This window comes from Mercenaria mercenaria, chromosome 2 (genome assembly GCF_021730395.1).
Source record: "Mercenaria mercenaria strain notata chromosome 2, MADL_Memer_1, whole genome shotgun sequence".
Classification (NCBI taxonomy): Eukaryota; Metazoa; Mollusca; class Bivalvia; order Venerida; family Veneridae; genus Mercenaria; species Mercenaria mercenaria.
The window spans coordinates 40641071-40713159 of NC_069362.1; the positions used below are offsets into that span (position 1 = coordinate 40641071).

General features: G+C 34.5%; 4 protein-coding genes across 4 annotated transcripts in view; 2 read left to right on the plus strand and 2 right to left on the minus strand.

Moving 5' to 3' along the window:
* LOC128554763 (uncharacterized) overlaps positions 1-8668 on the minus strand; it is a 20315-nt gene extending 11647 nt beyond the window's left edge. Inside the window, exons 1-2 of the mRNA XM_053536075.1 lie at positions 8622-8668; positions 744-1073 (exon numbers count right to left, since the gene is read on the minus strand). The gene's annotated coding sequence lies outside the window, so the exon portion shown is untranslated. The remainder of the gene's footprint in view (positions 1-743; positions 1074-8621) is intronic.
* Positions 8669-25919: 17251 nt separating this feature from the next.
* On the plus strand, positions 25920-44109 carry LOC123563778 (T-cell-specific guanine nucleotide triphosphate-binding protein 2-like). The gene is made up of 6 exons (XM_045356792.2): positions 25920-26160; positions 31810-31977; positions 33757-33801; positions 33976-34017; positions 35113-35172; positions 35630-44109. The coding sequence occupies exons 1-6, from the start codon at positions 26076-26078 to the stop codon at positions 36250-36252; spliced, it is 1023 nt and encodes a 340-aa protein (XP_045212727.2). The 5' UTR covers positions 25920-26075; the 3' UTR covers positions 36253-44109.
* On the plus strand, positions 36289-36798 carry LOC123562130 (interferon-inducible GTPase 5-like). The gene has a single exon (XM_045354780.1). It carries the CDS (start codon positions 36289-36291, stop codon positions 36796-36798), a length of 510 nt encoding a protein of 169 aa, XP_045210715.1.
* A 15882-nt stretch (positions 44110-59991) lies between the features above and the next one.
* LOC123562143 (iduronate 2-sulfatase-like) lies at positions 59992-61557 on the minus strand. The gene has a single exon (XM_045354793.2). The coding sequence runs from the start codon at positions 61555-61557 to the stop codon at positions 59992-59994; it is 1566 nt and encodes a 521-aa protein (XP_045210728.2).
* Between the last annotated feature and the right edge of the window lie 10532 nt (positions 61558-72089).

Below are 72089 nucleotides of genomic sequence, written 5' to 3' on the forward strand. Positions count from 1 at the left end.
AAGATTCTGTGCAAGTTTTTGTCAAATCAAAGCATAAATGAAACCTCTAAATGGCTAACTCTATAATCCATGATGGAATCTAGCCGCTTTTCAAAAGGAACTGAGATCTTATTGTGACTTCAGTTGTTTATAAGTATGATTAAAATCGAATGTAATTTGCCACTTCTTTTATGTTCACAAGGTAACATTAACAAAACTTTGCTCTTTTAGGGGTCAATCAGGGGCCGTAACTCCGGAACCTATAATTGGATTTGGCAGAATCATCATGGAATCCACGATCTACTGTTGGTAACTATATTTTGTGAGCTGGTATCAAATCAAATTATAAATAAAGTCTCTATATGACTGCAAAAGCCAAAATAGCAAATTTTGGCTCTTTAAGGGGCCATAACTCTGATGCCAGTACAAATTGTTTGCAAGTTTAATAAAATCGGTTGCAAAATGTGGTCTCTATCTTGTTCACAAGAAACTGTGGACGGACGACGGACGGACGACGAACGAAGGGCGATCACAAAGGCTCACCCTGTCACTACGTAACAGGTGAGCTGAAAATGGAGGGAAAATTAGTAGCCAGCCGGGTAGCTAAATTGGTATTCCGGGGCCCCAGGTTCAAGTCCCGGTCTAGTTGCTCATTTTCTCACCCTGTGACAAACGCAAAGGGGCTAGTAGAAAGTGTCACAAGAGTAAATGCTTTGGTAAACATTTAAGATATATATTAAAAATATACGATTAAGTGTAGTTACCTATGTTCCGTGGCTATACACATAACACAGTAAACCATATCGTGTGTTCTGCAATACATTTCAATGTCTCGATTCGGATGGTAATAACATTTCGTCTTAGCAACCAAAGAACCTTTTTTGGCCTCATCCCTGTCAAGAAGCTTATGTGTTCGTGTTGCCTTTTGCCGACCATGATACCTGGTGCACGTTGTACATAGGTATTCATGACATTCAGGGCAATATTTGACAGCCTCTTCTCTGGTATTGTCTTCTCCACAAGGTGTACAAGGGAACTCTACGTCCGCATCAGAGCCGTCTTTTAATGATGGTAAGTCACCTCCTTCAGCCATTCTGCAGATATCGTAAAATTATGATCATATCAACACACTAGGTAACCCGATATGTTTGGCGCAGGATGCTTTGTTCGGCGCAGGATCGATACATAGATTTGAAAAGTTTAGTAGTGTTAGTATTCTCTTTATTTCGGTCTATAAAAACAAATATCCAATAAAACCACCTTACTAGTCTTATCACGTAATAAATAAAGTTTCCAAAGCCGATTTAAAATCCTCAAAAGATGCCATTTTAAGCAAAAACAGCGAAGTTAAATGTGAAACTTTACACCAATTTCAGCAATTTTAAAGTTTATAGCCACATTTCTTTGAAAATATTGCAAAACAAAGCCAACATCTTTATGGACTGTATTCATCAACCTTTTCCCTGTTATCCTTCCAAATCACAATGTCTAAATCGGCGTTTTAGTGAAGATTTTTAAGTTTGATATACACCATATGCACGAAAAAAGGCGATGTTTGGCGCAGGATAAAAAATTTGCGGCGATGTTCGGGAGCAGGTTATTGTAAACTTCATTACAAATATCGCCAGGATCGTTTTTGACGCTGTGAAGCTAATTTTTGATATCTTATAAATTTTGCTGCATGTTTTTAACGGTTTAGTATACGATGTACATGTTTTTATTTAGAGACGCTTTCATATACATATATCATAACATATATATATATATATATATATATATATATATATATATATATATATAACAGATAGAGTGCAGTGATCAATTTTGGACATTGTCAAGTCATTGTGTCTATTGTTTTTATTCGAGTTCTTTAGGATATTTTTTATGCATGTGTCTGTACAAGAAGAGTTGTGTCAGCCAAGATCTCCGCCCTGGCCCTGACAGTTTTCTGACTTCCGATGCATGTAAAGATTTATCCGGATAATTTTTTTATTTTTTAAAGAAACGTTAGGTTTAAAAAAATACGCTAATTCAGAAACAGGTTCAGCATTTGCACATATCATTTATGGCAAGAGTCACAATGTGACTGTCTAAAAATATGGAAATAAAACTAGATTACCGTACTGGACAACTGCGTTATCAGACAAAACTATTTGATATTGTAGAGATAACCATGTCTATTTTCGTGTTATAACATTTGCAGAATCCCGAGGGACTGATTGGTATCCGAGCCCGTTTACGCTTTGCCACGGAATATATAAAAAGGTGTTATAACAGCACGTGAGCACAAGAATCTCTCCCGTTAGAACACCCCTGAAAAGTGACAATAACAGCAGTTTTATACTAGAATGTGAAACTAGTGTTACGTGCCAACCGGTTTCTGAGGACGGTAAGATTTTTTTTGGTTGGGTTTAACGTCGCGCCGACACAATTATAGGTCATATGGCGACTTTCCTGCTTTGATGGTGGAAGAAGACCAAAGGTGCCCCTCCGTGCATTATTTCATCACGAGCAGGCACCTGGGTAGAACCACCGACCTTCCGTAAGCCAGTTAGATGGCTTGGACGGTAAGATAGATGTTAATCTAAAACGATGGGATAAGTGTTGTAATATTATATATGCGCGTTCTGTGACAGTCACATTTTTACCCTCGCCATAAATGATATATGCCAATGCTGAACATTTTCCTGCATCAGCTTATATCTTTTAAAACATTACATTTCTATTCAAATATAAAAATTTATCCTGATAAATCTTTATATGCTTCGGAAGTCTGAAAACATTCAAGGCCAGGGCGGAGATATTTAAGTTTGTATAACAATAAATGGTCTTACTATATAATTGGCTGACACAATTCTTCTTGTATTGAGTTATGGACACACATATGCATGAAAAATCATATCATACAGAAATTGGGTAAAACCAATAGATAAAATTGCTTGACAGTGTCCAAATTGATCACTGCACTCTATCTACTAATTATGTATGTATGTACGATTTATGTGAACACGTCTCTAATGAAAACTAGTACATCGTATACTAAACCGTTAAATACATACAGCAAAATCTATTAGATATCAACAATTTGCTTGACAGCGTCAAAAACAGTCATTGCGATATTTGTGATGAAGTTTATAATAACCTGCTCCCGAACATCGCCGCAAAATCTTTATCCTGCGCCAAACATCGCCTTTTTTCGTGTATATGGTGTATTTCAAACTTAAAAATCTTCACTAAAACACCGATTTAGACATTATGATTTGGAAGGTTGACAGGGAAAAGGTCGAAATAATTATGTAAATTATCGCAATAATATTTACAGAACACTTGCGACTATTGAGATAATCTTTTCAGAAAACTTCGCTTCATCACAATAATTCTTTTAAATATCACGGTAGCTACCTAGCTATCTTGTGGCAGAAATATGCCACCATATGTTTGTAACGTCTTACTCCAGGTAAACTGTCTTCATTATGAATATCTATATGACGTCATAATTCACTCCGATATAGTGTATTAGTTACGACGACGGGAAATGTCTTTATTGCTGCGGCGGTCCGGGTTCGCTTCCCCACGCGATCATCTTTTTTCTTGATTTGGAATTTTTAAAATACAGTATTTTAGAAACAAAAATTCATATTCTTTCGTTCATAATATACCAAACTTCAATTTGAAAGAAAGACTATTTTTAGCCAAATCTTGAGGTCAGTGCCTTTAACAAGTACATTTGTAACAGGAGCTGTTCGTAAAAAAGCATGCCCATGATGACATCATGTCCCGTTTACAGTCCCAAGATCACTGTGACAGTGACCTTTGACCTACTGATACCTAAATCAAAAGGGGTTATTTATTGACCGAATGCAATCATTTCAGTATGTGGACTGTATGCAAAAGCATTTTATAGTTATTGAGCTGAAACCATTTTCACTTTCAAATGCTGAGTGACACTGACCTTTGACCTTCTGACTAAAAACAAAAAAATGGCAAAACAATCACTTGCCACTCATCTCTGTGGGTTTGCCATATAATCAGAGGATACTTAAAATGAAAGAAATACTAATATTCACTTCTCAGGTAATGTGCAAACATTATGAATTGTTTTTTCATCGGTTATCATGAAATAGAATCTCGTTATCATTGGGGATTATGTATAGGTTATTAGCTTTGTATCGGGAAATATGCACGAGTTCTTCAGCGGAAATATTGCGCGACTTTAGGAGCGCAATATTCTTCAGCTGAAGAACGGGTGCATATTTCCCGATGCGAAGATAATAACCTTTTAATTACATACGCATCTACAAATATTATGTAAATATCATAAATATGTTCAATAGCCTGAATAGGATCGACAATACTGAACTAAATAGAAAAATATAGTGCAACAACATACACTAAATTACGTCACGCACCCGATATGAAATTCGGGCGTCAGTGTATGGAAAAATATTGACGTTTCCGGTACCAGAGTAACTGAGCGGGGAATAGAAATGAGTATGTAATAAGTACTGTTATTCTTTTTTATTTTGAAATACGCTGAAACATGTCTGCACACTTATGCAGACACGCAAACGCAAGTATGGTATAGTATAACTTTAGGTAACGGTACTCTTTAATTACTTAAGCATGGCAAACAGATACCTTACTAATAAATGATATACAGAGGAACGAGATATTTATGCAGTGTATTTCCTAACTTAATCTAGACATTAAAGATTAAGTGAAGGAAAAAGCAAATATTTTTAAAGCTATGATTTTATCTTAAAAGGTAACCGGAACTCGTTTTTTTTTACTCTGCATCAAACCATAAAAAGATGTTACTTACGATGCTGAAAATACAATGCCGAAGTACCAGCTTAAAGTTTTGTTTGTCGTAAAAAATTGTTATTTAAAGTCTGTAAATTCCTGAAATTCTTGGCTAAAGCAAAAAACACAGTTTACCGCAAGTACGGAACTTCGCAACATGAATAAAGCGTATGCGTATGGGCTTGGGGAGGGAGTGGGAGCGAGGGGGTTGGGGGGGGGGGGAGCGATGCGGCGGAGATTTAATAATTATAATAAATATCCTTTATATACCTTCTTCGAAACAATAATATAACTTATCTAATGATATGTGATATTTTGGCGGGAAAATAGAGCGTGTGTTTCAAGTGGCGGTAAAATTCCATTTTCAATGAAAACAAACCGGTTATGTCAACCGTTCAGACTAAAATTTATAAAAGACACATCTTTATATGCAAAACGCTGTAGAAATATGGAGCTGCGAAAAGTTCGACGATAATTTTGCGTCTTCAATATACAAGATTTCCAGTTTTGTAGTGCAAGGTCACGTATGAAAAATTATAGATTATTATTTATTAATCTAATGTGAACATACTTGATTAATTGATCCCTATGAGTTTCTTTTCTATGTGAAAACGCAACATTCTATTGTTTGAATTTTCCCATGATGCTATACTGAGCTACGAGAAAGATCATTTTTCATATTTTGGAACATCACACAATCACTACTAGGTTGTTTTTTTTTTTCAAACGTGATCATGGTTTGACATCTGAGTTCGCATAATCCAGTACCCTCGCTGAATATTCTGAGAAAACTTGATAAGAAAATCCGCACTGCCACCCCTGCTATAATCCTTCGGACACAAATCGAACAAACTCGATGATCCGCAGGAAAATGTGATATGGCTACATTATTCGGTCAGTCTGGGATGAAATAGAAACGGTTGTGATAACGCTGATAAAAATTGCTCTGTTTGTTTTCCTGTATTTTAAACTTTTATTACCTGATTTTACTCCAAAACTTAACAACTACAATCTATGAATCACATGTTTAGTAAAGATATCACGGAAAAACAGTTCCTCATCCGAGAATCAAACTTGTGGCCTGTAATTTGAAGTGGTGTTCTTTACCAAGAGAGCTAACGTGGACGATCTCAACACTTCTGCAGAAATATTGATCGAAATGCAAGTAAACTTGGACATTTCACATATAAAAGTCTGCTTGTTAATTCGTAACACTATCAAAACGCATTGAAATTATTTTTCTAACGAAGAGGAAAGACTGACTTCAAAGCACTGAAGTTTGTTAGCAGTTTCCTTTGAAAGTAGTTCTTTCAAATCATCTATATTTTATAAGTAACCAAAAAAAACTGCTTCCGCATCTGACATTCTTTGTTTGTGTGTTCGGGTTTAATGTCTTTCTTAACAGTTTTTCAGCCATATGAACGACAGTGTCTACTTGTAGCAGTGAGCACAATGCCCAACTTTATAGTGCTGCCTCACTGGAATATCATGCCGTAGACACATGACATGATACCCCACCCAGTCACATTATAATGACACCGGGCTGACCAGTCCTAGTACTATCCTCTTAATGCTGAGAGCCAAGCGAGGAAGCTGCTAGTACCATTTTTTACGCTGACATTCTTCGGTGGTATTCTTTAAAAGAACTGTTGAAAATAATGTCTATAAACTGAATAAAAAACAAGTTTCTTTCTTGTTCTTAAAGGGGATTGTTTTCTTAAAGAAATCAAGCATTCTTAAATAGATATAACGAGTCTGCTAACATCTGTCCGAAAGAAATTTAATCAATTTGCTCCCTACGGGTAAATTAATTTGTTTTAAAATAACATATTGTATGGCTAAATTATGTTTCTGACAGATGCTAATATTATGTTTTACATAGTAAATTTATACTGATACTTACACAGAAATAGTTATCTGCCATATCGACTCCACAAACAGATTTTGCACGGCCATCGTACCAGCAACATCATAAATAACTTTTTATATCTAATATATTCTTATCATAATCAAAGAATGGGATTGTTTTTCTACGTTTGTCACGGTGTTTTTAAAAAAGTAATAAACGAAGTATTTAAGAACACTATCATGTTCGCCTGCATAATATAATTTTGTTAAAAGCGACCCGTTACTTCTTTTATCTATACAAAAGGTTGAATAACGTTTCACGTAACGTCAAAATGACGCATAAAATTTAATGTTCATTTTCGTTCGGATAGTCTGGTTAAATATCGGCGTATAAAAGAAACTATTTTTAATATTTCGTAATATTTTTTTTTTTAAGATTTATCATTTATAAGTATGATGCTTTTTGCTATTTTAATTTAAGGTATTTGCACGAAAGGCCATTTTTCAATATCAACCGTACCGAGCCCTTTGTTTTCCAGTAATGAAATATGGTTAACCTACATATTTCTTAAACATAGGCCTATTTTGTCATTTTTACAGCTCTACTTTCACTTTCATTTTGCAATGTGTGCAATGTCTTAAAGTGTACATGATTTGTAACATTTTCAACACTGGGAATCATCGGAATACCTGAAGAAATATGTTAGGTACACAATAAGTACAGACATAATGTCAAATTATTTTTGAAAATGAAGTTTGATATCTTCTACAATACAGAATGTGGACAAACTGAGTACCTGTGATAGAAGATAAAATTTATCATTACGAACAGAACAACCTCTCTTGAAAGAATGTTCTTCTTTTTTTTTCAGTACAGTTTGGTATACATTTTTAGAAAAGGCATATGAGGCCTATAAACATGGCCCCAAAGTTTTACCAACGGGGCGGTCTACAAACACTTTACATGAACCTTAATATGTTGATTAAAAAAGAATGCTTTCCAGTAATATTTCAAACCAAAATTAGTTATTGAAAATCTTTCGTCGTTTTTCTGGCAGCTGGGATGTTGAAATAAAAACTCGAGGGTTGTTTAGACTCTTGATTACACCCTGCGGGCGGTCCTCTGATTACCAAAAGTCAGTACATGTACTTCTTCAATAAAATAGATGTCAACTTCCTATCTGGTAGTAACATTTCCCTCACATGAACCTCCATTCGTGACTTACAACCCCTATTTTTAAATACTTCTGATTAAATAATGATTAATTAACGATCAGGCATTTTGTGGGGAAGACTTCACAGACTTTAAATTTTTACTTATGCTAGAGCTATGCAATTGTAGATATTGCTCGAACTTAGATAATTATATACTTTATGTTTTACAAGTTCCGCTAAACTAAACACCCTTACTGTCTTCAGCATGAATTTGGTTTTTTAAATTAGCATATAAAAGAGAACACCATTTTCATTTTGAAGGACTACATGGTAATACAAACTTGGGCGCCAGACGACCACCACCCCTCGCCGCCCCTGGTTACTGACAGCGTTTAAATTTAATGTCTAGGTCATAAAACATGTTTCGTCAAACATTCCAATATGGTTTAAAAATCTCTAGTCACCCATGAATATAATCTAGACTACCAATTTTTGGTCAAAATTATTACTTTTAATCGTTATTGAAATATTTTCAAATAATGTAATTATTGCCTGAAACTCAGAAAATGCCCAATTATATTGATGAAGATTAATGAGTGATTTATATTATTCTATAAATAGATCTTGATCTAATGATGTCAATTTCGATTTCAATTAAAGTAAATAAACTGGGTTAGGGGTTAGTCATCGTTTTAGGTTTGTCTGAAACAAACAAAACTATAATTCCTATATTCTCATTATTAAACTTTACCGCTTTTGTTGATATAATGCAAAGTAAATCTAATATATTTATAAACTAAAATAACAAGGTTCAAACAAAACAAAATTGAATATACCCTTTTCCGAACGTTCTTGTTCTTCGTTCTTGTTTCGGTTTTAAACGGTGTAGTGTGAAATATTCTACTTGTGTTATCCCCTGTTTAAGATATTAAAATCTATGGTGCGTAGCCTTTAAGCTGCGAGTAAATCAATTATTCTCTAATCTCAATTACCTTCAACAAGACAAAAAAGAAAACAGTAAAAGTAGGAATAAGGTACTGTATATATCATATAGGCTAAGTGTACAATTGTTCGCGAAGTAAATTCATATACCAACAATCGACAATCGGTGTAATGTTGTTCTGTGGTTCAAAGTGATCTATCTAGCATCCAAGCAGATTTGAATTGAAACGAGACTAAAAGTTACTTTAATCATGTTGTTGAGGTAAATATTTCGATTTTACGTAAAAAATGTTTAGTGTTTGAAATTATTCTTTGTTTACAAATTTAAGCTACGCCTACAGTATATGTGATTTACCGGGTTAATTACCGACTGCTGCTTGGATAGCACATCATACAGCATTTAGCTGCTTGCAGGTCACAACATGCAGAATTCCGCTGCTTGCAGAGCACATCATGTAGAAATCCGCTGCTTGCAGATCACATCCTGTAGAAATCCGCTGCTTGCAGAGTACATCATACAACATTCCGCTGCTTGCAGGTCACATCATGCAGAATTCCGCTGCTTGCAGATTACATTATGCAGCATTCTTACTGCTTGTAGAACACATCATACAACATCCCGCTGCTTGCAGGTCACATCATGCAGAATTTCGCTGCTTGCAGAACACATCATGCAGCATTCCGCTGCTTTTAGAATACATCATGCAGCATTCCGCTGCTTGCAGGGCATATCATGTAGAAATCCGCTGCTTGCAGGTCACATCATGCAGAATTCCGCTGCTTGCAGATCACATCATGCAGCATTCTGCTGCTTGTAGAACACATCATGCAGTATCCCGCTGCTTGCAGGTCACATCATGCAGAATTTCGCTGCTTGCAGAACACATCGTGCAGCATTCTGCTGCTTGCAGGTCACATCATGTAGAATTTCGCTGCTTGCAGAACACATCATGCAGCATTCCGCTGCTTGTAGAATACATCATGCAGCAGTCCGCTGCTTGCAGAGCACATCATGTAGAAATCCGCTGCTTGCAGAATACATCATGCAGCATTCCGATGCTTGTAGAACACAAATCGCAGCATTCCGCTGCTTGCATAGAGTATCGTGCAGCATTTTGCTGCTTGCGGATAACATAACGCAGCATTCCGCTGCTTCATATCACTTGCCCCGCAACGATGTTGGTTCGACCATCACTCGACGTTCAATTTTTCATGTGAGGCTTAATGAAAATCGGTGGGCTTAGCCCGGTACCGGCTCGTGATGAAATAATTTACGAAGGGCAACTTTGGGTATTTCTCCACTACCAAAGCTAGAAAGTCGCCATATGACCTTTAATTGTGTCGGTGCGACATTAAATCCAACAGAAAATGAACGTCTGCGAAAGATTCAGTTATGAGAGAATGAATTTTTGCTCCTTTCATTTCTTGAAGGGTATCTGCAATTTCGGAATTTAAATGAGACCCAAGGCAAGGTCCTTTTTACAATTACAGCCAAAGTCTGTAACTCAGTAGTTATGTTTTCAGCTTTTCTTCTTTTGAAAGTAGTTTTCTCACACCGTGACTATGGACGCTGGATTCCTCACTTGCATAAAGCTTGGTTTACAAGAGCATCAAGTTTCAGTAGTAACCGTTACATGCAAGTCGTGAATACGCATGCAAGTAATTGGCAAGACTTTGCTTCTTCTGTCATAGAAGGTGAATACTCCATTAGACGTAAAACACCCGAATCGAACAAACGTTTTCATATGTTCGGTATCGAAAAGATCAGTACGCGGTTTGGCCATCCTTCCTGTCGAATACAACAGTACTTGCGATATTATGTATAGCCTCTGCTTCAAATGCATACAAGTTATCAAACATATTGAAATTTCGCAATCATTTTTTGTTGTTTTCTAACATTTTATGAAGACGACAGACTATTTTTTTTATTTGTTGCATTTTAACACTTTTAACACTTAACTGATATATGCTTTCGGGGATACTTATTTAATAGAGGTATATTTTTTATGTCTAAATTAACAATTACATGTACCTAATAAAAATCGGTTATTTTATCAACTTTTTTTTATTTAATTCGCACGACATAGTACGTCAATTTTAAGGGAATATTATATCTCAGTCAAACGACTTCGCATTCCAAATTTATTGGTGTTTTTTTTATTATTATTTTATTCCTACGTCTAACAGCGCGAGTTTATTTTATCTCGTTCCCATTATAAGGCATCCTGGGATATCTTATTTTGTCGTTCCTACTACATAACATGCAGCTTTTTCTCGTTTTTTTTCACTATCTCATTCCCACGTTTTAGCGAATTTCGTTCCTATGATGTAGCATCCTGAGATATTACATCTAGTTCCCGTGACATGTTATCACATTCTCTAGACAACGCTTATCATGTACATTTTAGCAGGACTGTAGCGTCCGAATCAGTCACACTACATGACTATACTGAAGCATTAATAAACCTAGTAACGAATCACGCTAAAGTTTTTACAACCTTGTACTGCTTCACACATTTCTAAACACTTAAATGAGTAGGTTCCCACCTAAATTCATTTCCCCTAACCTCATGACGCATTCTCTCGGACCTCTGCGTAAGCAGTAGTCCATAAACATAGATGACTTCCAGTCCAAAAATTTGGAGTCTTTTGGATGTTCTGTGTCGTAGGAATGACATAAAAATAAATCCGGGAAGTCATATCTAAAGATCTAGGGAACTAAAAAGAATTAAATCAGAATGCTATTTTGAAGGAACGATCGATATAAACATAAAAATTCGGAGGTTTTCAGGCGTTTACGTCCACTAACACTTTTGGGATCATAATATTTATTGATACATTTTTTTTGGTACTAGTAGATATTTGATAAATGAATAGAGAGAAAACGCCTAAAACGTCTAGAATTAATGCAAACCTTTCAAAACATTCCCTTATGAAGGCTTGCTAGCTGTGACGTCATTACTGTAGTGTCTCTGTAGTGTAGGCAGTGAAATATTTCAACACCAACGGCACTTCTGTAGCAGATGGATTTTGTCAGCAGAAGTAATAGGGGAAAACATCAATGGAATTAAGTTGGTTACCTTGTTGAAATAGACAGCATCATAACCGATATCTGTCACGAGATCGCCATCACCACTAGTTGACCAATGTTGAATGCTTGCTTTAAACATCACCGTAATCATCATTGTTAATGGATTCAGTAAGGCTTCCTGAAGTACTGTATACGTTAACATCACCGAGTCTGTATGTCCACAGCTCTCCTTACAAAATGCAAGTCCAAACCGGCGCCAAGAAGGTATTTATGTACTTCTCGTTTTAAGGTATTGGACCCGTAATAGAGTATCTCCTTTTTGAAGAGTATTCAATTCCTACCATAAACCTACTCTGACTGCAATTTTCAGGGGGGCGTAGGCTCAAACCCCACTGGGACCAAACTTTTTTTTCCATGTTTTCCTTTTTTCTAGTAAGTTTTTGCTTCTTTCAAGACTAATTATGGATGAATTGTACAAAAGTGGAAAATTTTCATTTTATAAGCGATTTTATTTTTTTGCTGTTTAATGTGAATTTACCTCTGAATCAGGAGGGGTAGAGTTAGACATCTTTAAAAATACTGAGTTACATGCGGTAAAAGTTCTCTATTTTGCCTTCATTCGTTAGACTACATGTTGTGGAAGAAATGCAGGTAGGTTTTACTATTGCCCCAAGGTTATTTTTGAATGAAGTGAGCAAATTTCAAAACAGACCCACCGGATACGACCTTGATTTTTCAATGTTGGAGTTAGAATTCTGTCTCATTAAATCTGTTTACTTCAGGCACCGTAGACAAAAATAATTTATAAAGTTTTATTTTGTGTTTTATAATTGTTTAACAATAGTTTGATGTTTCTTTTATCAAAATTAATGTTGTAATGAATTCTCTGCAAGCGTTTTAGATAGTGGCAATCACATTGAATTTTGTCTCTTCTTGAGCGTGAGGAAATACCATATATTATACAATTTTTACAAAACACGGCACGGTGAAAGTTGTTTAAAATTTGCAACACAGTGTGAAACATGGTCAACTTTAAGAATATACCAAGCAAATGCCATTTTTAAAACATCACTATTAGGGGCCCAATACCTTAAACAAGGTATTCCATTTGATTTACTGTTAGAATATAACTGGTTGGCATCAATAAAATTTATCTGCACTAGCTTCATCTGAATGAACTGCCCTGAGTCCAAACTAACTGAATTTGTTCTTACGTTTTCTCTAAGTTTTGTATCATTTTACATGATACATTAATTTTAAAGAGAATTCCTATAGTTTTTTTCCTTTCATAGAATTTTTTTTAATTCACATATATGATAGGAAAACTTGTGCTGAAAACAATGAACAAATAAAAACAATAGGTCACCAGGCTTGTTTTTGTGAAAAATTGTTTTGAACACACCCACTGTTGCTGAAACTGCCAGCGATTTTTCAACATTTTCATAATTTTCTGCTTTTTTATAAATACAACCAAAATATACATCCAGGCAGCACAATACGGTTTTTTCTTTTTACAGATTTTATTATATACTTATTTGATATCATAGTCGTATTTGTAATACTCTATCCTTACAATAATGGATACAAATAAAAAAAAATATTGTTTCATATTTACTTTTGTGAACTTTTTTCAATGAAAATACCCATAGTGAAGAATATTTTTTTTAAATTTTGAAAAAACTCTTTCATAGAATTTTTTCTTTTTCTTCTTGTGTATAGATAATTGTATTGTGAGCATAAAAATGGCCAAAAATGTATGGGTCACCAGGCTAAATTTTATGTTAAGACCGCTAGAATACAACACCTGTTCGGACGGAAATGGCGCGAACCTGGCCAAATTGATTACATGTATGTCTGCTAAAAGTTAAAAAAAAGTTTTAAAAATTCCTAATTCTTTCTATAATTGAATACTAAATAATCTGAAAGGTGATATTCTCTTATCAGTACTAAATCAATTATCTTACATTATATGAACAACACTGTCTTTGTACTAAAATGCGATGTGAAAACACAACCACAAAAATAGCAAGATACCTGTCAGGCATGATACTTGTCAATACAACATAAACCAGTATCAACATTTGATTACTGATATAACTTATCAAAAATGTTATTTCATTCAAAATTCCTCATATTTAAGATTGTCTCTAACATGTTTCAACAAATGTCGACTTCAGTTCAGTTTTCCATAGAAAGTGTCGGCTGCGCAGAAAGATGCGCATAAAAAACTATAGGAATTCCCTTTAAACTCAAGTTCTTCTTACGTGTTTGCATATGTTTTATCTTCAAAGTCAGATGTCCCCTTCTTTAATTTTATGATATGCTTTATCAAGCTTGTCTTAACATCTTCCACTTTGTCTTGCATGCCGTTTCTTTGCTCTTCGAGAGAAACTATATTTTTCTGTTGCTTTACGTGCGTGCGTTCTTGTTTCCTCTAGCGCTCGGTGAATCCCAGTTTGGTTCCAACTTGTGCTCTATATGAGACCTCCGTCGAAGCGTTTATATAATAATTCAAAGCAACGTTTAACTGATTAGGAATCGAATTCCGGACTGAACAAGGCGTCTGATCATGAATATGCTTGTCCCGCTCTGTACTAGATTCGATAAGACTGGGACTTGTTTACCCATTCAGAAGTTATCTACTGACTTATGTACAAAAATTGTATTATACTTTATCACAATAAACAGAAATATGTAAGATACATTTTGGGTAAAATCTCAGCTGCAACTTCTACTTAGTTTTTGTCCTTTTTTAGGAAAATAGTGTCCTTTGTGTCAGAATATTTATACCCGAAAAATAAATTTACATTTACAAAACTTAAGTGTAGTTCTATCTATGACAATGAAATTGCTACATTCAAAGGTATTCCTACCTCTCAAGAGAGCCATGACTTGGCATTCGAGAAGAACACTTAAAACTTACGCGTTCAAATATTTCTTGTTAACAACAAAACTCTCCACACTAATGTTTAAGAAACGTTTTTCATTCTATAATTGTATTTTTCCTTTGGTGCTGCATTAGAAAATCACGATCATTTATGAGGACACACATACAGACAGGACAGAAAGACCGCATAATGACTCCTGTATAACCCCATCCTTCAAACTTCGTTTGCGGTTTATAATTATGAAGACATACTACAGGAGCAAGGGAAAACCGATATGTACTAAATTAGTCAGTTGCTAACAGACACACAGTCTTTTTTACGAAAGTCTCAAACATTTGTACAGTAATGCAAGCAAATACAGTAGTGAATTACACGTGTGTGCAAAACCTGAAGTGAGTTTCGCGTGTGTTCCGACTGTAGTGGTAGGCAAGTGTGTTTCATTTGACGTCGCTTTCCGTCGTGTGTGAAAACACAGTGGTGAATTACACGTGTGTGCAAAAACAGAAGTGAGTTTCGCGTGTGTAACGACTGTAGTGATAGGCAAGTGTGTGTCACATTTGATGTCGGTTTCCTTTGTGTGTCAGATTGATCACGTGACACTGTAGTGACTTTCAGGTGAAATTTCAAAGTTTTCAAAATTGAAAATATTATACTTTCGACCCCTACATACTTTGACATTTGACAGTGTAGCCACATGGTGCATTTATTTTTAGTCTACGACCTCTAGAAAGCGGTGTAGTCAGTTTCAGGTGGTATGCCACATGTAGTGACATTCCGTTACATACCAGTATGTGTGTGCGTGTGTGTGTGTGTGTGTGTGAAGGAGGGAGGGAGGGAGGGTTCATGCAAAATGAACGACAGAATTTCCACTAGCCATTCATGTTTAATTTGCTGATCATATTCTGTCATTCATTTTGCAAGAACTCCGAAAAAATACACTCGTTCTTTTATATTTACATTTATAATGTATATGTCTGTCCTTTATTAAAGTTTTACATAAATTGCAAATATGTTGTTGTTATAATATGCTCTATGGTCGTACTGTTCACCAAACAGAACAGTTGTGACGCAGGAACGTTCTCCTTGACTACATGGGGGCGTCGTTGCAACAGCGGCACACGTCATCACAAAGCGGCGTTATCGTAACTGTGCGAACATTAAAAGTAAGGTATTAAACAATAATCACGCAAAGCGGTTTATTTGATCGATTCGGCCAATTTGGAGCTCTAAGCACTCTTAATGGGTTCTGGTAATGACTAACCGAAAGAAAGAAGAAAATTTGGAGGGTCGGTTTCCTATAGGAAGACTTCAACGCTTTTTCCATGTATAAAGGAAAAAGTAGTCACGCATTCTGATGGCCACTTTTAAGATTCAAACAAATTTGAACGATCATAAAACATAATTACCCAAGAAAAGTGTGCGTCTCCCCGTTTTAATATTCAAGTCCTATATCGTGACATAAATGTAACAGGGTGAGAAAACTGTCCATCCAGACCGGGACTCGAACCCGGGGCCTCAGAATACCGTTCCAATGCTCTACCGACTGAGCTACCCGGCCGCCTACACAGTCACTTTCTCCCCATTTTAATATTCAAGTCCTTTACCGTGACATATTTCCCCACCACTTTTGAAATTCGTCCTCGAATTTTAGCGGGGACTTTATATATAAGCAATTACAGGCGTCGGAGACTAACCAGTTTAATGCCGTCACGGCCCCACACTGGGCACTAAATGTCACAGGGTGCAGCCAAACCGGGACTCTAACCCGGGGCCTCGAAATACCGTTTTAATATTCAAGTCCTATACCGTGACACCGTGTTTCTACAAAATCTATGCTATTCCTTTTGTGGTGGTTAAAAAAGGAATTACTGCTTTTTAGAAAACAGTTGTTACAAAAAAAGGAAATAATCAAACTTTTGTATAAATAAACAAAGGTAATAAGTGTCTTTTCAATGCATTTAATTCAATTGAATTTATTAATTTTAAAAGAAGTTAAACAATTAAATTTCTTCTTCCTTTACTTCTATAGACAAAGTCAATTTTACCAACGCCTCCTATACCTAAAACGACATCTAACGTCAAAACTTTATAACACTAGTGTAATACGAAAATCATGTAATGGCTATATTTCACTCCAGAGACGGCTTACATGTGAACTAAGCAAAATATTTGAAATAACACAAGAACAACGTTCTCTAAGTTTAGACGATATAAAACTATAACGAAACCTTTCAAATAAGAAAGCGTTTTACTCCTTCACAGAAAGTTATTAAGTAGAATGTGGGCTAAGCTAACTTAGGCTAATTTATCAATTTCACCATAAACATGTTCTTATCCAAACAGCACCGTCCAAATCAATAGATAAACCCTATTTCATGACCTGAATTACATTTATCATGATTTTTGTTTCATTTAAGGTGTTTGGATACCTCAAGTAAATTTTCAATTTTGGAACTTATACTCAACGACCAATGCTCTTAAGACAATAATATGCATATGCAAAATAATACAGAGGAAGTACAGAGTTTAGTATATTTGGAAATACATATTTTAACGCGTAAACGTATACTTAGTTAAAAAGTTATAAAGTTATAAAGATCTACGGAATTCTACAGGATTGAAAGATGATGATGTTTTTAAGCCCTCTGTAAATCTTTTTGTGACAAAAGATTTATATAATACCGTTAACGTAAGTCCGTTATATATCGATCTTTTCAGATAGTTAAGCACGACATTTATGTTGTGTTATTGGCACTGTTTAACTTTTCAGCTTGAACATTTCGGCTGTGGTGGTTCCTATACTCCCGCTTTTATAGCTTTGGGTATTGCATAATTACCCCTGGGATATGCTGGCTGCTTTTTAATTTTGCCTTTTGGAGGTTTCTGTCATATGCAGCCTCTATAACGTCAGATCTCCTTTCTAGATTCAAGAATGTTCATTTCTACCCACTATTTTCTCGTTTAGGGTAAGCCCATTGTTTCAACTGGGAACCATACGCCACTTTTCATGGAATAGCACACTACTGTATCATTGAAAGTTCCATATGCAACGTCGTATGAACGCATCAATGGATGTCTCTAAATTGCTTTGTATACTTTTAACATGTGTAAATGTTGAGTTCTGCGCTGCCCGGTGTTAGATGACGCGGACGGTAGCATGCATTTCAACTAGCGTCAATGAACAGGCGGAATTAAACAGAACCAGCAACCTTTTCATTTTTGTCGTGTTGAGCGGCCTGTGGAGTTTCCACTTTAATTTTCTATCTTAATATGATAGATCTTTTTGTTTATTTAAACGTCACACCGACACAATTATTGACCACATGGCGGCTTTCAAGCTTTGCATGGTGGAGGAAGACCACAGGTGCCCCTACGAGCCGTATGTTAGTTTTGAGCTGGTATCCGGGTAGAATTACCAACCTTCCGTAAGCCAGCTAAATGGGTTTTTTGTGTTTTCTTTTCATATGAAAGAAGTTTACATTACCAGCCAGTTTTGAACCCTCAAGTGATTTAATGTCAGCGAACTAAGGCAATCGGCCACGGAGGCTCTTTAAAATGATGTTAGTGCGTATTTTTTTATATCTCATCTTCAAACCTGATTCTTTAGAATAATTTGTATTTAATGTTCCTTTTTGAAGCATACTTAAAAACCGCAAACAGAAATTCTTTTGAAAACAGTGTATTTTTGGTCGGTTTTTAATGTTGACAAAACAATCGCCAGCAATTGCTTCGGAATTCGGTTTCAAAGTCATGCAAGTCGAGTCAAAATTCCGCGTAACCAAGCTATTTGTGTTTCTGTTTTACAGACATTGTACATACAGCACTGACATTAAGAGTTTCTCATTGTGTTCTTGCTAAATTGTGATCATTAAGGTTCTACAGTAAAGAGTTAGATTATATCTGCCTTCAGGAAATATTAATTGCATTTTAAGCGAACAATGTTTTCGCATTATTCGTCATTTTCATGTTTTTCAGGTGTCCTGTGTTTTGAATCAACACGTCATTACATGAGCAATGAACAAAACTGGTGTGTACATGAACCTTTCGCCAAATATTTTTGTCAACTCTTACTTCGACTAAATTGAGTTATATTTTCTAGTCCATTGGTATCAAATAGTCCATTAAAATCGTTTGTTTATATAACTGAGTTCTGCTTACGCCGGTGCTGGTGAGAAATATTGCACATTTTATTACCTCCCATAGATAGACTCAAACCGAACCCGCTATTATTTCGCTAGGCTGGATTCTAATTATGGGGACAAGGGACAGTAAATCTGAAAATTCCACAAATCTGCGCTGATACCTGTGCGAAAAAAAAATCATAAAAATCCAATTTTGAGAAATTCCAGGCAAGTGTTGAGCGGATGTATTGCATATACTTAGCACTTCATTATGTGATATTTTCAGCGTGTCGATTCTGTAGTTTCTATGATAAAAATGAGTAAAACTCAATTTCAGGACACTAAATTTTGAGGCAAAAATGGCCCAAAATGTACACCTTGCGCGACCTGTACCGTACTATCTGCAAATGACTGACCTAAAACACATGTATATTGTTAAAGCATGTTACCAGACAAAAATAATTACGGGAAGAAAAGTGTCTCATAGCCGTTTACTTTTTCCGCAAATTTGAGCTGAATCTGGATGGATGGATGACCGTTTCCATTTCGTCTGTCTTCCGTTACCTCAGGTAAGATTTTAGACCCGGCCGTCTACACGGAGCTAGGAAAATTGATTCAAGCACATATTTATTTTACTCAATAATTACTCGTACTTCTATAAACATCATAAATAACCAGTTGAATGTAAATGCCTGTAAAGTACATCTATCTATTTTATTTAAAAAAACGTACCCGGGCCAAATACGTAACTGGCCCCTGGCACTAAAGCTCCCAAAGAATCTTATTTATTAATTTACAATTTTATCGCTGCATCAAACTATCACAATAACAGTAAAATCTCCTCGTACTTTGATTCGGTGCTGTGTTGTTTTCTGGTCTTAAATGATCACGGAGTTTATCGAATTTGTTTGTATAATAGATTTTTGCTAAAGCCTTTACTTGTGGCCATGAAAAGTGTTGCATACTCATGAACAACAAGAAAAACATAGTCATTATATTTGAAAGATAATTAAGCCATTTACATTATTACTAATTTAAGGTAGTACGTCCGTAATGACAATCGGCATTTTCCGTTAAATTACTATTCTCCGTATGAGCGTTTGGCATTTCCGGGTGTTAAGGAAAATTAATTTTAGTTATGGCCTATGGGAGCCAAAATAGCATACGGTGAAATTGCCAATTGTGATTACGATCTGCTATATTAATTTGTATTTAGTTCTTCAAAATGTAAAACGGTTGCCGTATGTTATCATATCATGGGGAAAAGGCTTACAGGTTTAGTGTAGACTTTTTTCCAGTTACATTTTGTCTCAACAAATGCATAAGAAATGTACAGATCGTTGACATTATCATTGTAGCAGTGACTTTTATCCATAAAATAAAATCAAAGAAAACAGTCATCCTAAGAAGCGAATTGTGGTTTGATATTTTCCAGTGAGCGTGCTGAATGTGACGAGTTATCTTTGATTACCCATGTCGTAAGGATTGTAATATTTTATGTAATTAAAGATTACCGAGTCAATAATTCAACAACAAAAGGTATGACAGAATAAGAAAACGTAGGAAATGTTGCAGCGTTTAATAGAGACAGAAACAGTCCGTTGCATGACACGTTATATTGACACAATGTTTACGAAGAAGCGGTGTTTTCTCATAACATTTATTCTATAGATTTGTGACCCGCATTAGACTTTTTAAATTCTAAATTAGCAGAAATAAGATAGCATGCTATGGGAAATTACGTAAGCTTTTTGCACTTTTGCTGTGGCATGTAATTATTTCTAAGAGCACTGTTCTATATGATTTTTCTGCTTTAATTTGGTATTTTGTCGAAGACTGATCTGTATTCCTAAAACTAACCAATATGTAACCTGTGTCAACGACTTTTGTCCTTCAATATTTATTTTAGTTGCTCGTTTTGTATGACTGTACATAACTTTGATTCAATTATAGATTTAAGGCTTTAACAGAGGCATATATATGCCTATTAAGTAATAACTACTGTAAATGATTTCGACATAAAAACAAATTAATTTACGGACGTTGAGTATGAAAACAGCTGTTAGTAATGTTTAAAGAATGGCATTTGCTTGGTATATTCTTAAAGTTGACCGTGTTTTGCACTGTGTTGCAATTTTTAAACAACTTTTACCGTGCCGTTTTTTGTAAATTTTGTATAGCTCATGTTATGTCCTCAAGCTCAAGTAGAGACAAATTTCAAAGTGATGGCCACTATCCAAAACGTTCGCAGAGAATTGATTTTACCATTAATTTTGATAAAAGAAACATCAAACTATTGGTAAACAAGTATAAAACACAAAATAAAACTGTCAATATAATTTTTTTCTAGGGTGCCTTAAGTAGACGGATTTAATGAGACATAATTCTAACTCCAACATTGAAAAAATTAAGGTCGAATCCTGCGGATCTGTTTTGAATTTTGCTATCTTCATTCAAAAATAACCTTGGGGCAGAAGTAAAACCTACCTACATTTCTTCCACAATATGTAATCTAAAGAGGTAATGCACAATAGAGAACTTGTACCGCATGTAACTCAGTATTTTTAAAGATGTCTAACTCTACCCCTTCTGTTTCAGAGAAAATTCACTTTGAACAGCAAGAAATCGCTTAAAAATGATTTTTTTCCACTCTTGTACAATAAATCAATAATAAGTCTTAAAAGAAGTAAAAAGTTACTAGAAAAAATGAAAATAATGGAAAAAATTTGGTCCCAGTGGAGCTTGAACCTACGCACCCCTGAAAATTGCAGTCAAAGTAGGTTTATGGTAGGAACTGAATACTCTTCAAAAAGGAGGTACTCTATTACATGCCTAATACCTTAAAGCAGTTTACAATACGCTAGCCTTTACTATTCAAAAGTATACTAATGTGTAACTTAGTATTTTTTGTTCAGGTGCACAAACGGGTGTAGCGTGATCAGTTAAGATGTTACTCAAGGGAAGAGTCTGGGGGAGAGGAATCCCCTCCTCCGGCTGGGTCCAGGGAGCCTCCCCCGTGGAAACTTTAGAGCAAATCTAGAGAAAGCAGGGTAGCTTCTGGTGACTTTTCTTACCAAAACTAGTCTTCCTCAGTTTTGAACAAAATACTCACAAACGGCTCGGAATGTAAAGAAAGGTCTATATAGGTTGATGAACGATACAAATCGGGGTCGGTGAGAGGGGTGGGGCTGGCATTTTGGAAGGACTTGAACTAGGCTGTTTATTTATTCAGGCCGAAATTTGTTATTCACAAATTAAGCAACATGAGCTCTTTTTCCAAATTTATTTGTTGTACACAAAATTTGCATTCACTATACATTTTACTATGGAAAGACAAAAGTGTTAAACATTGCAGTAATAATATCAATGACGGCCCTTCCTGCGAGATTGCACGCGTAATCTGACGTTCTTCACCAAAAGCATGAACAAAATGGCCTCGTTCCAAACATTCTTTCAAAATTGGACGCCAAAACATTCAAAAAGAACATTTAATTATAGCTTTAACTAATTTTTCTGACGTCAAAGATCACAACTGAACAATACGACTATATAAATTAACACTGGAGTTAAAGTAACATATTTTAAATAAAAACCAGGAACTGTACTTTTATCGGAAGGCGAATTATAGTTGAACGTGGGCGGGTCTTTTTTACTGTGACTAAAAGATCGATATCTTGACATTTATTTTGATTGTCTGATACTCCTGGAAAGCAAATCAGTTATTTTTGTAGCAAGCTGTCGTAAAATTGAATGGTATTTTTGTGCGTTTATATGGGCACGAACCACACTGGAAGGCTTCTTGCCAATCAATCAAAATAATCGCTAGCGCGATTCATGAATTTGCAAGAAGTCCCAGAAAATAGCATTCACTTCTTAAAAAAAGTACACATGTGTGCATACGTGCTACAACGGAATATATGCAAATCACCTTGCAATAAATACTATAAACTGCCTAGGAACTGATTAAGACTGCTGAGGACAAACTTTGATTTATGCACAATTTCAAAACAGAAAAAATATTTCAATAGATTCTTATGTCATTCTTCAAGTACAAATATTTAATTACTAATGTCGTCTGCACATTTCCTTTATTATCGCTTCGTGAACTTGGATTTTATATTTCAGCCTAAACATCTGTCACAAGACTTTTGTCTCTGTATCATTATTTACTTGATTTCCAAGGATGTAGAGCTACATTTTTTTGAAAATCAATGTTCATGGCAAGGACGATTGTTAAAATGCAACATGCAACTTGTAAACATTGTAAACATGCAACAGATGGCTATAATAACCTTGGTCTAGAAATCAATATAATGCTTACAACATTATTCTTTAACTGTAATATTTAAAAGATAATTTACCGTAAATGCTGATTATGAGCATTTATTACATATGTGTACCCTAGGTTTAAAGAAATCGAGGTATTACAGTATTTCAAAGGTATTGAGGTGTAGGATGTATAATTATTTCATGCGTTAAATAATTTTGATTGATGTATTTTTCCGGCAATACATTTTGGGAAATGGGTGTCAGGGCATAAGAAGGTGACTGGTGTTGAAACTTTTTTTCTATACTCCCCTTCCCACGACTGGGTGAAGTAGGGATGAGTAGGTGCCTCTTAGCATAATGAGCCAGAAAGTATATTCATAAGGTAGAAATTAATGAATTGATAGTTTATATGACTGATGTTGAGTGTTATACTATGGAAATGCGGATAACAAAGCCTAAAATTTAATGTTAATTTATGAATTTGTTCTTTTTGCTCCCAGAGTTCAGATGAGTAGGAATTGAACCACGAAGGCGTTATATAGCCCGAGTGGTAAATACTGAAGCATCTGAACCGTGGTAAATTAGACAATAAATCACAACATTTCCTTCTTTGTTTAACTGGAAATCAAATCGAGCCATGTTAGAATACTTGGGAATTCATAGTTGTTACAGACACAGTTGTTTATCCTTCTAAATTTTACTAGTGATGGACAATTGCCATTAAGCAAATTATTCTTATGGTCAATAGCAGCTATAGTATATATGCATCTGAAATCATATGTGTATTTAGAATTTAAATATATTTAGATTTAAATAAGTATTTACAATAATAAGTGCAAGTGGAGCAAGGAAAAACAAAATTTAGAAATATTAATAGAAATTTTGATAAAAGAGCAATAGCAGTCTGCCGTCACAAAAAATTATAACAAAGTCAAGACAACAACATACACATATGCTATGACATTGTCCCATTGTACCTTTATACCTACTCCTGATCAGTTCTTTTATTGCTTCTATGATACTCAGCTGAGTAACCGAGTATGCCACGCTACGCGCATGACAAATGTTTTAATCCAACTGCGATCTCTTGATCAGTAAAAAAAACATGTGAATACGTAGCACCGAACCATCCACCAGGATAATATTATATTAATGACAATGAAACATATTAATATTATTATCATAATGCATTATATCTCATATATTTTCTTATATATGCTATATTTTTCAAATAAAGTAAAATTTTGTCAGAAGTATTAATATATTCTATAACCTTATCAACCAACTAAAGCATATCTTTTAAATTAATGAATGACATAAGTGAACAATACAATGTATATAGTTCACGCATTGCTTTATCGGGTTATTCTACATAAATATCTATACATCTGTTTTGTCGTTTCACTACGATACAGTGTACTGAAAAACCTCTTTGATATCAAGCAGAAGGAGCTGTCATTAATTTTCTATTCACGTCATTATTATAGATAAGCATATAATATTATCTTTAGCGCGATGTATGGATTCTCATTGAAAACATCTTACGTGCACGTATTTCAACGGTATAAGGATATTATACTCTATAGTAAGATAACAATAGGTTTTAGATAAGATTTAACTTCAGTACAAGATACAACGCTTTATTTACATTTCAATATTAGATATGAATAGCTATTAGCCGACAAAACCCTTTTCTAAAATTTGTCATACAGTTTGTCTGCTCTGAATCAAAAATGTTAAACTGAGAAAACATACCGGCCGTGTTTTATTTTACTTTTTTTTATTAAACGTATTCTAAAGTGTCAAGCAAGTTCACTTCCCCTTATCGGTACAGTAGACACTACCACCACGTAAAATTGGGCTGAATTTAAGCCGACTTATTACATTTTTGCCCCATCTTTTTAATTTGATGTTCAAATGTTAAACATTATATTTTTGCTTGTAATACGGATAAAAGACAAAAGTAATTATTAATAAATTCTTTTTGTGGCGTTGTGATGCGCACAGGTAAAAATGTATGTAAGCAATGAATTTCAGATTATTTGAAAGTATTTGGAATTTAACAGAAATAGCTTGAAAAAATTGTCATCTTTTAAAGGTTGTAGCATAAATGTTGCAGGACCCCCAAATGTAAAATTATGGTTATAAGTTTAACAACAAGTGTTTACATTTTCCACAAACGTGAAACCTAGTTGTTCTAAATGTAAAAAAATGACGCTGGTCACATATGCTGGTCACATATGTCATAAAAATCGTCACAAATGTAAAAACGTTGTTTGGTCATAAACATTAGGAAAAAAATCCTACAAATGCATAAACGAGTAAAAAGTTTTCGCAGGCACGAGATAAGATATTGATTGCACGGCATAATTTAACTTAAAAGATGTAAATCCATTTCCTAGACATACCACCGTACATTTCATATTATAAAACAGACAAACCATTTTTATCACGACTGTCATTTCAACATATCGACAAAAGCTAAAAGCATCGCAAACTGTTAAATGATGACAATATGTAGCATGTACCAGTGTTTCATCGAGGGATTTTTTTTGGTTCTGTCCACGTCTGTCTACCAATCTTGCAATCCGCACTTTAGACATGCGAACTAGATCATGCAATTACCTTAGAATACTGTTGCTGGTGACACGATATTTTTCATGAAGCTTGTTACGTGATTAGAAGCAACATAAAGATTTAGAACATATCGGAACATGCTGATTTCCCTGATCGACGGACGAGTCTATAAACTGAACCCTTCAAACGATACTCAATCCTTATCAGTAATATATACCCCTTACGATTTATTTCACATTATAGATAACGTTGCTTAAAATAGACAGCTGTTGCCTGGTTAAGTACATTTTGTATTGGATACGCGAGATTAATGTTCACTTGAAAACCGTTCTAAACGAAAGAAATCTAATGTTTAAAATAATAAAGCCAACAGTTCAATTTTAAAAGGGCTGAGACGATATTTAAATATTTTAACAAAGACAATAAGTTAAACGTTACTCATGGAAGGATTACCTATTGCCAATGAAGCAGTACAGAGTGACAGACGTGTCTAAAAAGAAGATTTACTTAATTCTTTTTGAAACATTCGAAACATTTGTAAAAAAATGTAAGTACAGTCAATCTTTATTTTAATTCCATAATGTAATTTCATCGTTGAATCTCTTCACAAAGATTATATTGCTCATAAAGTTGTTGATTGTTTCAAACGCCACACCGTCATATCATAGGCATTTGTTTAATTTTTAGTGGTTTATTGAAATATAATGCTGGATTATAGAATAAATTAACGTTTTCTCAATATCAAAATTATGAAGTCATCTTCATGCGTGTGATTTTCGATTAAGGCGTATTATTGCGCGGGAAACAATGGTATAATTTGTTAAAAGATATTTAAAGAAATAAAATAACATGTTTATTACTTATTCTAATGTCGAAATAGCATTTACTCGTGAACATCAGTTTTTATACTTCAGCTCTTGGCAACCACATTAGACCAAGTATAATGTTGAATTTGATGTTCACTCAGAAAGATATTTCTACCTTGATAATAAAGCAATCAAAAATCTTCTTTGTGTGTCACCATATGTTTTCATTAGTGCTGTTCAATAACGAGCTGATCATTGTGTAGATATTTTCATTTATTATTAGTACCAATAGGACATTATCTAACTGGGAAAAAAAATGAGCGTTCACACTTATAATTATGTTTCTTCAGATTACAGCTATCGTTTTCGGCTGATACGCTCATGAATACAAAAGCTATCAACAAAATGTTGTGTATATGTATGTGTGACCGTCTCGGCTAAACTAATCGAATTGCTTTTATGATTTAATATGAAAATTCAATATTGATTCTGAACGGCATTAGACTTCACATGAAAACAGATCAAATTGGATGTACGTTTATTGTCCCAATTATTTTCTGAAATATACCTACAGAAAGTAAAACCAAAGTGCAATAAAAATAACATACACAGTCAAGAAAATGTTAAGATTTATTACAATGTCATAATAATTACTTTCATCTTTTCAGCTTAGACTTTTTACATGTTTTAGTGGCAACTTTTTCATCAGTAACATGTAAACTGTAGTTTTAACAACACATCATAAATAACCAACGAAAGTTTTATCAAGTGAACATTTTTGAAAATGAAATAATGAAATTAAATATGGGAAAGTCTTAAATAATATTAATTCTTCTGAATCACGGTGGTTCTACCCATGTGTTTCCTTAAGTGTCATCATTTATTGGTAATACTGTTTGTTTAAAGCACGCTTTCTTTTTTATGTTTACTTACAGTGTCCTAACTCTTCTTAATGAAAAGCAATATCTATATACCGATAGATTTATTCTTTCCTTTAAACTTTATTTGTGACGGTATAATTATGAGATAATTAAATGGGCACTGACCTCCAGATCGTATGGCCAAAAGAAAAGAAATTTTTTAGCTATCAGAAAATTACTAATTTTTCCCTAAGTGAATGATTTTAGTTTCCGCATGAACATCTAGTTTTCAAGCAGTTTACGCAAATACAATTAAACAGCGGTAAATGTGTTTCTTAAAACCATATTTATAAACGTTGCGCGGTGCGTTTATGTGATAACGATTATTTAGTTCACGGTATCACTCTTTTGTACTGAAATATACACGGATTTTGCGTATTTTTTGATATATAATAAATCACCAATGAAATGAAAATAAAGAAAATGTATTATATATATATATATATATATATATATATATATATATATATATATATATATTGAAAATGGCCGTGATAGCAAATCATGCACCTGTCCACTTTCTGTATAAAACCTGTCACCAACATAAGCCTTTTCAATACAAATACACAAATGCCGCAAAATATAGATCTTACGAATTCATGCGAAAAATACTCAAAGTATCACTATTCAGATGTTTTCGTTTTTAAATATTAATGTTTCGATTTATGGAAGGTCGTATACGCTATTATGCTATAATGGAAGCCTATGGGAAAATGATTGGTGGTCTCTAACCTTAACGGAAGAAGTTAACATAAAATTTGTATATGCGCATGTCCAACCGGACGTTAAAGATTTACCGATACAATTACGAAACGGATGTGGTTGTATACTCATTCTGTTGGACAACTAATTAAACGTGTGTACGATTTGATTCAATAATGCCGACATAATAATGAATTCATTACCACAGAAACGCTGTTGCGTACCAGTGACGTCATGGACGTTACGTGTAAGTTACCGCGCTAAATTCGAAGCTTTCACAGTTTTAGAGCAACTTGTGTTTTTATGTTCATTCATTAATATGTAATGCTGAATGTTATGAAATGGTTGTTGATGGCTTTCTTTATTGGTTAAATAGGCGAGTTCAATGTTGGTTATCATCGCCATTTTCAAAACAATAATTATGCACTTTTATAATAATACCTATTTGTACAGTTTCGATGATGTTCTGGTATTTATATACTGGTAACTGTGCTAAGGCTGTCCATATTTTAGTAGAAACAAGATGTGTTTGGAAACACGCATGCAAAACCCCCACACCCCTCATCATGGTCTCCCGTAATGACTGTGATCTTTGTCCTTTGACGAATTCATCACAATATGGGTTATCTACTGACCTCACTTTAGGCAATGTTATCCTGTGAAGGTTAACGCCTGTAGACTAAAGCCTTTCCCAGATATCGATCGGACACCATTTTCGGTTTCAAGGTTACTGCAACCTTGACCTATCATCTACTGGCCCGAAAAAAAAGGGGGCCATCTAATAACCATACGTATTCATCCTATAAAGTTTGACACCTGTAGACTAAATCAGTTTTCAGTTATCGACCGGATACCGTTTTTAATCTAAAGGTCACTACAACCTTTAACATTGACCAACTGGTCCCAAACACAAAAAGGAAAATCTACTGGTCACCGGCAACCATTCTATGAAGTTTGACAACTTTAGGCCAAGGGTTCTTCAGTTACCAATCGGACATTTTTTCAATCTAAATGTTATTGTGACCGTGACCTTTGACCAACTGATCCCAAAAACAATAGGAACCATCTGATGAACTCAGGCAATCATCCTATGGAGTTTGAAGACTGTAAGCCAAAGCATTGTTCAGTTATCGACCTGAAAATGTTTTCAGTCTAAAGGTCACTGTGACCTTCATCTATGACCTACTGACCAAATAAAAAACAACAATAGGGGCCATTGCCTTCCCATAGTCAATCATCCTTCAAAATTTGACGCTTATAGACATAAGCATGTATTCTCCAGTTATCGATCGTAAGCTATTTTCAGTCCCGAGGCTACTGTGACCTTGATCTTTGACTTATTGCTCCTAACAACAGTAGAGTGTGCAACCATCCTGTAAAGTTTGTTGCCTGCAGACCTAAACGTTTTTCAGTTTTCAATCAGAAACGAACAGACGGAGGAAGGGAGATTACTTTTTATAGCAGGTGATATATTCATGTGTCAATGAGAAGAAGATGAGATATTTGAAAGCTTAGGCATTATGACAAAATGTTTAGAGTTATTTGAAAATAAGACAATACATTAAACAGCAATATAATTCAGTACTTTCCCATCAAGTTCTTTTTTCAGGGCCGGTTACCAAGGATTTTACACCTCATTTTGTAGTGTAATTTTCATACTTTTTACTCGAAAAAGTCGATCTGATATGTGAGTGTCCAAGAAATAATCAAGATAATCAGCATGATTTTTTTTACAAGTATTAATCTATTACATTGAGTGCAAAGGGTGGAACGTTCCTCCCTTCTGGAAAATTTGAGAATTCATGTCGATTCTGTTTTTTAATAAAAAGGGAGGAATATTCATCGCTTTTAACAATGCGTAATTTTACACAGTCTACCTATAATGCAAAGGGTGGAACGTTCCTCCCTTTCATCAAAATGTATTTTGTTTACATAAAAACTGTGAAAATAAGTTGACATGTTTTTACTAAAAAAAACAGTGTATTAATAGAATGGTGGAACGTTCCTCCCTTTCTTGAATATTCATGCCTACGTAATTATTTAGAGGGAGGAATATTCCTCCTTTTCAACAGCACAATTTTTCTTAAAGTGTATACCAGAAAAGGGTGGAACGTTCCTCCCTTCTGCAAAACTTAAGAATTCTTGTAATTTCTGTTAACATAATAAACACTAAAAGGGAGGAATATTCCCCCCTTATTCGTTTTGTAACAAATAAAGTCTATAGTTTACTAATAGGAAGGGTGGAACGTTCCTCCCTTTCTTGCCTACGTTATTTTCATACCACAACTGTTTTAAAAGGGCCTTTCAACAACACGTTTCCTTTACAAAAAAAGGTAGTCTTTTAAATGATTTTTTACAAATATTGTGTATAATCTATTACATTGAAGGCAAAGGGTGGAACGTTCCTCCCTTCTGAGAAATTTGAGAATATCCCCCCTCCCTTTCAACAATTCTTGCCTGCGTTATTTTCATTCCACAAGTACTATGATTTCACGCGTTGTCTTTACAATACAAGGTTTAGAGTCTTTTAATGAAAAGGGTGATTATAAGTTTGACATGTTTATACAAAATTGAAAGAAATGCGAATGTTTAATTATTTTACATTTGTTTTGGACGGGAGGAATATTCCTCCCTTTCAACGGTTTCTCACCTCTTCCCCCCCCCCCCACCCCCCACCCCCACCCAAACTTTTTTAAAGAGAAAGTATTTAGAACGTTCCTCCCTTCTACAAGACTCAAGACTCCATGTTAATTATGTTTGTTTGTTTGGGGTTTAACGCCGTTTTTCAACAGTATTTCAGTCATGTAACGGCGGGCAATTAACCTAACCAGTGTTCCTGGATTCTGTACCAGTACAAACCTGTTCTCCACAAGTAACTGCCAACTTCCTCACATGAATTTTCAGAGGTGGAGGACGAATGATTTCAGACACAGTCTTCTATCAAATCGACACGAAGAACATACGCCCCGCCCGGGGATCGAACGCGCGACCCCGCGATCCGTAGACCAACGCTCTCCCTACTGAGCTAAGCGGGCGGGCTTCCATGTTAATTATGTAAACTATACATAAAAATCGCTGAAAAGGGTGGGACCTTCCTCCCTTTCTCGATAAAATAAAATTGATGCAAACGTTATTTTTATTTCACAACTTTTTTGAGGGGAGGAATATTCCTCCCTTTCAACAATACACGTTTATTAAAGTATACTATATACAAACGAAAAGGGTGGAACGTTCCTCCCTTTCCCGAAAGTTCTTGCCTACGTTATTTTCATTCCACAATTATTTTGGAATAGTCCCCCTTTCAACAACTAGTATTTACAAATAAAAGTGTATAGTTTTGAAAAGTGTGGAACGTTCCTCCCTTTGTCGAAAATGTTTCTCCCTTTCAACAATACATGTTTATTAATATTATAGTATATACAAATGGAAACGGAGGAACGTTCCTCCCTTCTGCAAAACTCGAGAACCCGTGTAAGTTCTGTTTACATAAAAACCACTGAAAATGGCGGAATATTCCTCCCTTTGTCGAAAATTCATGAATACGTAATATTTATTTCACAACTTTTTTGATAGAGAGGATTATTTCTTCCTTTCAACAATACTAGTTTATTAAAATGTAGTTTATACGAATGAAAAGGGTGGAACGTTCCTCCCTTCTGCAATTCTCAAGAACCCATGTCAATTCTGTGTACATTAAATACACTAAATAGGGGAGGAATATTTATTAATCCAAACCGAAGCTGAAGTGTTAAGTTTGAATTATTCTAGGCAAGGCAAAGTTCCATATTTCCGATGACGTGAATGTATTCTTCGTGTCAGAGGACGATGAAGAGGCTGAGATAGAAAGTGAAATTCTGGAAAAGGTTCATGGCAACAAAAGTTTACTGATCATGAAATGTGATCGTTCCGAACAAAGTCATTGGAGGGAAAGTCAAGGTATCAATTTTATGAATTGTTCTTTTTTACATAATTATAATGCTCTATTAAAATATCCCATTTATCGACCGTGCAAAATCTTTACCTACAACCGTAGAATATTTATCAAACAGTTATCAACTCTTAAGCTATCATATATTATATCATAAGTAAATATTATCATTCTAAAATATACAAATACTTAAGTAGGTATATATTTCTCGAATTATTTACATTTATGTTACCTGGAAATAATTGATGATTTGTCAGAAGCGAAATGGATAAAGGTTAAATCTCTCTCAGTTCTGTGACGTCATTGTCTGTAGATACTTCTAATGCTTGTCTATTCGTCTGCCTTTACGTCCATCATGCTATGCGAAAGTTTGTAATTGTATATCTTAAATGATTTTAGAATGCTTTGGCAGAACTCTTTGTCATACTCGGTCAAGAAAACAAATGTAACGATGCGATAAATGTTAAAAGGCAATGTCTCCTCTCTTGTTTCAACAGTGACAATTGTTTCAAAAGAATACATGTATGTATTGTACCATAATTTTGATAGCCGGACTACGTATTTTTACCGGAACGATTTGCGGAAGGCAATTATCAGCCATGTTCGTTGTCGACGTCTTTTTGCATTTTTTAAACAACAGTGATAATGAAGAGAACGCATCTTTCAGACATGTCTTTTAAATGAATCTTTGAACCCATGATTCATTCGCAAATATTTCAACTAAGCAGCAAATTTAAATGGTCAATAGGTATCCTTTCAGTGATAGAAGGTCAAAACCATTTGACTCCCTGTGCTGATAGTTTCATCTTGGTTCAGAACCTCTCAACCTACCTACAATTACTTGGACTAGAAAAAAAATAAAATCGGAGAAGCTTTTGAATCGCAAGTGACCCAAACAATTCTAATTACTCGGTAAACTTCTCAGTTTAATGCAAAAAAAAAAACAAAAAAAAACAAGATGAAATCAGCTGAACATTTGCAGGTTGGAAGAACTTCAGTAACTGCTGAAATCTTATTTCTTTTTATTTGGGTGAGGTAACAGGTACATACTAGTTATATATATGCGATGGAATAGCGATTTTCAATTTAATTTGCACACTGTTGTTGTTTTCATAGTTATTATTTTCATGAAATGTAAGATTTTTCAGCTTAGTTAAGCGAAGTACGCAAGGGGAAAGAAGTTTACTTTCGATCTCTCTTGCGATGGTAAATCACTAAAGACTTTAAAATTATGATAAATCATTTTAGTGTTTGGTAACGAAACTATTAAATATCTTCTATTTAGCACGTGTCTTCTAATATTCCATGTCATATATGGCTAAGTAATAGATGGTGTATCTTTTCAGCGCGCTCATGTTATTGTCCCGGTTATGGTAGAGTATAGATCAAAATCAATGTCATACAGCTTACGCCAAAAACAAAAACAACAAAAAAAAACTTTTAATGGAAGTGTCCACATCGCCTCCCAGTCAAAGATAAAAAATCTGTTGAAACATAATGCTAAAAGCATTACATGTTCTGGAAGCAGATTTATGATACAATTCGATAAAAGCAAGAGTTGTCACAACAACATGCTGCTAATTACAAAAAAAAAGTAGTCCTGTAAGTGCCAGCATACAGATAAACCTTTACTCCACGCGGGCTTACCTAAGGTAATATGATTTTCCTAAAATACTTTCTGAATGTGAACAACTCACTATTTATTCATGTCTTAGATAGATTAAGAAGAATATTTGAAAATCAATAAAATTGAATAAAATTAAATTTGGTGTTTTAATATTTTATAGATGAAAAGGCTGTTTTTGGAGCCAGGCGTAAAGATCGGTATCAAGGTAGAATTTTGCAAATATTGCATTCTATTTTACTTAATATGAAAAATACACAATACAAACTTTTACAATGAAACTTTCAAATCATTGACATTAATCTAACCACGACTGTAAAGTTTACAAAAGTATTATTCAAATCTTTATAGATTCGATTTGAAAATGGTGTCATCTTTTCAGGTAAAGAAGAATCCTCCAGCGAAGAAGATCAACAAAAATCAGGTCCTTAGAAATTATGTTGATATTGATTTGCTTTGAAATACTTTGTGTACGATCATACAGTAATCACTGTTTTCGCTTTATGGGCCAGTTCTTCAATGGTTATTATTATAACATAGCTGTAGTAACATTCTACATTTCAATGTACATAGAATAGCGATTTCTGTATTTGTTTTTAAATGTATTATTCGTTTTTGCATGTATAGTGAACCGGACTTTGTTTCTAAAAGAAAACAAATTTTAGGTAAATTCGTTTGGGCGTTTTACTTGCTGAATAGAGCAGTTCTTTTCTTCAAGATAGCATTTCCTGTTCTGAAGCATTTTTTTCGGCGAATGCCGTTTAAGAACGAATTCGTGACCAGCTCGAACCCATTCCACGCAAATCAGATATCTTGAAAATGCATAATGGAAAATCTATCAAAATGAAAGATTTATGCAACACTCTGTCTGATAGGACGGGAGTGCTATTTTTCACTCTGCCGATTGTGCAGCGCCGAGTGAAATGTCAGACAAAGCGTTTATCCTTAATGGCGCTGTTTACAGTTATAAAGCTACGTTTCGCTCAGTATATTTAGCAAAAACTTTGGTATTACATTAATTTTATTTGTGTATCTAAAAATGATAAGTAAGTTTAATAAATGTAACAAAAAAAAACCTGTTGAAGTACAAAAAGATATCAATTTACATGGAGAGCTGCATACGGTCTGCGAATCACATGGATGATTAGCCATTCGATTAAAGTCTTCAAGGTAGAGAAGTGTCTTCAAGACCACTGCTTTAATTATCTGTCGTAGAAAATTAAAAGAGAACCATTGCAGTTGTTGAAGTGTCGTATTTAGTTTTTCTATTTGCAAACCGAATGTTAGATACATGACAGAACAACACAAATGATATGAAAACCTCACGAACTTCCTGTCTTATTAAATTTTCCGACATTTTTACAGACATTTCTTGTTTAGAATGAAAAAACTGTTTAAGCCCATTTAACATGCCTTAATATTATTTGGTGCCAAATAAAATTATTCTGTTATACTATATAACTAAATATTTAATATCACTACCGCTGTAATGGTCAACGCACTTTTGCATGTTTTGTAGCACCAAGAACAAGAAATATAGAGGAGCATGAAACGAAGGAATGGAGAGAAGCGGAAGAAGGTACAAAAGGCGTGACGAGAAAATGATTTTCATAAATTTTATTTTTTTTTTGTTTTGTTTCATATTATCTTTTTATTAACTTAACTTTTCTCTTTAGAGGGGTGTGTTTAGATTACAATGATTGTCTGTACTTTGCTAGTAGATTAATTAGTTGTATATATATATATATATATATATATATATATATATATATATATATATATATATATATATATATGTTTTTCGGCTATTCCACACGTATTTCAGCCTGTGCTCATGTCAGGCTTAATTATAATTATAAATTTTAATTAAGATTAATTATCGTATAAACTGTCAGCATTAATATCAGTGCAAGTCAGTCCTGTAGGAAATACTACTATTATTATTGCTTATAACATTTATAAATTTGTTGGAAGAATAGAACATTGATTTCAAGATTATTTTTTCAATAATTATAACTTCTGCTTTTAATTTACAGGTACTGCAATAAAGGCTCATATAAGAAAGTTCGGTTTGAAAGATATTGGAAACGTCCTAAAAAAGAATTTAGAAAAATGGAAAGAAATACCATTGCATATAGCTGTAACCGGAGCGTCGGGCAAAGGTAAATCTAGCTTTATCAATGCAATGAGACGAGTATCCGCCGGAGACCATGGAGCTGCAAAAGTTGATGTCACAGACTGCACAACGACGCCAACTCCATACCGCCACCCGGACATACATAACTTTGTTCTTTGGGATGTTCCAGGAGTTGGAACAATAAACTTTCCCAAGGAAAGTTATCTAAATGAGATCAATGCGGATAAATACGACTTTTTCATCGTCATTTTCAGAGAGAGATTTACAGAGACAGAATCCTGGTTGCTGCATGAAATCAGGAAACGCAATAAACGGTGCTATTTAGTGAGGACAAAAATTGATATAGATATGGAAAACCGTAAACATTCAGGTAAGCCAAATCATTCTTTCCTCGATTTAAAGAAGGACATGCGTGACGAAATTGTGAAGTCGTTTAAAGGACGTTCAAGTTTAAGTTTTCCTTTCTTCGTGATATCAAACCACAACATACTTAAATACGACTTTCAACTACTAGAATTCTAGCTTCTGAAGGATGTTCCTGTTGAAAAGAAAACAGCCATGGTTTTGGGGGTCGCCGGAATATCAAAGAAAGCCGTACAAGAAAAAGTTATGGCCTTGAAATCTAGATCATGGAAAATAGCTTTAATGTCCGGAGCCGGTGCAGCTATTCCAATTCCATTCGTTTCCTCCGGTATCGACGCTTCAATAATTCTTGGAGAGGTTCTTTTTTACAGAAGTCAGTTTGCTCTTGATGACTCTTCACTGAGTAAACTTGCGGATATTGCAAATATCACTTTGGAAGAATTGAAGTCTATTCTTGATCTGCAGACGCCTGGGGAGTATTTCACTTCAGCCGGTATAAAGCAATTCCTAGGAACATATGCCGCTGCCGGAGCAGCCGAAAAACTGGTTCAATATTCTTTACCAATAGTTGGTACGGTGATTGGTTGCGGTGCTTCATATGGTGCAACATATCACGTTCTGAACAACATCTTAAATGAGATGACGAAAGATGCTTTTAAAGTCCTGCAGTTTATTGCCGAAAAAATAAATAATGCAGCTGCCTAGCCTTCTTATATGTTACGGTTACTGGTCTCTAGACATCTGAATATTAGGGAACAGATAATCTTGCGTGCAAAGGAAACTTAAAACTTGTGTTTGAAAATTTATGTTATATATTTTTCAAATGGAACATAGTTTTCCTTTTTCCTTTTGAAAAAGTCCACTTATTTACAATAAATGTAAATACAGATTAACTGCTTTAGACTGGTGTTCAATGAAAAAATTATTTTGTAGAAAAGTGACAGCTGTGAAGGCATGAAATTATAATTATGTGCTAAGCCACCTTGTTCGTATATACAGTTTTACATTCCCTTATTTCCATGTGGACTGTTGTATGGGTGACCGCGTTCTGTAATTGTGGCTTTTCCTGATGGACATTTGTTCTTGTTTTTCATGACAGTCCGGACAATTACAGACATTACCTACGTTTGCCTAACAAATTATTACAGACATACGAGATAGCTTGCATAAACAGTTTTACGAAATGGGATAGTTACTAAAAACATAACATTTAAGACAAACAAATTGTTAAACATTAGTAGATTTGAAATGAAAATTTATACCAACGAAGACACTTTACGTGGAATTATCATTTAAATTCCAATAACACTTGTCACTTTTAGTGCAAATTTAAAGAGTTATATCCCGTGTAGGTATGTGCAAATTCCATTTAAGGAGTTTCGATTTATATTACCAAACTCTCATTACCATTGCATTGTACTGACACCTGTCTCGGTAGCCTGGTTGTAGGTCGTCTGCTTCGAGTGTGGGAGGTCGTGGGTTCGCTTCCTGCAGGCGCCAGATCAAAGACTTAAAAAATGGTACTAGTAAATTTCTTTGCTTGGCGCTCAACATTAAGAGGATAGTGCTATGACTGGTCAGCCTAATGTCAGTACAATGTGAGTGGATGGGGTACCATGTCACATGTCTATTGCGTGATGTTCCACTGAGGCAGCAATATAAAGTTGGGCATTGCGCTTATTTTTACAAGTAGACAACTTCGTTTATATGTCTGAAAAATTATTGAAAAGACGCTTAAACAGAACACACGCACAAACACACACGTACGCACGCAACAATTTATTGACAATTTAATACACATAACGTACGCACGCTTGATTGTACGCACGCACGCAAGACTGTATTTACAATTCAATAAACTTATTTTATTATAGTATTCTGTACAATAAACTCACAAAATAAAGATTGACATTTCAGAAGCGCGAGGTTATGCTCCTAGAAAATGTTCAACTAAAATGGTCAAGGCTATATACCAAAACGTCAAATCATATATCCTAGATTGTCACAATATGTCATATTTTGATTTTTTTCGATATTTCACTTGGTGTTAAACAAGGAGAACCACTTTCTCCTCTCTTATTTATACTATTTGTTATAGATATAAGGGAGACAATTGATCTAAATAACATGTCTGAAAATGATGTAAGTTTGCTCCCCATATATATGTTACTGTTTGCTGACGATATTGTTTTGTTCACCACAGACAAACAGAGTTTGCAACTTCAACTTAATGCAATTGCGCAATATTCGTATATAAGTGGGGTCTGAAAATGAATGTCAATAAAACTAAAACATGCGTTTTTGAACAAAGAAAAAGTAGGTTAGATTTTGTTTGGACTATCAATACTGAACAAGTAGATGTTGTTGATAGTTTTTGTTATTTCAGTGTCAAGTTCTTTTATAGAGGTAATATGGCATATTCTTTAAAAAGTTTATATGAACAAGCTCTCAAAGCCTACAATCACTTGTTATCAAATTTTATTTGATAAAGTAAGTCTGAGCATTAAAACGAAATTACAACTATTTGACGCCCTGGTGGTACCCATAATTCTTTATGGCTGTGAAGTCTGGGGTATATACAACTTTCAGGACGTGGATAAGTCACATAACCAATTTTGTAAGAATATTTTAGGTGTTCGTCAGCAAACTTCAAATGCTGCTGTTCTTAGGGAACTTAGTAGGTTTCCGCTTTCCCTTATTTGTAAAGAGAGGTCTTTAAAATATTGGTTGAATATTGTGAAAAATCAGAACTCACTGATGTATAATAGACAAGTTGTTTTTGGTTATGGCGCTAATAATAAAAACTGGTGCAATAATGTGAAAACTTGTCTTGATATGTTAGGATATAGTGATATTATACTGAACTATGATGCAAATATTAAATACTTTCCTTTGTTAAGTCAACGTTTACGAGATCAATATGTTTAGAATTGGAACGATATTTTAAGTAACCAGCCAAAAATGCAATACTAAGTAAAGTTTAAAAACAGATTTCAAATTTGAAAAATATCTCGATGTTTTATAAAATGAAAAAGTAAGAATAGAATATTCTAGATCTAGGCTTAGTTCACATAGTGTTGAAATAGAAAGTGGTAGATTCCACGGAATTGTCAGAGATAACAGGATATGTAAAATATGTACCAGAAATCAAGCTGAAAGTGAATACCATTTTTTACTTTTTTGTCCGTCTTTTGCACATTTACAAAAATTAATCAAAAATAGTTCTTGGGCATCTGTTACCAAATTTATAAATGTTATGTCTAGTTCAAATGTTAGAACCATTAGAAATCTTGCAAAATATGTGTCTAGTGCAATGAAAGTGAGGGTGGAAAAACTTACAGTTATTGCTGCTTCTTAGAAATGTGTTATATCTATAATGTGTATTGTAATTGTTTGTTGATTGTATGTATATATGTTCAACCTCTTGGCCATATTTATTTATTAAATGTGTTTGTAAATGGCCAAAGACATTGTATAAATGCCGGTACGCCAATAAACTGAACTATAAACTATAAACTGAACAATAAACTATAAACTGTTAAACAAGTGCAGATTTTATGCTTAAACTGTTTTCATAAAGTATTTAATTAAGAAATAATTTATAGCAAAAGAGTGCTTTAACACTGTTTATGCACGATGGGTGGTTATACGTCGAGCTCAGCCCGAGTGAAAATATATTGTACGACGTATGACCGCCCGAGTGTATAAATAGTGTTAAAACACGATTTTGCTATAAATTATTTCAATTCTAATATGCCATCTATCTAAAACAATAGATAAAATACGCGCGTTTTAACAGATATAAGAATGTTTAATATGTTAATGTTTGAATACATTTCAAAATGGCGTGATATTTCGCGCTTATTAAGTAATAATTTCACTGTAGTATTTATATATAAACTGGATTCGGATATCTTCTTTTTAGTTTCAAAAATATGTAATTGTACTGATATAATATGCTTATGCATTTATATTCAAATTGACTGTGAGTGAGTCAATATAAGTGGCAGAAGTGGTAGGTCAACTTTGTTTGTTAGTTACTATGGAAATAAAACAAATATTAATGGAGATTCTAACGAATTATTGTAACACCGAAATAGCTCTTACTGTATAATTTTTCTATTGCTTTACGTCTTATGATCAAACGTATAATAACAATACTTATTTTGCAAAATTGACATAATTGTATGAAACATGCTTTATCTAGATTGTTCTCAATTCCTTCTACGCATAAAAACATTTTAGGAAAAGTTAGCGTTTTCTATTGTGTTCTACAGTATATAGTTTAAGATAACACTTCAAAGGTATATAAGATTAAATATCATTTATATAGAATTATTCAGTTTGACATGTTGTAAATTGCCTATATGTAAAATATTGTAGCAAGGAAAAGGAAACGTTTTAGTTACGTTTATTTTGACTTAAAGAATGGTAAAATCTGGCATACAAATGATACAGAACTATTTAACACAAATTTTCCATGTCGCTGATTTAACTTCAGTTTAGAGGTACAAATTTAGATTATTATTTTACTTTCAGAGAATTGATATTTTCCCCAGCTACGGAAAAGGAAATTATTACTCTGTGTTATCTAATACTTAAGAAATTGCAGTACATTATCTTACTATTAGAGCATTTTATATATATAATAGCTTTGTGGTAATAACATCACAAACACCTAATAGATGGTTGTCTCCGTGATCAGTCATACTCTTAAATTTCAAACATTCATATATTTGATAATAATATATAATCTAGTTGTTCGAGTTTTAAAAAAAAAATATAATGTACTATGAGTTGTTGGACGATTCATCTATAAAACCAGCTCATAATAAATCAACTCTATAAGAAGATCCTTTTGAATGGAGCAATACATAGCAAACTAGGTTTGATTTTGAAGTTCACCCCCTTTTATAGGTACTCTTATATCCTTATAAAATGACAATATATTCAGTTCTTCGTGTACATTAAAGGAGAGAAAAAACGTTTATTTACATGTATGCTTCTGATAATCAAGACTTTATAATTTTAACGAAAACTACAGTTTATTAAGCGAAATAATGTAAAGAATTGTAAATTTTAAATACTGGAATGCCACTTTAGCTCATACTTCTATGCTTATGTTTCAATGCAGACATAACTTTTTAAATGCCGACGCTTTTTCTATAATAGTTGGTATAAATCATTAATACAGATAGGCAGAATAAAGTAAATATTGTCTGGATATTATTCTATTCTATTTTTAAAAGGTTTGATAATAAAATATATTATAAAGACATTGAAATTCGGAAGAATGTACGTATCATTCGTAACAAACTATCAATACACACCGAATGACCTGCCGATCAATAGTAAAAACTATTGCCCGAGATCCGAACGAAGGTCAACAGTCTTTACAACTGACCGATGAGCTTTCAAGGTTTTACTTAAGGTTTTGAACATAAAACTAGACATCAAACATAAACTATGTCACAGGTATTTTTAGAGGGAGTCATTCAGTTATAAACTCTACTTTTATGCTTAACATCAACAATTGAAGGTTTCAAGTGTTGTAAAGGTGCCGTAAAATGTCGACCAGTACTTGGAACCAGTAACTTATTATGAAACCTGATTTCACTAAGGGCGGATAGATTGTTTAAATCAAATCTATGTTAGATAGACGTCAAATGTAAAAGACAGAGGCTTTAGCTAGATAACAAATTTAGCTAAACGGCCAAGCTCGAAGAAATTTTTTTGCACTTTACTGACTTTACTGAGTGCTTAATGGTTCATATATGTTAGATTTTCACTGAATGTACTTTTAAAACCTTTTTTTCTATCCTGATTGGCAAACCAAGAAACAGTTGTTTAAACATAAGTAAATTTTTTATAAACTTACTTTGCGTAAAGAATAATACGAAAATAAGAACGATTGTATTATATCTGTCAAAGATTTACATTGACAAATAGATATTTTGCCGTAATGCGTCAGAAACTCAAGTTCGATAAATTATTATTATCACCCTTTACCTATCTTCCCTTTTGGTTCAGAACGTTGAAAGATCCCAATATCTATAAACTGCAAACATAAAATTAAAAATTTATATACTAAAATCAAAAGATAAAGACCACTTTTTGGATATTTTCATATTTAAGGGGAATAACTGGACAATTTCATAATACATAATTTAAAGCATGTCCTTTTCTACATGAAAATGGACTTTTGATATCAGATAAAGCGGAGCTATCAAAGATAACGTTCTGTAAAAGGAGAATAATTATGTCGTTTTTAGTCCTATAAGATAGAGTCGAGGACAAAGTCACAAATGAAGCAAAACTGTTAAATTTATCCTTCATATTTCGTGTCCGAGGCATAAATCTAAGGTATTGACATTAAGTTCGGCACACAGGAAGTTTGCGATGAGACAATACCCAGAACACATCGATTTAGTCGATAGGTCAAAGGTCCAGGTCACAAACTGAGTTCAGATAACAATTCTGTCCTTAGTATTTCGTGTTCCTAGTACACCTTCAAAACTATTCAAGACCCTCACTTAAACTTGGAACATTCGTGTAACTGATCGGATGATTTGAGCAGTGGAACATTCAACATTACGCCCCCTTTACAAACAAATTAACCCCCTCGCAAAAAAAAAAAACAAAAACAAAAACACAGCACCTTATTTCTTGTGCCTTAGTAATCCGTCACCGCCACCGCACAAAACACCCCAACCCTCACCCTTCGCCACATTATCACCCCCACCACCCTCTCTCTCACACACACACACACACCATCACCACTACCACCACCACCATCGGCCGCACACAATCATATTTGATACTTGATAAGACATTGCTTTTTTTGTGAAGTCTTACTGTGAATATCGGATGAGTGCTATGTTTAGTGAGCGTTTCAGAATACATTCGTCATGATTACTTGCTTGTTTTTTGTTTTTTTTTAGCAATATTTTAGCTATATAACTGCGGATAGTGAACCTAACAAGTGTTCCTTGATTTTGCAGCAATATACGTTTAGCTGTTCTAAGTAACTGTGAACCTCTCAGAATGAATAAGAGGTGACTGACAAATTATTTTAGATACAATGTTTGCTATCAAATCGTCGTGGATAACATACACGCCTCCAACGCCGAACTGGAAAAACACAGATTTTCAAAGCTGGTGTTTGTCGCCATGGGCGATCGCTAAATGTTTCATCAATGCGCCTGGATATTCAGACATAACAAAGGCCTCAGAGATTGATGCCCCAGGATTGTTACATTTATTTATAAACAAAAAAAAAAATCTTTATTCCTGCCTATCCTGTGAAATAACAGGAAAAGATATCTTCAACAAGATAATAGTTTTGACATGTGTTTTATTTTCTACAGCGATGAAGCTAAATGTATCGTATATTTCCGGTAAATTTTATTTGATAACTTCAAACGAATATCAAACCGGCATGGGATCAGTTGAGGACGAAAAATGATGACTTATACATAACCAAATAGAAGAATCGAAAATGGAAACTCATTCAAATTAAACATGAAACAGGTGCTGCGATTTTGGTACGTGGCATTCCCTGTTTGATATTTGTCTTTGTTTAAATGATACAGAAAAAGAAGAACATAACCACTAAAAACAAAAAAAGAAAAGAAATAAAACACGATATGACTAGAAAAGAAATTGATTTCATTTATTTTTAAACAAATCCGTGTTAATTTTATGGCGTTCCAGAAATTCCTAAAAAATGTATGATATTAAATTATATTCAGATTACAGATTGAATCGTACATTTTTTGGAGGTTCATTGTTTGTGATAAACTAAGGAACTTGTTATTTCAAAACATTCTAGTTATGAAAAGGGTGATATATAATCAACAATATTTGTAACTCCAAACATGATTATTCATTTGAGCCGCGCCATGAGAAAACCAAAATAGTGGCTTTGCGACCAGCATGGATCAAGACAAGCCTGCGGATCCGCGCAGTCTGGTCTGGATTCATGCTGTTCGCTCACTGATTCTCTGATTGCAATAGGCTTTGAAAGCGAACAGTATGAATCCTGACCAGACTGCGCGGATGCGCAGGCTGGTCTGGATCAATGCTGGTCACAAAGCCACTGTGTTGGTTTTCTCATGGTGCGGCTCATTTTTATTTCTGCAAATTTTGACAGGTTTCAAATGAATACTGGACACATGGCTAGCATTTATTCTATTTTAATAAAACATAACAACGATAGAATTCGGAAGTAAACAACTTTAGCCGTAATAGTTACAGTAAGGTAATCCTTAAATCAAAAACATCAAAATCAGTAAAACACAACTTTGAGCCTATGAACTGAATTTTCTGCTCTACTTAGTTCACATAGAACATCCGTTAATCAGTATATGAGCATATTATTTCCTTTTAAGTGTGTAAAGTTGGCCGAAAAAAAATTAGCTTAGTCCCGCAGATTACACTAGCTGCCGCATAGTGACAAACACGAGGTTGCACTAAATTTTGTGAGACTGCCATCGTTCATTCAATGTACACCCAGTTAGTGTTATTATATTTGAATTTATTTAACTGCTCATTAAATAGTAAGTCTATTTTTTATTGAAATGTGTCTAGTACGTTGTGCAGAATTAGCAGCAAAAATGTATGACTTCGAAAGTTACATAATAAAGAAGTTAATTAAAATTTGCCAACCTCTGTCAGACAATTTTTCGGCGACGCCGTCTAAATTCGTTTTCGTTACCTATGCCACGTGACTTCAGTTTGCAAATCAAACTACTTGATAACGCATTATAGATACTTTATCAAAATGGAAGATTTATGCAACACTCTGCCTGATTGGACGAGAGTGTCAATTTCTTTCACTCTGTTGATTGTGCTACGCTGAGTGAAATGTAGACAAAGCGTTTATCCTAAACGACGCTGTTCACAGTTTTAAAGCTAACTTTGGCTCAGTATATTTAGCAAGAATATTGATATATCTCAAAATGATAAGTAAGTTTAATAAATATGATAAAAACCTGTTCAAATACCAACATATATCAAATTAAAGAAAGAGCTGAATACGGTCTGCGTATCACATGAATAAGGGTGTGATAAGAGTCTTTTATGTAGAGAAGTGCTTTTAAAAGATTTTCCTTGTTACAATTGTCGTCTGTATATGAAAAGGTTTCTTGCTTTTGTGACTTATTCAGATTGCATATTAAAATGAGTACTTGTTTGCTATGATATATTTGTTATAAATTATTTAACTGATTTATTATATATGAATATTTTTCTTTAGTATGGTATGCAAATATTGAACTCAGTTAAAATCTGTTTTATTATATATATGCTATATAATGACTGAATCTCATTACACTGAAATGGAGGTATGCTGCATACAGTTTATCTATTTAATATGACTACGGTCAAACTTTGCTTATGAAACAGAAATATTGAAATAATTACAATTGTATGTTTTGCTTGACCTTCACTTTTTTATAGGTGTGACGTCATTGTCCAAAGATTCATGAATAGCGAATATGCATTTGTTAAAGCGGGATCAGTTGGCCTATTTTAGAAATAAATAGAAATAATAAATAAAAAAATCCTTTAATTGATTTTTTCTCATGTATTCTTATCAAACTTGATTTGTAGCATCTTTATTAGGCCCGCAGCCAACTTTGTTCAGCTGGGACATTTAACCCCTTTTAGGGGTTGCTAGAGCTAAAACTAGAAATGCCTTTATACAGCGTCTCATGAACAGCTTGGTGGATCTTTGTCATACTTGGTCTGGAGCATCATTATAAGGTCCTCGTCCAGATTTATTTATATAGGAACTTGGGCCCTATTAGGGACCACTATAGCTAAAAGTAGATATGCCTTTCTTCGCATTAACCACTAAAATGTAATGGATTTTTATCAAACTCGATGTGTAACAATATCGTAAGGTCTCCTACTATTTTGTTACAAATGGGGATAGGGACCAATTTAGCTAAAATATAAACACGTTTAATGACCTCTTCTCATGAACCGCTTCATGAATCTTCATCAAACTACTGCTGTAATTATTCGTCTAAGGATAAACGAAACAAAATTGCAACCCTACGAAACCTTTGCGAAAATTTAAAAGAGAACCATTTATATTGTTAAACTGCGGTGTTTAGTTTTGCAATTTGAAAAATGTTAGATGAAAGATGAATGTTAGATGAAAAATTCATAAACTTCTTTCCTTATTACAATTCGCCGACCATCATTTTTAAAGATATTTCTTGTTTAATTTTGTTTCATTTGCTGTAGGGCATTTCCCGTAATTTAGGCTTAAACATAGAAAATTAGTTAAAACAGCATGCACTTGTAATAAAATGATTTTAAACGAAATCATTGAGGACTTTTCCTGGAAGTCCTATCCTAATTATTCTGTCCATCTGTCCATCAGTCTGTCTGTCTGTCTATCTGGGCATGGCCTGATACCTTTTCGTCCGGGCCATCCACAAATTTGTAGCCTACATTCCGAATTTATCTTAACTTGGTATGCGTATATAACAGTTCATTGCAGTGTGCAGTGCAAATTATCTGTTGTAGTCTAAAGGCAGCGGGGTGGGGATGGTGATAATAAGTGGCGAATAAAATCTCCAATTTTTTTTTGTGTAGACTTTGCAAAAATGTATCCATCCGTTTGCTGTTGGTAAGTCCCTGGACGTGATCCATAGAATATTGAGGAAGTAAACATACATGATTGATTTCAGGTGCGCATCCCTTTTTGCTGGGTTTTGGTGACAATAATTCCGTGAAGACCTTTTTGTAGGATTAGCCCGACACGATCAATTTGCAAAGTGATATTCTTTACTGAAGTATTTATTATTGGGGTATTTTGACTCCATCCTTTTACAAAGGAATATTGCGGACAAAAGTATTTATGTTTGGGTATTTCGGCTCCCTCCTTTTCTAAAGGAATGTTCCTTACTGAAATATTGATACTCTCTCCTTTTGCAAAGTAATATTGCTTACTCAAGTATTGATATCTGGATACATCGGCTCCCTCCATGTGTAAAGGAATACTACTTGAAAAAGTATTGATAATTGGGTATTTCAATGCCTTTCTTTTTCTTAAGGAATGTTCCTTATTGAAGTATTGATATTTATTTGGGTGTTTCGGCTTCTTTCTTTTTGTAAAGGAATATTGCTTACTGAAGTATTTATGTTTGTGTATTTTTGGTTTCCTCCTTTTGTAGAGGAATATTGCTCACTGAAGTGTTGATGTTTGGGTATTTTAACTCCCTTCTGTTTATTAAGGAAAACTGCCTACCCAGGAATTGATATTTGGGTATTTCGACTCCCTCCTTTTGTAAAAAAATATTGCTTTCTGAAGTAATGGTATTCGGGTATTTCGGCTCCCTCTTTTTTTCTTGAGGAAAATTTCTTACTGAAGAATTGATGTTTGGGTATTTCGACTCCCATCTTTTTGGAAAGGAATGGTCCTTACTGAAGTAATGATATTTGGGTATTTCAACTCCTGTTGTAAAGAAATAAAGCCTACCCAATAATTGCTATTTGGGTATTTCGACTCCCACCTTTTGTAAAGAAATATTGCTTGTATTTGGCTATTTCGACTAGTTACCTTTTGTAAAGGAATATTGCTTACTGATTTATTTCAACTCCTTCCATGTGTATGGGAATATTGCTTACTGAAGTATCAATATTTAAGTAATTCTACTCTTTTCTTTCTATAAAGGATTGTTGCATACTGATTTAAAAAATTAAACAATCTGAAGCAATAGAGAATTTAAACTATTAATTTATCACTAACTTAAAGAAGCATACATTGCAGCCAAACAAAATAACTGCATGTAATAGCGATTTGATAATATCTTTCCTGGAGACGAAATGAAATGTGAACCTCTCACATGATCCCCTGGTACCGTACTTTAATACAGAACTCCACTATACAAATAATTTGAATTTTGCAATAGAAATATTAACATAATATCTAAATAATTTAATTATCGTACTGCAACTGACATAATTGCACGCATCACAATTAAGTCATTTGGTGATCATTAGTATGAACTGTCAATTTGAATCTAATGCATTACAAATGAAAAAGAAATTCGGGGCACAAACTCTCATGTGCACATAACGCAATTGTGAATAGCTTGGTATATAATTCTGCAATGCATTAACAGACTCTAAAACATGCTACGTACAAATACATTAAATGGTTGTCATGTGTAACAAATCTTATTTGAGTGTATAAATCTGTGGAAGAAATTGAATGTACTGACCGTACACATTTTGTCTACGTCCCACGGCCCCCATAACTCTCCGAATTTTTTATATAAAATGAGTTCTCTTAATTAGTAAGTAGTAAGTATTTATAAAAATGATCAGTCTTAAAATAAAACACAAAGCTTTTAAATAGTCTTTAGACTCTGAAAAGAAGAAACACCGTGTTTCACTCACCTAAATTAGAATTGGAAGATAAAGAATTGAATGATTGCATTGATGATATCATATCAATTCTTGAAGATCCGAAAGAATAAAAGGAAAGGGTTGACGCTAAGAAAGCTGTTTCGAAGCTCAAAGAAGTGCGTATGTTTTTCCTTTTTATCTTTTAATACTTGTCTGATTTCAAAATAACATGAATAATGTGTATTAATTTACTGTTGCGAATAAATTAATTAGTATACAATGATTCTATCCTTCATTTTATGTAACAAATTCTTAAGGACATTAAAAAACTTTATGACTTTCTTGATGTTGTTGTTGCTGTAAATATCAAATTAAAGATTATACTTTCTGATATAAAGATGTTTCACTCAATAAAGTTCTGTGCTTAAGTTGTCTTATAGACGTGCCAGACGTGCTGTTCACAAACCTATTTTCACGCGGATGGTACTTTATACAAAACATTATCAGCCCCGATTAAGTGCAGGGACACGATTCAATATTTTCAAGGACAAACAGCCTGTACCCAGGTAGACAACGTTCCAAAACTTAATCCTTGGATCGTATACGAGATAATTTACAAAGCTACTCAGACTTGTCTACAGATATCAGTTCGTACTTACGAAGATATGTAGTTGTATAGATAAACGTTTTGTTTTCTATAATTATGATATAAGGAAATATTTTAAAATGGTAATTTTTTTTTTGTTTGGTTTGGTTTAACGTCGCACCGGCACAATTATAGGTCACATGGCGGCTTTCCAGCTTTGACGGCGGAGGAAGACCCCAGGTGCCCCTTCGTGCTTTATCATCCCACGCCGATGAAATCGGGAGGGGAGTATTGAAATGGCGTTATCCGTCCGTCACGTCTGTGCGTCCATGTGTCAGTCCGCAGCCATTTCTCATTAACTAGCAGGTAGAATTTCATGAAACTTGAAATAAATATGAATCAACATACTGCGATAATGCCCGTCAAGATTTTTTTTTTTTGATTGGTCAATATCCCTTAGAGCTATTGCCTTTGATTTAATGAAAAATGTCCAAAAATGTCCGTCCGCAGCAATTTCTCAGTAACTAGCAGGTATAATTTCATGAAACTTTAAATAAACATGAACCAACATACTGCGATGATGCCCGTCAATTATTTATTTTTATTTTTTTATTGGTCAATTTCCCTTAGAGTTATTGCCCTTGATTTAATGAAAAATCCACTTCTGCAGCCATTTCTCAGTAACAGGCTGTCATAACAAACCAACCAATTGGTAGAATTTCATTAAACTTCTTTCATTCTTTTCCATGAACATTTATTATAAACATGTAAAGTTGTGTACCCACACCTGGTCATCACCTTGTCTTGGTTACACCCCTTCCCCCTCCCAATACCCCCCTCCCCAAACAAACAAAAAAACATGCAAAGTTTTACTGTTCCCCCATGCCCCCCCCCCCCCCCACCACCACACAATTTTTGTTTTTCATTTTTAATTTTCCATCAATATTTATAATCAACATGTGATGTTTTGTACCCTCAACCGCCCCCCCCCCCCCCCCCCCCCCCCCCCAACAAATAATAGCATTCATTTTCTGTTAAATTGATTTTGACCAATGAAATTATTTGCTTCATAGTAACATCCTTAACTTTTTGCCGAATTTTTTTTTTGCCATTCCTCACAACAGACCTTTTCGGTGGGGGATACCAATTAATCGAATTTGCTTGTTTCATCACGAGCGGGCACCTGGGTAGAACAACCGACCTTCCGTACGCCAGCTGGATGGCTTCCACACATGAAGAATTCAACGCCCTGAGTGAGTCAGCGACCTTAACCACTCGGCCACGGAGGCCTCTTTTAAAATGGTAACATTCACCTGTGACCAGGGTGAGCGTTTGCATTAATATGACAGTCTTGTAACGTGTATATATGTTCTGTCTCAAGCTGAAGCAGAAGAGTTTCATAGTTACTACTCATACCGAAAGTGAAGTATGTAGAGCTGGGATAACTTCGTCACAAACGAATTGGATGACTTTAAACAGATGATTCAAGAAGGCAAGGATGGTATAAATAAGAAGCAAACAGAAAGGTCACACCATATTGACGATAAAACACGGACACAAACTATGGAGTTACCGAATGAAAGGGTCAGACAGGTTGAACTAGACATTGATGCTTTAAAAGAGGTATGAAACTGTTTTACTTAGATATTTCATAAGGAAAATGAAACACCAAATTATTTCATATGTAAAAATTATCACAGATTGTTTAAAGTATTTCTCTCTTTGAAAATTGCATTTCTTTTGAATCATTTGATAAAATGAAAAGAAAAATATTGATATGAATTTACTAGACAACAGTGCTAAATAATCTTGAATTACACATGCATTAAACGTGTTTTCTATTACTGAATATTCTGCTGTTACGTAATATCAACCGTTAAGTTAAACGAATGTCTAAAGTCTTTATTTTTACGCATTTATCATTCGAATTTATGTTTATAGATATATAATATTGATTATATCCTTTATCAAAATAAAAGGATAACGTGGGATATGAAAGTCATTTATCAGTCTTAACTTCAGTTAGATTAGAATTATTACCAATTTTCGATTCTGTATCACATGACTGTAATGAAGAAATATAAACACAACTTATAAAAAGACTGCTAATATAGCATGTTTTTAAATATATGTATATATAAAGTATGCGCTCCTGTTTGTTTGTAAGTAAGCCGTTTTATAATCGCCACCGGTAACCAAGCATCCATACATTGGAATCTAATCCCAGTGTTAGTAATTTTTAGTCGGAAGAGCGGGAGCACGGACTCACGATTGTTGGATTCATAGCCAGAAGTTTTACCTCTTGACCACTCAGTTTGCTCTATGTAACGCTTCAGTACATTTTAGTTCATTTAAAGTTAGAAACTTTTTTACGATGTCTGCATATAGCATGAGGAGAATTTCCACTTTCTTTGGACGAAACCGTAAAAAGGCGGGACCTTTTATCAAATCAAGGTTTTATTTCATGGTTTTATGATTTTTTTAGCCTTTAGGCTTCTTTCATGGAAAATACCTAAAGATAACTTAGACCTGTGCAAAAAAGATAAATAAAACTCTCCAATTTTAATAGCTTCCCTGGTTCTTGAGTGCAACGTGTAAAGCAACCATACACGGGAATCTTACCCCAGCGTCATTTACGTTTATTCGAGGAGCAGGGACTCGAAATTACGACTGCTGGTTCCGTAGTCAGAGAGCGTTACCACTGGAGCACTGCGTCCGTCGTTAAGTCACCCTTTTATAATGCGGGTTATATGATAGAGCACTTGGCCTTACACAATTTTCCAGCACTAGACGCTGTCCTGAAAAGGGTCCGTGGTTCAAAACTCAACAGATCTTAACAAGTTCCGATCGGTTCTTAACGCACAATTAGTCATTATGTGAAAAAAAGGACAGACAATTGCACTGACGAGAGCCTATAGTTGTTCTTATGAGTTATAGACACTTAAAACAAGTATAACTAAAACTGATTCATCCTTGCAGATGATTGTTTTAAGTTTTTTTGTTGTCTGTCATTGGGGGTTTTTGATACGCTTTTAAAACTTTTTTTCTCTAAAAATAGCTAAGGCTTAGCACAATTTGTATGGAAAATTACGGTACATGTTTCAAACTATTCAGTATTATTACCCTTTTTTTTCATATAACACATTCAAAACTGGTCAAAGTCATTCTGTATATGCCTTATTTAATTAGGAAGATAAAAATGATAATAACAAACATTTACCTGTAAATGATGCAGGTTTGTACGTTCTTTTGTCCCCCATTCTCGCTTCCATTTTAATTATTTTTATATTATTTTTCTTCTTTTGAGTGGGTGGGGTGGGGGTCACTTAGAGTTGCCATTGTCTATTTGTATGTATATCTGTCCGTTGGAATTAATGTGAGGCTCGCATATCTCTAAACGTATTTGGCCAAAAGTCGTCAACCCTTACAGGATTTTTATTCAAAATATGAAGGTGTGCACCTAGGATATTGTTTTTTTGTTATGACATTTGATACATGTGCTTAAAGGGTGTGCAAGTTTGTGTCGCACGTATCTCAAACAATGTATCTTTTAGACCCATAAACCATTTAGGGATTGTTATACATGTATAGCATGACATTGTGAAATTGTGCACCGGGTGTTCTCTTTACAATTTCACTCCGCCAGACCAGAGTTATGTTCCTCAACTGAGTAAAAATATATATAACTTGCTAAAAGGTTGTGTGGTATAAATAAGTAAAACTATTTCACCTAGAGTTGTGAAAGCATGATTCAGCATGTGATGTTTTAGGGTTTTACTCCGCAAGACCAGAGTTATGGCCCTTTACTTAGCCAGAAAAATGTATTACAATTTACGAACACCAACGTTTGTGTCAATATAATTCGCTTTACTTGTGACTGATGTGACTAATGCAGTCCTTATATATATATGTAATCAAAGTCATTTAATCAATGAATAAGAAGAGAAATTTTGTTTCGAATTTCCATGAATATCTAGATTTTGATCAGAAATTTTTATTTTCGGAATGGACATAAACCAGATTTTGAAATATTTAAATAGATTTGAATTTTTGAACTTTTTATGAATTTTTAAAAATATAATTTCAAACAAACATAATATTTATGCCAAAGTTTATATTTAATTTCATGTTTTTTCTTTGTTGAGATGCGATACTGTTTCATTTTCATGAAAAGTATACTTTGAGGTAACACTTTAGCTTGACATAATAACAGGGTTGTCCTATCTGCTAAATAAGATATTTTTGAGATCGCTGTACTTAGATTGGATTAAGTCTGCACCTATCACATGCAGAATGGGTTATATTATGCTTCTGGCAATTGGATTTTTTATGTTTTTTATATCAGATTTAAGGATCGATAAATCATGTAAAATATCTACCGTTTTAATATGATGTATTACTTAAACCTAAATCATGTTTCATTTGCCTAGTAAGTGTTTTGTTTAATTCTGATCGAGCCGACATAGGGGTATGCAAAAAATGAGAGAATTTGGTATGTAGTTGTATTTTGAGACGGACCTGCAGTTTACTCATGATTAATAAATTAAACGAGACTTACCTGGAAGTTGAAGTTCAATTATTATTCTACTGCTACTGGACCACAGGGTTTAAATGAGATGAACACGTGATCTTATCAGGTGACCAGACAGACTTTCAGAGTATATTAAAATAAATGCTTCACTGGTTTCCACCAATTCAATTGCCTCAGTACCTACAATACTGGTTTAAACAAATTAATTCAATGTCATAATTCGCCTCAGTACCTACTGTATTGGATATTGCGATTGTGTTTCCATAAATTCATTTGCCTCAGTGCCTGCGGTACTGGTTTAAGCAAATTATTTCATTGTCATGATTCTTCTCAGTACCTACTATGCTGGATATTGCAATTGTGTTTCCAACAATTTATTTGCCGAAGTACCTGCTGTACTGGCTTATAAGCAAATTAATACATTGTTATGATTTGCCCTATTATCTACTGTACTGGATATTACAATTGTATTTCCACAAAGTTATCTGCCTCAGTACCTACGAAAATGATTTAAGCAAATTTATCTGCATCAGTACCTACGGTAATGATTTAAGTTAATTTATCCATTGTCATAATTCGTCTCAGTACTTTCTGTACTAGATATTAAGATCGTATTTTCACAAAGGACCTCGGGCATTTTCCTATTCAGATTGCCTATCCAATTAAGGAAAAGGTGACATAGGGCTATTCTTCTGAAATTGCATAGTAACGATAGAAGACCATTTCTTGATAAATGCGACTTCATTTTACAAGTTTATGAACAAAAAAGAAGGCTTTGTAGACACTTCTCATGCTCTTTTCGATTAAAATATGGACATAAATCATTTTACGTTTGAAACATCTTCCCCCCCCCCCCCCCCCCCCCACACCCAGTGACGCAACAAAATAGTTCACATGCCTTTGTAAATACTTATTATATATGTATGCTGCAAAAATGGTACTTGGTCACAAGGGGGGTGGGGTGTTTAAAATTGGAAAAATCTACGTACAGGGTGTCAGCAAATGAATTGTACATAGATATTTGACACTTATTGAATGTGTTTCCTAAACCTTACATATCTACAGCTTTATTCATTTTTTGTAAATATTTCAAGCATAGAAGACACTAAACTAGATAAAAAGCGGACGTAGAAAGTCAAGCTAGAAAGCAGACTGATCCTTATAAGTATTATATCTTATGAATTTTTTAATCAGATCTGTTACCTCTTGACAGTCTAAGTCCGTCAACAGAGTGTCATCAGGATAGAGACAACTGCGTCTGTCGTAAGTCAAGAACCAAGCAAGTGGATTAGACATATTACATATATATGTGTCTTCAGCGTAAACATGACAAAGAGATATAGACGAACTTCTATGAGAATAGTGCAACTTTGGTGCAAATTTTTTACCTTTTGTAGGACACAATTGAAGCGAACCTAGAATGCATTTTAAGAACAACATTTGCTTTTATTCGATCCAGCATCCTATATCCTAACAGAACTACACCAAACACCATCTCCTTAACTGACCCAGTTGCTTCCAGAACTAACACTGACACCCATAGAACTAATATTGACTCGCTCAGAACTAACACTGACACCCCAAGAATTAACATCAATTCGCTCACACGTCTGAAACTTATTTCGAAGCCAATCGAAATACTATTTAGGACCTCAAAGAACTAACATAGACACCCCAAGAATATCTACATAAATGTTGATACTAGCTAGTGAAGTTCTGTTACACTGATATAAAATGCTTAAAGTAAGGCATCCCTGAACCCTCAGTGGAATAGGCACCCCTACTACACTCCTACACCCCTCCGCTTCAACTGAAAAAGGCCAACTACGCCAATGTATGGCCAGCTACACCACTGCATGTATTCAATAATAATCCTCCACATAATGCCCGGTCAGTATTGTACATGTGTAAATACAGTATAGCAACAGATGTATAGAAAACAAACAATAGGCTATGGTCAATGCATAAGTTATCATTGGCACTCGGGTAGAAATAACTGAAGTACAGTTATGGGATCAAAAGTTTTGTTATTTTTTCCTTTTCGTTTATTCTTAAAAACGTCAATAAAACTGATAATCTGCATGATATAAGTTTATTTATTGTGTTAAAATATTTCATAGTAGACATACCTTAAATACCAATGCTTATTTTAACTAACAATACACATATTAAATTTTTCAAAAATATTACCCTTAGTTACAAACTGTTCGAATTTCAAGAAAACGAATATACATAAAACTATTTTTGTGACAGTTTGATAGGAATATAACGTATTTATATGCATTTGAAGCCATTATATAAAACTATCAGCTATTGAAGTCATGAAATACCATTGAACATAGGGAAAAATCTCTAGCATGTTGTCCGATGTCCTTTATTTGCCTCAGTACCTACTGTACTAGATATTACGATCATAGTTTCATAGATTTACTTGCCTCACATCCTACTGTAATAATTTAGGCAAATTAATCCATTGTCATGATTCGCCTTAGATTAGTACCTACCGTACTAGATTTAGCAACAAACAGGATTGATATAGTTTTATTCTGCACTAGAAATAATATGAAATTAGGTGCAATTATGTGCTACCAAAAAGGCAGAGCTCCCTTGAAAAATCACCAGTGCAATTTAAAAATTAAAGGTGTGGTGCTGGAATTATCTGGAATTATTGATCCGTTTTAGGAAGTTTATGTTCTATTAGATCTATTAAAATTATAAGTATTAATGATAATTCGTGATTTCTGAATTCATGTCTTAGACTGCATTAAGATTAAATCTTGACATGTGAAAACTCGACAAATATTCTATATATAAACAAAAGAAAGTATACATTAACATCTGCATCAAGATGAAGAAAAGAACAAACTTGAATAATTTCTGTTATTCTTATTAAAACGTAATGCATAAACAAGTTTACATGAATAATTATTATACTGGAAACCAGTCACAAATGATAACTGCTTCAAATTAAAAAGCTTGGACTGTGACATTTTTTAGCCTAACAGAACCTCATTAGGCCAATAGCCTAAGAAATTCTGTCTCTTTGCTTGTAAATGTTTGGAAATGAGGACTTAATGAAAATAGTTCATGTTCCAATTCCATAGTACACAGAGATTAGAATTTATGTAATCCTGGACTTGGACAATGACTATTGTAATTCTTTTTAATGTCATTATTGTCAAATTACGGTTCTTTGTGGAAGGAAGAATGTGTCCAACTTTAAGGCAAAAATACTGCTATATTAGACGTCTGGTCATTTACATGTACAAAGCTTGTTTTTAAACCCAAAAGACTAGCCATTTTTAAAAGTTAATAATTAGAATTTTACCAAGAGAAAATCACTGTTTGCCGAAATTCTCGAAAACCCCTGTTTTATTTACTGACCAGCTAAGTTCACAGTCTATGGCTTTTTTTTTTGTTAATCTTTTAGCACTATAGAATAGAGATGGTAATGGGAACCTTTTGATTCATAGCCAATAGTTTTTTCTTAGTGATAATCTCTAGTTAGTGATTTTTAAGAAAGTAGATGAAACATGTAAACGGGGAGAAGAGCATTATGTGCTTTTCACAGTTCAATGCCTCTATATTTTGATCCCAAAACAATAAATTTCAGTTATGGCAGCTCGACGAAAATCGTTTCGCGTTGAAAATATTGTATTTTATCTTTTTTTTTTCGTAGAAAATATATTTAGCACTAGCTTCTTATTATCAGACGCTCATTTACATTTTTATTCAACGTTCAAAGCAGTAAGCGAGACGCTTTTGTCAATCGTAAACAGCAAGCGCCTACTGACGTCTTACTGATTAATTACTATGAGCATTGTGTACTAGAAGAAACCCGAACAACACCGATTCCAAAAAGTACCACGAATCTTCAACTCGATAGTAATTCTATACACAGTTATTCACTTCCTTTTTCACACGTCTAACCGTAATGCGACGCTGTCGGCACCGCGAAGCAGCGCCGGTAGCTCTGCTATTACATCGATTATAATCAAGTAATAACTTTTACTACAACATTGTATAATGTTATTAAATTGATCCAAAGGATACATCAGAATGTGTCAATTGAATAATCACAAATGAAAGAACATTAAAGAATAAATGCTTCAATTTGTAGAAAAACCTCAATATTAATCTCCGAAAGTAAATATACGTCCACACTGATAAGAAAACTTTTTGGTTTTGCGTGGTCACCTGATAAGATCACGTGTTCATCTCATTTAACCCTATGTGGTCCAGTGCAGTAGAATAATTAATTCAATCGATCCTCGATCGCCTAGTGGCATCGAGTGTGGGAGGTCATAAGTTCGATCCCCGGCCGCGTCATACGAAAGACGTGAATAAAATGGTACCAGTAGCTTGGTGCATTAAAAGGGAAACAGTTACTGGACGTATATATAGTAACATAACTAAATTCATAAGATATAAAATGTACCAATGCACCACATCACATGGCAAACTTACTTCGAATGTTACTCAGCAAGAAATAGACTTACCCAGAAGTATAAAATATACGAGAAAGGGTAAATGGCAAACTAAGCCTAGCTCTCTACCATTTCTGTTAATATTTTATTCACTTTTTAAAGAGTGTATAATTATTTTCAATTCACATTCAGCGAATTACAGATATAGAGGGAAACATTGACAAACTGAATGATGTATGCAACTCCTATCAGACCCAGTTACAGTATGTAGAAGGAAAACAAGGTAATTTATTCATTTATTTGTGCAAAACATTCTTCGAAACACTTGGAATTGTAATGCTGACATAATGCAATTACTTTAAAGCTTGTTGTAATTACGGGATAGAGATGAGATCATTGACATAGTTTAATTGTACTATATTAATAAGCGGAGTAGAAAAATTCTAAGTTATGGATGTGCGTTTATCGAAAGGTTAATAACCAAATACATATTTTTTCCATACATTTTTCAACTTTTGCAGAGATTTTTTTTTTTTTTTTTTTTTACATATATTTTCTAATCAACTTAATCAATAGCTTAGCGCGTTATTCATTTTAAAAATTTTACTGCCTCATGTACCCACTAAAAGAAATAGAGGGTTTATTCATCTTATGTTCTAATATCCGAAAATAAATTATAAACTTGTTTACGACCTGTCAGCATTTAATTTTGCAAATTTACAGTGCTTCGGAGAAAACTTGTGGAGCTTTACAGTAAACATTACGTGAAGTCCTGTATATCACCACTCAATGTTCAAAACAACGATATAAGTATAAATGAGGTTTGGATCGATACGGATTACTACGTTTCTATCCGTAGCTAAACGTAGCTATTTGCGCCGTATGTGTGACTGTGGTATAAGTGACTGATTCAGATCTGACCCAAGGTAATTACCTCGGTCGTTGAAATATAACATATTTAATAAGTAGATAGAACATGTTTAAATTGTCGAAAACTATGTAATTAAGTTCTTGTGTTACCCCAATGTAGAACTTTTGTGAAATTATATCCTCACATCGTCTCAGTAGAAAACGTTTATAGCACGAATTAAAATCTGAAATTTGGTAAATACTACATTTAATTAAACACGTTTACTACAAAATACGTCCGCAGTTAAAACTCAATTTATCAAACATTTCCGAACCTGACTTTCCTTTTTTTTGTAACTTTAATTTTCTTATTAACAATCTACGGCGCAATTGTGGCAATATGAAAAGTCTTCTTTTCCGATCGTTTAAAGAACTGTTACATACTATCAATATTAATTATTAAAAATACTGCTATTCTAAAGCAGGTATGTATAAATGCTTATCTTTGATTCAATCTATAAAATAATATCATGCTACTTTAAAGATAAACGTTATTCTGTAAAAATGTAAGTTCTCTAAGAGAAACTATTCTTAATACTGTCAAAAATGTGTTTTATTGTTACAATATTAACCTGTCACTAATTGTCTTGCAGATGGGAATATACCATTCGAGGGTAAATGATTTTGGCGGTAGCGAGGCTGTGTTTATTAATCCTTAAGATTGGTGGCGGCAAGTGATTAAGCCTTTGTTACCAGTGCAGATCAAGATCATGGTCTGCTCTGTTAGCTATTCAGTCAGTATATTTTCATTGAACATCTCTCCGAATAATGATGGACCAGTCCGTTTTAGAAATTAAGCAGGGTAAAGGTAAATATGGTTGGAAACACGTTGCTCTGTTTCAGACTTGGGTTTGTTCATAATTTCTATAATAAACATCATATGCGTCATTTGCGGTAAGATTGCAATTTATTGTAGCGTGAATGACTTTAATCTTCAAACAGGTAGAGCAAAAAAGTTTAAAAATATAGGACATGCAGAAACTGAAACAGTGCTTAACCTTATAAACTAAATAGTATATCTTCTCTATACATCTAGTACTTACAAAACATGAGGAATATTTAACATTGGATTCCAAACATTAAATATGCCATTTAATTCCGTTTTTTCGTAAAACGATCGTGACGAAAACCATAAAGAAAACTACAAATATAAACTGTGAGACTGAAAGTGTTTTTGTAGTGTTCTGTTGAAATACCGTTGGTAAGGTCATGTTTATAGGCATTGTGTATTCATCCTGAATATCATTGGTATCTAACAAAGCTTTCCTCCAGCCATTGCGGAGTATCCTACTTAACTCCTTCCGAACCGTTTTATAGTTGGGGTTAAACGCCCGATTCACGTTCTCTTCCGGATCTATCAAATGGTCATACAGCTCAACTCCAGCAGATTTTGTCCATACAGGTTTAACCCTAGGTGACTTTTTGAAGCTTGGCCATTCCGTATAACGATATCTATTTGTCCTTAGGGAGTATCCCATGAATTTGCCCCTGGGATACTGCGAGAATGCTGCAACTCTTAAAGGTTTATTTGGCACGTTTAGTAATGGTAAAATGCTTAAACCTTCGCGACATGATTGCATGTTAACTGAATTCTTCAAGCACTGTGGTAACGGTGTCAGTCCAGCAGCTTCCACTAGAGTTGGAAATAAATCTACAAATTCTACAAGAGAGTCACTTCTTATTCCTTTGTTTGTTTTTCCAGGAATATGTATCATCATTGGCGCATGTGTAGATAGTTCGAAGTTTGTCTGTTTACACCATTCTCCATGCTCACCGAGTGAATACCCATGGTCTCCAATAAAAGAAATTATTGTATTATCAGACAATTCCAAAGTATCTAATTCTTTCAAAATGCGACCAATTAGAGAATCGATCCATGTAACTGAACTGTAGTATGCCCGTCGTAATGACAAAACATGATCGTCCGGAAGTGTTGTGTTGATTTTTCCACCGCCTTTGAAAGCAATGTCTTTATAATGTATCAGTCGTTTAAACTGATACCATGCTACATTCGGCATGTTGACAGGGGCATGCGGGTTGTCTGGTAGTTTGACTTCTGGGTAATACTTAAGATATGATTCCGGGAACACAAATGGTAAATGTGGCCTACGAAAGCCTACTGCTAGGAAAAATGGTCGCTTATCCGTGTCCCTATCTAATGCGAGTCTGCGGATTGTGTGAATAGCATGGTTGGTTGTCTGTTCGTCCAATAAAGGCTTAGAATAAAGTTCTTCTTCAGGAATTGCAGCCCAACTTATCGATAGGTTTTCAAAATTACTAATTCCGTGATAATAAGGTTCAGACCAAGAAATAGGATCATCTCCGTCTGAATGTTTTCCTTTAGCATGAAAAATCTTTCCCATACCCAAAGATCTATATCCATGCATTTTGAAATACTGAGGTATTGTCGTAAAGTTACCTCCCTTTTGTCTAAAGGATTTTCCGCATTTATACACGTGTGTGGTATCTGGTCTGCGCCCGGTTAACAGTGATGCCCGGCTTGGTCCACAAAGAGCTTGTTGAACGTAAGCACGCTCAAGCACTAAGCTCTTAGAAGCAAGGGAATCTAGATATGGTGTATGCATTTTTGGAGAGACGTATGGGGGATAACTCTTGCTATTATACACTCCTATTTCCGGTCGCATATCGTCTGATACTAAAAATAGAATATTCATTTTACCACAACAGCACCGAAATTCTAAAAGTACTAAAAGTATTAATATGTTTTTTCCAGTCATATTTAAGTATTCCCAAGCGTTTATGTATATCCAAATAACACTGCTGTTAGACTGCAGTTTAGCACATTATTGTTCCATATTCGCTGTAAATCACACAAACGACTATAAATACAGCCATTATTAATCGTTACAACATACAAAATATTTGTTCTGTAAAGTAAGATTAACAATTATTTCAGTGCAAATCGATATGCTTAACAAGACAGTAAGCTACTAAAATATTAAATAAATAAAATACTAAAATATACTACATTTACTCTTTATGGTAGAATTTGACCTCTACGCTTGATAAATTCTAATGAAAACAAAATGGTAATTTGACAATACATTTAAAACGTTTATAGTCTTTTTCTGAAATTTTGTAAACTTTATATATGTTGTAAATATTTAATTGATCGTCACTTATATTTAACAATGCTCATAATTTATATAAATGCATTTTTTTTATTAAATTGTCAGCCCTATCCTACTTTTAAAATTTAAAATGCACTTATTCAAAAAGTTCTTAAGTACGGTCCCGGGGTTAGCGATGAATTAGTAATATACTTTTAGACGGTCTTGTTATTTAAATATGTAATGTTTAAAAAATCAGTATGATTCAATACCATCCGTGCGAAAATGGGGTAATGACTGAAAGGCGTAAAAAATATGTTTGTTTCCGGTATCCCGACCTACCCTAAATTTTTGGCCCGAGCCTAAATGTTTTTATGGCCTTGGAGAATATTTTTTTCAACTTTTTAACAAAAAGATGCAAAACTGCACTTTTTATGCTTTAAGCATGGCCAGTGATGTTAGAAATCAACTTACTGATGCTTTAAAGGCATAACCCCTTATTTGTAATCATTTTTGACAAAAAAATAATTTCCAAAAAGTCTCCCTTAATAAAAAAAAAATTCCAAAAAAAAAACAACCTACCTACCCTAATTTTTTTAGCATGTTACCGGAAACAAAGAATTTTTTTAGGCCTAATTATTAATTGTAACAGCGAAAACTGTATATGTTAAGATGTGGGTTCGATATACGGAATAGGCGCTATAATATCCGTGATTGGACTTAATTACGCATGAACAAATCAGCATGTTTTTAATTGGCATGTCTTTAGTCAATGGAACGTTTAAGCTATACCCAGCCGCAAAGATCTAAGGTATTAACTTATAAAATTCAGAAAAATAATTATCATGTTTTTATTTAATGAAAGAGGTAAGTGTTAAGATTTATCACACCGCTAAGATGTAAGGAATTAATTACATAAATTGTTTTTACTCAAAAAATGATATTTATTTATTTATTTATTTATTTCAGTCTCTTCCATTTACAAACTATAAGTATATACAAATATACAACACAACATTAAAACATATGTAAATGGCCATTCAATTTTAGAATTATAAGAGACATATAAAACGGTAAAAAACAATACTACAAACATTAAAATCCACCAGATGACTTAAAACAGTACACACAATGTATTTATATGTATAAGCATGAGTGTGCTCGTGTGTGTAAATGCATGTGTGCTTGTGTGTGCTTTTTTGTGTGTGATTGTTTGTGCGTGCTTGCGTGTGTTGGTGAGTGTATATCCATTACTTAAAAAGTATGCAGACAAGTGTGTGTTTGTGTGTCTTTTTTTGTGTGTGTGATTGTTTATGCGTGCTTGCGTGTGTTGGTGAGTGTATATCCATTACTTAAAAAGTATACAGACAAGTGTGTGTGTGTGTGTGTGTGTGTGTGTGAGATAAAGTTACCTCAGAGTGTACTAATACACTAAGTGTGGAAGTCAAATCCATATTTAATGAAAACGTGACAGTCACATTCCATAAAATATTATGGAATGATATTTCAAACAAAAATAAGAAATGAATGTAACATGAATGATTATTGTTCAATACATTAAATACAAAAAAAAAAAAATACATGCATTCTTTGTATTGCGTTATACATTATTAATTCTGATAAGAGTTTATTAAACTTTATTTTGCTTATAGTCATGCAAATAGTAAGAAAATACTGGAGACTTGAGATGCGATTCAGTACCCTTAAAATGCACCAGAACTCGCCATTTATGATCCTGTTTTAATAAAATTTCAGGGGGAGCTCCCCCTTACCCCCCTTATGGGAGGGGGATGCCCCCTCCCGTACCTACCCCCGCCCCCCACCCCACCACCTCGCGGCCCCAATATCAAACACCTTCCGACGCCCCTGTATATATACAATCGTATTTTATTCTATAACTTTTCAGATTTTAAGATTTGTATTACATTGTAACTTATTTCTTATTATGGGAGATATAGATAGACGAAATAATATGAAAGTGTGTGGCTGTAGTAATATCTTTTTTTTCAGTCAAATAAGTACATGTATAAACTATCTTATACACACAATATATGATGTTTACATAAGCAAATCTGGACCGGAACATTGTTTCTGTTGACACCGACTCTAGGAATCCACTGGCAAAGCTACATACTATTTTATCATTCTGACGACGTATGTTATTGCAATGAAATCTACTTTAACATGACAATAACAATTACAAAATTAAAATCATTGAAGTCATGGAACGTACCTTTGAAATGAATACAAATGTATTAAAGGTGGATAATCAGATTTTGGCCATGTAACGGATTTGTTCGAAACTTTAGCATCTGATCATTTACACTCATTTATGTTCACTTAACACTTAATACAAATTAGATTTTCACTGGAGGTATTTTTAAAATTTCATTTTCCTATCCTGGTTGCCCAACCAAGATAGAGTTATTTTATCATAAGTATAAATTTGATAAACATACTTTGCCTAAGGAAATGTATAAATATTAGACATATTGTAATATATTTGTAAAATATTTGCATTAAAAATTATGTATTTAGATGGAATTCATTAGAAACGCAAGTTTGAAAAATTATTATTACCTCCCTTTCCCTATCTTGGTTGCGCAACCAAGATAGATTGGAAATAAATGAATTCAGGAGCTACACACAGCTTTTAAACTTGCATTTTGGTTCAGATTGTTCAATAGTTGATATGTCTATCAAATGCAAATGTAAAACTAGACATTGTAACGAAATAAAAAGAAATACCCAGCTTTTTATATACTTTCATATTGAAGGGGAGTAATTACAAAATTTTATAAAAATAATAAAATATACATTTCAGATAGGAATCTAACTCTATGTAATCGGTCTTTTTGTTCCTTAAATAATTCTCTACCAGAATATACAAAAAGTAAAAAATGTCATTAAATGTTGTTTAAATGTGATTGACCACCTTTAAAATGATTATATACTTAAGAAATAGTTTTTTTTAGCAAAAACGTGTTTTAACTCTATGAGTTTTTCTACGTCGGGCGCAATAATTTCACGAGGGCGCAGCCCGGAGAAATCATTTTATTCGACGAATAAGCACCCGAACGTATAAATAGTGTTAAAACACGATTTTGCTATGAATCATGTAAACTATATCGATTGAAATATATCTTTTATTATAAAATTAAAATAGAACTATTTATTGGTGGTCCTGACGCTCCTTTATTTATACACGTCAGAACTGAAATGATAATACGTCTTGCGGAATAGTTCCATTATGATGGCGAATTATTCTGCCCAGTTAATAACCAACTCCTTGTATGTAAATTGATTAAGACAGTTATGTTATGTAACATACCGTTTTTTTTACATGTTTTTAAGAAGGAATATTTGATCAAATTTCAAAGTGCCTTTTCTCAATGCGTACATGGCCAACGCGAAATCAGCAGTATCGTTGTGATGATTTAAACATTGCTTCGGATATTAGAATGTTTAAAGACAGAAACTACCGGTATCTGAGAATAAAACCAAGCCGGCAATGTTAAGCTACAGCGCGACCACTTTGCTGCTTTGAGTAGTTAAAGGCATGATGTGGTTCTAATCTAATAAGGTTAAGCAAAGCATGTTGATTTCCGTAATCTAGAGACGATTCTATAAAATAAATTCACAAACGTGAAACCCAAATATACTAAATTTCATTAAGGATTAGGTAACAAAGACAAAGCATAAACAAAATAACTTCGTTGCGGTTGTTTGCTATTTTTACGTTCTTGAGTTCTATGCCTCCGAAGGAATCTTCAGATCTGTCAACAGTCAGTACAGTCAAACTATTTTCGCTAGAGCTTGATAGGACAAGCAACATGTGTTCGAGATATCAGTAGTACAAGCCAACGTCAAGTATACATTATATAGACCTGACACCGAGTTCGAGCGAGCAAAACTAGTAATTGAATAATCCGAATTCGAGCAAACGAAGTTTGACTGTGCTAGTCTCTATAAAATACGCACCATAGATTTTTTCTACCTGTACTGTTCATACAGACAATCATACAGGTAACCAACCAGCCATTATGGAAACTGTTAGCCAGGAAACGGAAATTTTAGAAGCATGAGAAAGATAACTTCCATAAATGAACAAAATATTAGAGCGTACGAAAATTTAAGCTCATTCTATAGAAATAACTTTAGTCGTTTTGAATTTTGCCAGTCTCAAATGCAATAAATCTATTTGAAGTTATTCATTTGACTTCCGAGTTTCATAATTATTACCGAAAAATTACAAGTTTGTATTAGAATGTAGCAAAAATTGCAAATATCTGAAGTTTATAACAAAAAAATGCACTTACTGACCTTTGACATTGTGCTGCGACCTTACTATGACCCCTAGAAGGCGGCAGCCCCCTGAAAAGTTTCCAATTTTTATAAAGTTAACAATGAACATGGCTGTCGGGAATTAACAAAAAATGCCATCAAAGCCAATTTCTAGACCTCTTTTTGGGATATATAGGCCGACTAAAACACATTTAAAGCTACTCGCCCACAGCTTGGATGAAAGTTTTAACATGTTCATTCCCATAAAGTTTGGCATAGAATGTATATATGACACTGAAGAAATGATAAAAAGGGTGAAAATAAGTTAGGTATTGGTAAAAATGCAAGAAGAATGTAAATTTTCTGCATTATTAATCCCCCACCACACGTGGTGGGGGTTATTGGAATGGTCTCCGTCCGTCCTTCCGTCCGTCCTTCTGTCCTTCCGTCCTTCCGTCCGTCTGTCCGTAACACTTTCGAGTCCGCTCCATATCTCCTAAACCCCTTGAAGGATTTTCATGAAACTTGGGTCAAATGATCACCTCATCAAGACGATGTGAGAACTTATGAGTAAGCCTTGTCCGCTCAAGGTCAAGGTAACAACTTGACAAGGATGGACGTACCGGCGACAATAACTATCAGAAAACAAATCAGCACCCTTTACAATATTTACAAATTTATTTACATAAAATGATTATTAACAATGAATAAATGATAAATAGAAAAAAAACTGATTATAAGAAAGAAAAAAGAAAATCAGAGTTCAGTATCTCTAGATACAAAGTTTTAACACTGACAGTTCCGTTGTAACGTGACGTGGCACAGTTATTTCAGTTAATTTCGAAATTTAAGTAGCACAAAAACATAACATATCTTCAAGTAAAGTCCCTTTAAACCGTGAATACGTTGACTCCGTTTTGGCTCCCTATGATGGTAGGTGATTGCATCCCTGAGCTGACTTCAGAGGATAACAAAAATCATCGTCTTTGCGGTTTACGGCACAACCATGGGACGAAAGCTCTGCGCTGGGAAAATCACATCCAGGCGAGTGAAGACAAATGAACCTCGGGTAATGTACTTCCGAGTTGTGACATCATCACCAGGTAAAGAAGCTCGATCGAGCATAAATTTCTAGCAAGAATAATCAATTTGACATAGATTCGTCTAATGTCGAAATGTGATGTGCGCTGGGCGGGCATATCTAGTCCAGTCTATTTGTAGGGTAATGTCCCGCCAAATACTAAATTTCATGGGACTCTCGGCTTATGCGTGAACTCCGACTATTTGCTTTTCCACGGGAATCATGATATAGCCGGGAAATCTGACTACTTTGACGCGGATTGAAATTGACAATTTGAGGCCCGTTATAGTGGTTTTGGGGATAAAAACATGAATTACTTAAGTTTATAAAATACCAACTTTCTTATTACTGAACCGAATTTAATAAAATTTACACGGAAATAAAGTTATGAAATACAGAAAAACATTACATGTATTTTGTGCGTAAAATCTGACAGTTACCTCAATAACACAAAATTTTACAAAAAGATGATGCAATACCTGCATTTACACTACAGATACAATGAGGCCCGTATGTCAGTTTGTGACACAACTCAAGGTCAAAGGTTTGAGGCTTCAATTTTGTGTCCGCTCTATATCTCTTAAACCCCTTGAAGGAATTTTATAAAACTTGGGTCAAATGATCACCTCATCAAGACGATGTGCAGAACTCATTAGTCAGCCATGCCGGCTGAAGGTCAAGATCAAAACTTAGGGTCAAATGTTTGAGCCTTCCATTTTGTGTCCGCTCTATATCTCCTAAACCCCTTGAAGGATTTTCATCAAACCTGGGTCAAATGATTACCTTATCAAGGCAATGTGCAGAACTCATGAGTCAGCCATGCCGGCTCAAGGTCAAGGTCACAACTGAAGGTCAAAGGTTTGAGCCTTCAATTTAATGTCTGCTCTGTATCGCCTAATTCCCTTGAAGGATTCATTTGAAACTTGGATCAAATGATCACCTCATCAAGGCGATGTGCATAACTTATGAGTCAGCCATACTGGCTCAATGTCAAGGTCACAACTCAATGTCAAAGGTCTGAGCTTTCCATTTTGTGTCCACTCTGTATCTCTTAAACCCCTTAAACTAATTTTATAAAACTTGGGTCAAATGATCACCTCATCAAAACGATGTGCAGAAGTTATGAGTCAGCCATGCCGGCTCTAGGTCAAGGTCATAACTTAGGGTCAAAGGTTTGAGCCTTCCATTTTGTGTCCACTCTGTATCTCCTAAACGCCTTGAAGGATTTTTATCAAACTTGGGTCAAATGATCACCTCGTCAAGAACTCAAGAGTCAGCCATGTCAACTCAAGGTCAAGGTCACAACTCAAGGTCAAAGGTTTGAGCTCTGTATCTCCTAAACCCCTTGAAGGATTTTTATGAAACTTGGGTCAAATGATCACCTCATCAAGACGTTGTGCAGAATTCATGAGTCAGTCATGTCAGTTCAAGGTCATGGTCACAGCTAAAGGTCAAAGGTTTACCCTTTCACTATCCATGGCAGTGGCGGGGGATTTAGCTGTCTTTCAGACTGCCTTGTTTCAAAAGCGCTGCAAAGATATATCTTCTGCACAGTAATTTTGTTAATCATAGAAATATCGTGCAAAATTCTCATGTCAATAAGTTTGTACCACTGCCACTTTTTATGGATTTTTGAGAGACTGATTTTTGCCTAAAATGTGTGGGTTAGCCTCTTTAAACACTATTTAAAAATGACTTTGATTTCGTTTTCATTTGTTGATAACAGCTAATCTTAAGATTCAATTAAACGGTTAGAAAAAATAGCTTATATAGTCTGTAATATTTGCATTTTGATTACGAATGATATGTATTATAATGGTAGGATATTCCAGGCAATCGTAACAACGAAATCCTGTCCACCTCCTGTCGCGTGCCGTCCGTCGTGTTTTAGGTCAACGCACGATACGACGCGCGGCAGTACGAAATAACACGCGACATGACACATGATGCCCGATAATGCGTCACAAAGCACGACAATGCTAGAAGATGCAATACATTAATGTCGCGATGACGTGCCTTATTGTCTCCCGTCAGATTATTTGCTGAGCGTCGTGTCACATTGTCGAGCGTCCTGTTGTGTGTCAACCATCTACTCTTCTAGGTCGACGCACGACATGCGATACGGCGTATTACAATGCGACAAGACGCTCGACACACGATACGACAAGCGGCAATACGACACGATATCGCGACATAAATGACGCACGTCGTGTCGGATTGTCGTCCGTCGTGTCGTATTGTTGTGCGTCTTGTCGCATTGTCGTATTTTTGACCTTTTTAAGTCGACCCACAACATGACGAACAACAATTCGACACGATGCACGACAATACGACAGGACACAATTATATTACATTAGAGTTTGCTTACTTTTATGGCAATGTTTCGAAGTCAAAATTCGTCAACACGGACCATAGCTCTGATTTCCGATTGGCAGGTATTGAACCACAAGACCAGCGTTTTACATGAACATATCATTATAACAAGAAATATCTTTAAAAAAGATGGTCGGCGTGATGTAACTGAAGCACAAGTTATATATGGCAGAAACCTGTATTTTAAATCTTTGGCAATGTTGAAAGGGGCCTCTGGAAGTTTTGTATAAATGAGGACAGTAGTTCTGAAGAAGACTGTGTTTAGAAATTGTGGAGGGACACACGACGGACACCAAACAATCACAAAAGCTCACTTTGAGCCTTTGGTGCTTAAAAGATGGTAACAGTAAGCAAAAAATATTGAAATACGTTCTATACTTTATTTCTGGAATTGTTGGAAGCAACATGAACCCTTACTCTACTTCAGCTTATTATCAAATTTGACTATTATTCAGAATATGTACAGTACTGTTTTCACCGGAAAGATTAATTTAAAATTTAGAGTCTAAGATTTAACAGTATCGGACATGTTGTTGCAGGTTAGTAATGATTTGCACTGGTTAGAAATTGTAGCTGTAATGCAGGGTAAGAGTTAATGACTGTATAAAACAAATAACCTTTTTGTAAAAATAAAACTTAAGGAAAGAAAACATAACAAAACAGAAATAACTTAACAAGAAAACTTAACAAAACAGAAATATGTCCGGATGAGCAGATGAATATTTGGTTACGCACACCTGTTCAAGTGGTACGCATACAACCCGATGGTGCTGTACTTATAGAGGTTATAGATGACGAACGCGTTGTCATTTCACTCAGTGTCACACATGACTCAGAGTGAAGCATTTTCAGTCTTTCCTCCAATCAGCGCCACTCTTACAAAATCTCTCATTATGGCTGAAAATACCGAGAATACCTTACCAAGCAATCCGATTGGTACATTATTCAGGCGGCATAAGGTCATACGAGGTCATAAAATCGTGCTTAATATGGCACGCCGAAAAAATTATTTTGTGTTTTATCCATATTCAAAGTTTCTGTTAAATTTATCTTCCTTAGCTACTTTCTGTTTGATACGGAATTCGGTTTGTGCCACATTGAATGTCGTGTGTCGCAGTTTGAGGACGACATACGACAATCAAAGCGACACACGACACGACGCACTGCATTGCAACTCGACGGATGACAATGTACAACGACACATGACATTTTAACATTTGAATGTCTCCTTATCGTGCTAGGTTTTGGCGAAAAAATATTGCAGTTAAAATTAAATATCGTTCATTGTCGTGTAACGTGTCGTGTGTCGTGATGAGTGTCGAACTGAGAACGCGACACACGACATTATATCGCGCGTCGTGGAATTGTCGACTTAAATTGATTAACCACGATATACGGCATTCAAAGCGACACATGACAATGAGCAACGACACACGACAGCATATCGCTCAAATGTTGCGGAATTGTCACATGTCAAGGTAATTTATTGAGGGCAACACACGACAATCAATGCGATACACGACACGACACGACACATGACATTCAACGCGACACACGACAAGACACTATATAATGAACAACGACATTCAACTTTTACTGCAATGTTTTTTGCCAAAGCCTATCGCGACAATTAGACATTCAAATGTTAAAATGTCATGTGTCGTCATACATTGTCATCCGTTATGTCGCAATGCCGTGCGTCGTGTTGTGTGTCACGTTGATTGTCGTAAGTCGTCCTCAAAATGCGACACACGACATTTATTGCGACACACGAAAATGTACAACGACACTTGACATTATATCGCGCAAATGTCGTGGAATGGTCGACTTAAATTGTTTAACCACGACATACGACATTCAACGCGACACGACAACGAGCAACGACATACGACAGTCTATCGCTCAAATGTCGCGGTAATTTATTGAGGGCGACAGACGGCAATCAATGCGATACACGACACGACACATGACATTCAACGGGATACATGACACGACACTCGAAAATGAACAACAACACTCAATTTTTAATGCAATTTTTTCCCCAAAACTTTCAAATGTTAAAATTTCGTGTGTCGTTGTACATTGTCGTGTTAATGACTGAATGAGATTTACACGCAATCTATGTATGACATGTTCAATGAGACATTGATTTCAATAGTAATAAGAAGAACGGTATTTTTCATGTCGATCTAGCATAGTTTCCACAAAAGTATAGTTTCGGTTTGTAAGTCAGGAGACATAATTATACTTGCTTTTGTTTGTTTGTTTGTTGCAACGGCGAACATTTTTACATATTTATAATTGCTTAATTTCTATTCTTTAACATAAAATCTTCAACGTTAATTGCCCATGTCCTGGACTAACTTAG

Excerpts from the sequence above, each read along its gene's own strand:
- LOC123563778 (XM_045356792.2), top strand. The coding sequence starts at position 26,076 with ATGAAGCAGTACAGAGTGACAGACGTGTCTAAAAAGAAGATTTACTTA. Across the intron at positions 31,978-33,756 it reads TCATTGGAGGGAAAGTCAAG|ATGAAAAGGCTGTTTTTGGA; the intron begins GTATCAATTTTA and ends AATATTTTATAG. Across the intron at positions 35,173-35,629 it reads ATGGAGAGAAGCGGAAGAAG|GTACTGCAATAAAGGCTCAT; the intron begins GTACAAAAGGCG and ends TTTAATTTACAG.
- LOC123562130 (XM_045354780.1), top strand. The coding sequence starts at position 36,289 with ATGGTTTTGGGGGTCGCCGGAATATCAAAGAAAGCCGTACAAGAAAAA.
- LOC123562143 (XM_045354793.2), bottom strand. The coding sequence starts at position 61,557 with ATGCGACCGGAAATAGGAGTGTATAATAGCAAGAGTTATCCCCCATAC.